General features: G+C 34.4%; 5 protein-coding genes across 8 annotated transcripts; 4 read left to right on the top strand and 1 right to left on the bottom strand.

Moving 5' to 3' along the window:
* LOC109708451 (agmatine coumaroyltransferase-2-like) lies at positions 14,435-18,334 on the top strand. 2 transcript variants are annotated; one of them, XR_002215735.1, is made up of 2 exons: positions 14,435-16,121; positions 18,114-18,334. XR_002215735.1 is itself a non-coding variant. In XM_020230202.1 (2 exons), the coding sequence occupies exon 1, from the start codon at positions 14,683-14,685 to the stop codon at positions 16,003-16,005; it is 1,323 nt and encodes a 440-aa protein (XP_020085791.1). In that variant the 5' UTR covers positions 14,444-14,682; the 3' UTR covers positions 16,006-16,035; positions 18,114-18,334. The 2 variants fall into 2 exon arrangements, 1 of the variants encoding a protein (XP_020085791.1); XM_020230202.1 differs by having other exon boundaries at positions 14,444-16,035.
* Positions 28,624-35,171, bottom strand: LOC109709589 (glycine-rich RNA-binding protein RZ1C). 3 transcript variants are annotated; one of them, XM_020231886.1, is made up of 3 exons: positions 35,049-35,171; positions 34,802-34,928; positions 28,624-30,701 (listed from the first exon to the last, which is right to left on the bottom strand). In XM_020231886.1, exons 2-3 carry the CDS (start codon positions 34,910-34,912, stop codon positions 29,787-29,789), a joined length of 1,026 nt encoding a protein of 341 aa, XP_020087475.1. In that variant the 5' UTR covers positions 34,913-34,928; positions 35,049-35,171; the 3' UTR covers positions 28,624-29,786. The 3 variants fall into 3 exon arrangements, with proteins under 3 accessions (XP_020087475.1, XP_020087474.1, XP_020087476.1); XM_020231885.1 differs by having other exon boundaries at positions 34,802-34,935; positions 35,049-35,167; XM_020231887.1 differs by lacking the exons at positions 34,802-34,928; positions 35,049-35,171 and adding an exon at positions 31,796-34,012.
* Positions 36,636-38,659, top strand: LOC109708770 (the record flags this gene model as incomplete). Its single annotated transcript, XM_020230592.1, is given in 7 exon segments — positions 36,636-36,891; positions 37,084-37,206; positions 37,296-37,424; positions 37,713-37,895; positions 37,994-38,110; positions 38,244-38,367; positions 38,535-38,659. Coding segments are annotated over 7 exon segments (1,057 nt in total), but the record flags the coding sequence as incomplete, so codon positions are not given.
* On the top strand, positions 45,929-49,017 carry LOC109709723 (verprolin; the record flags this gene model as incomplete). Its single annotated transcript, XM_020232054.1, is given in 4 exon segments — positions 45,929-46,424; positions 46,519-46,629; positions 47,386-47,454; positions 48,770-49,017. Coding segments are annotated over 4 exon segments (660 nt in total). The 3' UTR covers positions 48,821-49,017.
* LOC109709361 (purple acid phosphatase 2-like) lies at positions 57,453-62,887 on the top strand (the record flags this gene model as incomplete). The annotated part of the gene is given in 8 exon segments (XM_020231572.1): positions 57,453-57,756; positions 58,886-59,086; positions 59,200-59,311; positions 59,665-59,891; positions 61,097-61,235; positions 61,881-62,101; positions 62,246-62,367; positions 62,453-62,887. Coding segments are annotated over 8 exon segments (1,519 nt in total), but the record flags the coding sequence as incomplete, so codon positions are not given.

The raw sequence follows: 63,187 nt of genomic DNA, 5'->3' as shown, positions 1-63,187 counted from the left end.
TATATATATATATATATATATATATATATATATATATATATATATATATATATATATATATGTATGGGGAATAGACCACTCCTAGTTATCACCTTTGTATATATATATATAAAGACCACTCCTAGTTAACACCTTTGTATATATATATTTATATATATATGTATGGGGAATAGACCACTCCTAGTTATCACCTTTGTATATATATATATAAAGACCACTCCTAGTTAACACCTTTGTATATATATATTTATATATATATGTATGGGGAATAGACCACTCCTAGTTATCACCTTTGTATATATATATATAAAGACCACTCCTAGTTAACACCTTTGTATATATATATTTATATATATATGTATGGGGAATAGACCACTCCTAGTTATCACCTTTGTATATATATATATAAAGACCACTCCTAGTTAACACCTTTGTATATATATATTTATATATATATATATGGGGAATAGACCACTCCTAGTTATCACCTTTGTTGAGGTTTCAATTGTACATGGATTTTTTGTTGGTTGGGACAAAGTCAACATTAGGTTTGAAGCATACTCCATTAATTGCCCATAGAATTAAATGAGCTCTTCCACTGCTTTGCTTGGACCCTACCAACCATGCATGGTCATATCTTCTAAATTAGGGTTGCAGCAACAAAATTAAGGCTCATGAGTAAAATATGCATGTTAATAATATAGTGACAGTTTTTCACTAGTTATGGCATATACCACCCTTGCAAAGTGACATTTCACCTAAATTGATCCACACACACAGTTGTAATTCCAAAAATATAATTTTATAGTTTCAAAAAGAAAACCAGCTAATTATTGCTATTCTCTATATAAGGGTCTCTTTGATATTAAGGAACATTTAAAGCTATTAGATAAAACAGAGTTAGATGAAAACATACAGAAATATATATATNATGTTAGATCCAAATCTCCAAAGTCTACAGTTTTTTTAGATCTGCTAATAGCCCTTATTCAATTTACAAATGCATAAACAGTGAAGTAACATAAACGCTTTTACTAATTTGCAACTAAAGTGTTAGATCTACTCAAATTTTTACATAGTTTACATACACACACACACATACAGACACACACACACACACACACACATAAATATATATACACAACAATAAAAACAACAGCAATAGTACGACCATAGGTAATATTAATAAAACATAGACACACACACACACACATATATATATATATATATATATATATATATATGTTGAAGATAAATAAATCTCATAAGTGGGCGTAAAACGGCGGAAAACATAGTTCAAATAAGAAAAGAAATAATTCAAATTGAGATGAAGAAGAAATTAAATTATAGGAAGTTGAGGTAGGTTCGCAGGTCTAGGATTTTGCGTGTGAAAAGCTTTATAGGAAGTAGTATCATCTTACCTAACATAACAAACGCTTAATAATTAGTTTAGAAATGCTTCCTTTCAAGCAGTTGTTGTTGTTGTTGTCGACCTCGTCGCTGCTGCTGTTGTTTTAGTAGTAGTAGTTTATCTATTGTTTTCGAGAAATAAACTTAATTAGCTTGAATATAAAGCTACTGAGTTTCAAACTTAGAAGTTCAGATGCCAATTCCATCAAGTGTTTTGCCACTGGTACGTGCCGGAGACGATCGGTCTTTCAAGCAGTTGTGTTGATGCCTCGAATATTTCACCAAATTCGAAACAGATGCTGAGTTTACGTACAATTCATCTCATCTCTTGTTTGGTTGTTCGGATAAATTATTCTATGATAACTTATTTTTTACGGAGCCTTTTTTCTTCATGTGTGTGATTAATTACAATTGAGAAGAGCGCGTTTTAGTCCCTCGAAGGATGCTGACATTTAATCTTGAGTTGTTAGGATAACGGATTCCGCCTAAAAGATGACATTTTTTCTCATTTCGTGGAAATAATTAGAAGGCTGATTTAGCATATGCTAGCTGTTTTAGACATCTATGATCATGCTTCTCATCTACTAAACCCTAACTTGGGATACCATTTGCAAAAGCACTTGCTTTTATGCTTTAGATAGTTCAAAATATTCAAAAGTGTTTTAAATAATTAATCAGCTTCTATCGTATAATATTATTTTATAGAATTGAAGGAGAGAAGGTTAGAAGCGTTCTCCAATTTCTTGAGCATTCTAAGACTTAGTTTGGTATTAAGGTCTATGTAACGCTATTAGATAGAATGAAGTTGAGAAAAAGTATATACGGATATGCTTCTGCGTTCTCCGATAGAACCGCAGAAAATATACCGTAACCGAATATGCGGAACGCAATATTACATACGAAAACAAATAGGGTATTTTTTCATCATCATTTTTTACCGCACGTAATGCAATCTCTCCGCAATCCCAAACGAAACCTAAGTATACAAGCAGTTTCTCAGTACCAAACTAGGGTTACTAATTACCACGCACTTCTCAAGCAAATAAAGACTATATGTCAAATAATTAAGTTAATGTTCATGCATCCAACATGCCTTTATGGTTTTATTCCCCCCCTCCCCAACTCTCTCTCTCTCTCTCTCTCTATATATTTATATATAAAACTCAGATTGTACAGTGGCTATAGCTATAGAATTGCAAAAATTTTCTCAAGCGCGTGCAATCAAATTAAGCACCAAGTTTGAACGTCTCATTATTATTCAATACTTATCCATCAATATATATATATATATAAAAAAAGATTATGAAGATTGAAAATGCCTTTGACTAGATTAACTAAGACTTAGACAAATCTAAATAAAAAGACATATATCTTTAGTTTCTTTTGGTTTGGACTACTATCCCTCTATTCATAAATGCATTTTATAGTATTTGGTATCAGAAAGCTGGAGAATATATTTAATTAATGTAAGCAAAGGTCAACATTTAACAGTTAAATATAGCTTTTTAAATAAGCTTACTTAATAGCATGCTGAAGAAGAGGATGCCTGATATATAAAACTATTTTAACTATAAAAATGATTTCAGTGGTTAATTTAATTGGGAGCTTTAATTGAGACCGCTTCTATGGACTTAACATGCTTGCACACACTTTTTCCTGATCACTGTCGCCGTTCGTTGAAACCATGTTTGCTACTAATTAAGAGATATATATATATGCTAAGGGATCTTATTACTAATGATTTTTAATTATTGTTTTTTTTTTTTTTGATAAATTGTCAACTTGTATATAAACACATGGGGCTTAAATTGACAACTTATTTTGTAGGTGCTTTTTTGCAAATAGGCCCCTGACAAATTTTATTGCAAAAATAGCCCCGTCCAAAAATATTTTGCAAAATGGCCCTACCCCTGCCACGCCAGCGCCACGTCAGCGCCACGCGGGCAGGGCGGGCCCAGATGTTTAAGTTGAACACGGTGAACCATTCACCGTGTTCAATACAAGATTTTTGGTATGGACACGGTGAATGTTCACCGTGTCCAATACAATACCCCACAATGGCTAAGTTGGAGGTATTTGTATTGAGACACGGTGAACCATTCACCGTTCCATTATTTGTATTGGAACGGCGAATGATTCCACCGTGTCCAATACAAATAGCGTATTTTTGTATTGGACACGGTGAATGATTCACCGTGTTCAACTTAACCATCTGGCCCAGTCCCGCCCGCGTGGCGCTGACGTGGCGCTTGCGTGGCGGAGCCAGGGCTATTTTTACAAATAAATTTTTGACAGGACCAAATTTAAAATTTTTTTTTGTAAGGGAACTATTTGCAAAAAAAGCCCTATTTTGTACGTAGCACATGCGTCACCGACCGATCTTCATATTTTCAATGATGGTATCAATCAATCTACAGCAAAAAGTTCGCATCTTGTGGCGAAAATTTTTCCCCGCGAAAAGATAAAGCAGGACCGAGTACTAAAGGGTGATATGAATAGTCGGACAGAGTCGGGTGATATGAAAAGTCGGACAGAGTCAAGTCGATTGGATTGAAAGAAGTGATGGCATGTGATGTAATTAAGTTGCCCTTGTGACCCACAAAATTAACCACCACAATTTTCAATTAAATTCTCCATTTTGGATGTAAAATCTCGACTTGTGAAAATATTTTCGATTTTGCCGCGGTATTTATCCTTCAGAAATAAATAAACTCAGCTAAGAATGCGAAGCAACTATAGGTTTAATTCGAACAAAGGGCTTTAGAAATGAACTCAGCTAAGAATGCGAAGCAACTAGGTTTAATTCGAACTAAGGGCGTCGATTACCAACCGTTGAGCCCTTAGCCAACTGCGCTAGTCACGGTCCGTTACTTCGACATTGTTTTCGATGTCAAATTCATTCGTTTTGGCCTCTGAATTAGCACTTTAATTTGTTTGTTTTTCTTGCTATAGTTGCATGTTAATTTGTTCTCTTTCAATTCTCATCCTTAATTAGCTTCTCCTTACTTAATTATCTTGTGCACGTACGTAGCTTTAAAGCTATTTGAGTGATTCCACCTTTCACTAAACTATATACCCAACTAATTAATTAAGCAGTATACTACAATTTATTGCACTCTTTATGATTGTGCAAAAGATGCCTCCAATCTATACTATGACCAAACGTGTAACCATGTTAAACATGACAAAAGAAGTCACCCAATAACAAACACTACCAAAAAATAATAATAATAATAATTATTATTTAAGAATGAAATCTTTTTTAATATTTAACGAAACTTAAAAGCGTTCCAATATAGTTTAGCGACATATTTGAAAGTGTCAGTTAAAGTATCAAGAAATGAAGAGTCGCCATGTGTATACCGATGACAGAATATATTCTAACGCTTTAAAGCGTCAAATTTTTTCAGAAATTTTTAAATTTCTGATGCTTTAAAACATCCAAAAATTAAAAATAAAGATAAAATTTATCATTTAATAAATTAGTTTGATATATTAGAGAATTTATATGACGATACTTTTTGAGCCACTTACGGACGATCCCTCTCAAACCGTTGTCTAAAAAGCATCTTTATATTGAGATTTTTTGATAGTGAAAAAAGGGTCACGGGCACACATTTTAGTTTCCTTTTTATGCAAATCCAGTAAGGATGAGTTTAAAATAATTTTTCGTACATTAATTTTCTCTTAACCAATGACCAGATTAACCCTTGAAATTAAAATCCTTCTCCTTGAATATTTTTTGGGCAAAAAATGTTCCCTGGGAAATTGTTGAATATTCACTGATTAATTTCCTTCACCAAATATATATCACCTAATCCCCAAAAGTGAAATTAAACATTTGCTTTACATCTTTAGATAAATTAAGCTTTTCTCGTTTCACATTAACCATAAAAAAACCAATTAAGCCATTAATTTCTATACAACAACAATCATAAGAGCTTCATCTCAAAAAAAACAGGAAAAAAAGGAAAAAAAAGGGAAAAAAAAAAGAAAAATAATCATATTAGAGAACTTGATTGCACTTATTAAGAAACAATATTAGAGCACATATATATGTTGCGTGACAACCAGTTCTAATTGCCTCTTGGTCAATGAATCCAGTACCCCAATTTATTATTATTATTTTAAGAGATCGTTTATATATTTATAATAGGATAAATTGAAAACAACTCCTTAAACTTTAATGTTGCTGCACCTTTTTTCTTTTTTGGTTAAACTCCAAAAATTTTAGGTAAAGCTTATTAATCACACTATTCAAATCATTGCCGACATTTTTCATCCAAAGGATGGACACATTTTTCAACTGTTATTATACACTAGCAACTAACCCGTGCAATGCACGGATTTTAATTTTATCTTTTAATTACATCTTTTATATAATATATAATATTAATTTTTACATATTAAGTTTTTTTAATATCTTTTTATGACAACTTTTATATAATATATATTAATTTTTTACATATTAAGCTTTTATTAGAAATATTATTGAATCAAATTAAAATAATACTATCATGATATACTAATAGAATGTAAGTAAATAATTTAAAATAAAAAGATTTTAAAATGAAGAAGTAAAAAGGTTCAAATCCATTAGAAATTTAACATAATTATTATTTATATATTTGAATACTATATTGAAATGATGAAGAAATTAATCTTATTCAAATTCTTAATTTTTATATATTAAGTTTTTCTAATATCTTTTTATGACAATTTTATATAAATATATTAATTTTTACATATTAAGCTTTTATTATTAGAAAAATATTGAATCAAATTAAAATAATACTATCATGATATACTAATAGATGTAAGTAAATAATTTAAAATAAAAAGATTTTAAAATGAAGAAGTAAAAAGGTTCAAATCCATTAGAAATTTAACATAATTATTATTTATATATAATTAATCTTATTTCAATTCTTTATGACTAATTTTGTAAACTTATTTTTGAAGAATTTTAAGTGACTAAATTTGGAAAGTAATTTTTAGAACTTGTGAAGCATGATTCATATTATGATTCCTTTAAACTAAAAAGTTCTTGTTATTGTGAATAATTAGTTATGTATGTTTATCAATTATTTTCAACAATCAATCAAAATTTAAATATAAATATCAAACATACCTCCCAAAAGTATTATTGAGTGTTTCTTGATATGGGCCAAATATTTATACGCTCTGAAAATTTCAATACTATGACGAAGTCCAAATTAGTGTTATGTATCCTGAAAAAAGAGAAGATAATATATACATTACAACCGGCTAAATCATTACACGTAATTATTTTTAAATTTTGAAATAAACTTGCCTTTTGTAGAAAGATGATGCATAGAGGTAAGAAAAAGTTTGCCTCCATCTATCATACATATGGATGATAACATTAATAAAATAATGGCATTCACTTGTATACATATATATGGATGATAAAATTTGTAACGTTTTAAATATTAATTGTGAAAGATGAATATGCCTACATCAAAGAAAAAAGGGAAAAAAAATAACTGTTGTGTGGTTAAGAAAAAAAAAAAACTGTTGTGTGTTAGGGAGAAAATAACTGTTGTTTGGTTAAGAAAAAAAATAACTGTTGTGCAGTTTACAAAAAAAAAATAACTGTCGTATGGTTAAGGAAAAAAATAACTGCTGTGAGCATATTTTTGGTACGTGTAGTTATGCTCTTTATAATTATTATATGATAATGATAATATAATAAAAATATATATAATGAATAATATATATATATATATATATATATATATATATATATATATAATAATATATATATATATTATATAATATATTTATATATATATATATTTTATATAATATATATATATAAGTCATAATGATTATACTATATATATATATATATATATATATATATTTATATATATATATATATATTATATATAATATAAAGTAGTATATAAGATTAGCTAGAAACTCTCGGTAGTAAACTAAACCGTTTTACTATCGAGTTGTTTTCGATGATAGAGCTTCCAAATTGACGATCGGTTCCGTTGAACATGATCTATACCACTTGAAGTATTTAGAAATCAAATTTCAAATCTTTTCGACATCATTTGCCTAATGATCAAAGGGTTTCAAAATTTGTAATTTTAATGGTGGATAAGAGACGTTTTCTTGTTTAACGGTGTAAAGATATCCAAATCAATTGAATTTTTGTTAGAAAATTCTTTAAACTATTAAAAACAAGATCTATACTCTTGATCTTGATTACAAAACTGCTATCGTCATTTTTTAAAGAATATTCATTTTCAGCCATTTATTTTTCTGTTCACTAGATGGAAAAAAAATAATACCGAAAGTGCGTGAAATTTGATTTCTAGATAGTTTAAATGGTTTAGATCATATTTAACGAAGCCGATCGTCAATTTGGAAGCTCTATTATCGAAAACAACTCGATAGTAAAACGGCTAGTTTACTACCGAGAGTATTCTAGCTCAACTCTCTCTCTCTCTCTCTCTCTCTCTCTCTCTATATATATATATATATATATATATATAATATTTGTGAATTAAAAAATATATTATGATAAATTTAAAAAATATATATTATGATAAGTGCGCCACGTGGCACATTAGAACTTTTCCTGTAAGTGCGCCACGTGGCATGGTTCAATTGGAACCATGCTTCCAAAATTAGATATATATATATATATGATATATAATTAATATAACGTGTCAACCAATATATAATAACACCAAGGAGACAGTTAATTTTATATATCCTGGAGAAATTAATTAAATTGGTATCTGTATTATATTGTATCCAAGAAAATAATATTAACTGTCTCCTTGGTGTTATTATATATTGGTTGACACGTTATATTAGCTATAGATGATTAATAAAATTTAACTCTCCTTTGCATATACACAAATATAATCCTACATCACTACATGCATGCATGTACGTACGAATATATATATATATATATATATATATATCTATAACTCTATATGAATCCCCAATAAAACTGATGACATGGCAAGCCCTCATTTTTTTTAAATTTTTTATATTTTTTTGCTCTCTTTGAACCAACTTCTCCTCTTCCTTCAACCGTTTCTCTTTTTCATATGACATTTTATCTTTTGCTCTCTTTGAATCGACCTCTCCTCTATGAATCCCCAATAAAACTGATGACATGGCAAGCCCTCCTTTTTTTTTTTTAATTTTTTATATTTTTTTGCTCTCTTTGAACCAACTTCTCCTCTTCCTTCAACAGTTTCTCTTTTTCATATGACATTTTATCTTTTGCTCTCTTTGAATCGACCTCTCCTCTTTCTTCAACCGTTTTTCTATTTTATATAACATTTTATCTTTCCAATGTGACCGTTTCTATTTCCCATATGTAAGTTATCTTCTCCATGCGACCGTTTCTCTTTTCAATATGACAATTTATTTTTCCGGCCATGCAGCCGTTTCTCTTCGCCATAATTTCATATGATATTTTATCTTTCCAATGTGACCGTTTCTCTTTTCCATATGAAAGTTATCTTTTCCATGCGACCGTTTCTCTTTTCCATATGAAAGTTATCTTTTCCATGCGACCGTTTCTTTTTTTCATATGACAATTTATTTTTCCGGCATGCAACCATTTCTCTTCACCATAAGTTGTGGTTTCTTCTCCTGCTTCTTCATTGCCATTTTCTTTACCATCTTGCCTTTTTTAATACAGATTAATCAATTCTCTACTTTTATTTATCTATAGAATTCTTCAGCATGTTTAATAATATAATCTGTACATTCTTTCATGTTGGATTTGCACAATTGTATTGATTTTTATTTTTTATTTTTTCAGTACCATCCTGATATCGATAAACAGCCTGGAGTTACTAAGAAAGTTCAAGATGATAAGCGCGCAGGTATATATATATATTATTTAGATGTTTTATGATATGAAATTTTTTATTAAAATAATTATTTCGTTTTTTGATTTTTTTTTGTTTTTTAGTTTTTCGAACTGTCTTAATGCCTCCTTTTACATGAAAAATTTTTACTTCTTTGGAGAACAAGATTTAATAGTCAATTTGAAGACCATTAAATCATCTCAATACAAGTTGTTGTTCCATTTGAATATGATTTTCTTTTTCTCTAAAATTATTTATCAATTATTGTTTTGCAAGTTTTGAATTAGATTCCGATAATATTCAGTATCGAAGAAAGATCATTTTCAATTAGTTGTTTCACTTTGAGAATGAAAAATAATTCTTTTATTACTATTCTTATTACATCATCCTTATTATTAATTATTATTAAAATTAAAATTATATATATATATATCTATATCTAATTGTTTTTGTGATAAGTTTTATTTTTCTTTTTTTTATTGATGGATACTTTTTATTTTTTATTGGTAGCTTTTATAGTTTCCGTCCGCTGCGAAGCGCGGGTCTCTTCACTAGTATATAGAGAGAGAGAGAGAGAGAGAGAGAAGGTCTTGTGTGCTATTAGGAGCACAGAGGTTTCCGTGCTCCTAAGCCGTTTTCAATCATGGAGCTTCCGAATTGACGATCGGCTCCGTTAGACTTGATCTAGCGTATTTGAAGTATCTAGAAAATAAATTTTGTGATTTTTCGATATCATTTACTTAGCGATCGATCGAAAGGGTTCAAAATCAACGGCTGAAAATAAAAATCTCAAAAAAAGTGGTGATATAGCACTAAAATTTTCGATCAGAGATATTGATCTTGTTGTAAATAGTATAAAAAATTTTCTATCAAAATTTTATCAGATTTGAATACTTCTACACCGTTAAACTTGCAAATGGTATACATCAACCATTAAAAATTGTTGATTTTGAACCCTTTTGATCACTAGGTAAATGATATCGAAAAATCGAAAATTTATTTTCTAGATATTTCAAATATGCTAGATTAAGTCTAACGGAGCTGATCTTTGATTCGAAAACTCCATCATCAAAAACGGCTTAGGAGCACGGAGGCCTCCGTGCTCCTAATAGCACACAAGACCTATTATATATATATATATATAGAGTTGAGCTAGAATACTATCGATAGCAAACGAGCTTCGTTGCCACCCATTTGTTTTCGATGATGGAGCTTCCAAATCGACGATCGGCACCGTTGAACATGATCTACACCACTTGAAGTGTTTAGAAATCAAATTACATATATTTCCGATATTGTTCTCTTATCCATCGAGTGGACACAAAAATGAACAGCTGAAAATGAATATTTTTTAAAAAATGATGATAGGAGTCTTATAATCAAGATCAAGAGTATAGATCTTGTTTTAAATAGTTTAAAAAATTTTCTAACAAAAATTCAATTGATTTGGATATCTTTACGCCGTTAAACGAGAAAACGGCTCATATCAACCATTAAAATTACAAAATTTGAAACCCTTTGATCATTAGGCAAGTGATGTCGAAAAGATTTGAAATTTGATTTCTAAACACTTCAAGTGGTATAGATCATGTTCAACGGTCCCGATCGTCGATTTGGAGGCTCCATCATCGAAAACAAATGGGTGGCAACGGAGCCCGTTTGCTATCGATAGTATTCTAGCTCAACTCCATATTAAGATATCCAAATCAATTGAATTTTTGTTAGAAAATTCTTTAAACTGTTTAAAACAAGATCTTTACTCTTGATCTTGATTACAAGACTCCTATCATCAGTTTTTAAAGAATATTCATTTTTAGCCATTCATTTTTCTGTCCACTCAATGGATAAGAGAACAATATCGAAAATGTATGAAATTTGATTTCTAAACACTTTAAGTGGTGTAGATCATGTACAACGATGCCGATCGTCGATTTGGAGACTCCATCATTGAAAACAAATGGATGACAACAGAACCTATTTGCTATCGATAATATTTTAGCTCAACTCTCTCTCTCTCTCTATATATATATATACACTACAACAAAAACGGTCTATAACGATACTTTTAAATGTAGGTACATGTCAAAAAAGTGCTGCTAGCTAAAATTACCGACACTTTTAAAAAGTGTTGCTATATGTGGGGTCGCTAGGTATATAGTGACAGTTAAAGAGTGTCGCTATAACATAAAAGAGTGCTGCTAATTTACCAACACTTATTTAAACATTTAGCAACCGCCGAAACTCTATCTCGTTGGCTGCGGTGGCGGAGGAGGACGACAGTAAAGGCTCTTCGTGTAGAATTTCAGTGGATTGAGTGAAGAGAGAAGAAAAGATGGTAATTGATTTTTCTTTTTTTTTTCCTTTCTGTTTATAATCGGGCCAAATGGACTGAGTGTGGTGGGTTGAGTAGAGTAATCTTTTATTTTTGGTTGGATTGGGCTTTATGTTTTGGCATTAGTAGATATGTTTTTAAGTTTTAGCATAAATGGGACACTTACTCAAAAGTATCCTAAACATGTGTCCCTATAACCTAATTCTATTGTAGTGATATATATATTATTACTATTATTATATTATAGAATATAATTAATTATATATATATATATATATATATATATATATATATATATACACACACACGCACGTGTAAATATATAGATCATTAATGACGTAAACATTGCATTTGATCCCAACTAAACAAAACAAACTTGAAAGGAGACCCCATTTATTAATAATTTATTATTTTTGGACATTATTCTACTATTAAATTCCCATCGAACACACATAATTTATTACTTAGGGGTGGATGCATGGTGCCCCACGTACTTTACATTCATAGAATTATGTTACTATACTATCAATAGTACTAAGCTCTTGATACTATTCAGTTTTTCACCGTTGGATGAAAAAATGTGCGGTTAGGATGATAGTGGTCATTTAGGGTTGAGTGAGTGGTTGGTTTAATAGTATAATCTAACGGGTGGAAATAATCAGAGGGTAGATCTAATGATAGAAAACTCAATAGTACAAAGGGCTTGATACTATCAATATTATAGTAGCCGGACTCTCTCTCTCTCTCTCTCTCTCTATATATATATATATATATATATGGCTACGTTTGGTTTTGATATAAATAAGAACTACTTATTTTAGAAACAAATATAAGTTCAAGGTGTAAGTAGAAACTAGAGTAAGTTTTTATTTGGATAAAAATTAGGTTGTTTCTAGAAATAAGATAAATAATATTTAGATGGTTAGATTAGAATAGCCCGAATAAAAGTAATTATAATTTTAAATTAATAATATTTTATCTAATTAATTAATAGCAAAATATTAATTAAAAATAATTTAATAAAAAAATTTATTAGCTATGAATATAGTGTATAATAATAACTAATATATTAATTAATTATATTAATTACTTATAAAATATAACTTAATATTCTAATTAAGTAGTAAATTATTTAATTAGTTAGATGATTTGATAAGAAATTAATTTATTTAGTTGAGCTATATAGATATTAATTATTAGATAAACACATTAAATAATTAATTCTTGATAAGCTAATTAACCATAAATAATAAATTAATTAATTATTTAACTATTTAAGCAATAGATAATGACTTAAATAAATTAATTAGATTAATTAATAAGTTAGTATAATAATTAAAATAAATTTAAACTTTAACTAAGCTTATTTCCATTTAGAAACAAGCTTGTTCTGAATGAGGGTAGAATAGCTATTCCACTCTTATTTTTCTTTATTCCTAATCACGAAGAACTATAAATTTTCAGCTATGAAAATAACATTTGGGTACAAGGAGGGGGGTAAGAGTTTATTTTCCTCTTTATACCTGAACCAAGCACCATCATAGGGTTTATGGTTTATAAAACAAACGAAAATATATATATATATATATAGAGAGAGAGAGAGAGAGAGAGAGAGGTTGCTTTATATCTGTAAGGGTTAATTTCATACAGGTCCAAAGTTGAACTTTTATATATTGTCTGTAAAAATTTTAATGTTTTCAAATATATTGCTACCGGTAGAATTCATTAAAAAACTTTGATTAATTATAGGTTAAATGCTTAACTCTGATTAGTTTATGAGATAACTTGATATTTTTGTTCCTCTTATATCATACTGCTGTGATTTTTAAGAAATATTTGTGATGGCAAAAATGACATTTTACTTAAATATAAACAGTTATATAACAGTAACAAATTAGAGAGATATATTTGAAAATATTAAAATTTTTATAAAAATAATATATAAAAATTAAATTTTATAGAAATATATTTATAATGGGTTTTTTTTTTGCAAATGGCTTCCTGAAAAAATTTTATTTTAAAAATAGCCATGTCAAAATTTAATTTGCAAAAATGGCCCTAACTCTGCCACGCAGGCGCCACGTCAGTGCCACGCGGGCAGGGTTAGGACCAGTGTGTTAAGTTGAACACGGTGAACCATTCACCGTATTAAAACACGGTAAATGATTCACCGTGTTTCATATTTATATATTCATTTTCTTCTATTTTAGGGACGTCAACGGGTCAGGTTTGGATCGGGTTTTCAAAAACTCGAATCCGAATTCGAAAATCAAATTAAAATCCGAATCCGAATCCGAACCCGAATCCGGCGGGTTTTAAAAATCCATACCCATATAACTTTAATATATAGATATGGGTACGAATTTTTAAAACCTGCGGGGCTCGGATTCGTGTTCGGACTTTAATTTGATTTTCGGATTCGTTTTCGGATTTTTAAAATCCCGATCCAAATCCGACCCGTTGACATCCCTAAAAGAAAAGAAAAGAAATATAAATATGAAATACGGTGAATCATTCACCGTGTTTGAACACGGTGAATGGTTTACCATATTTAACTTTACACACTCGCTCCACCCCTACCCGGGTGGCGCTGATGTGGCGCTTTCGTGGCAGGATCAGGACCATTTTTACAAATTTAATTTTGACAAGACTATTTTTAAAATAAAAATTTGACAGGAGGCTAAATTAAAAAAAAAACCCATTTATAATTCATTATATTTTTAGGGACCGTATGTATTTAATCCTATTTGCAAAGGCCAGATGTAACCCACCTGTGTTACAAACCTACCTGCATAGAATAGTCAATTCTCTCTACACACACTCTCCCTCTCTCTCTCTCTATATTATAAGAGAAATGCTAAGTGTCTCTCTCTCTCTCTCTAGCACTGCACTTACTCTCTCTCTCTCTAGCATTGCACTTATTATAAGTACTCCTACAATGTTCTCTCATACGAAACATATTGGCCAATAAGTGACCACAAACCTATAACCTCTCTCTCTCTCTCTCTCTCTCTCTCTCTCTCTCTCTCTCTCTCTCTCAGATATTATAGAAACAGTTCCAAAACCATGAAGGTTAAAGTAGAGAGCTCAAAGATCCTCAAGCCTCTCTGCGAAGGATATTACCCTTCCACCGATCATGCCTACATCCCCCTAAGCGTCTTCGACACCGTCACCTTCGACACGCACGTCGCCGTTCTCTACGCCTTCCGCCCACCGAGCCCTTCGAACTCTGCGATACAGTCGGGCCTCGCCAGAGCGCTCGCCGTCTACCGAGAGTGGGCCGGTCGGCTCGGAGCCGACGAGGACGGCAACCCCGTAATCCTCCTCAACGACGAGGGCGTGAGGTTGGTCGAGGCTTCTGTAGATTTGCCGCTGTGTCGTGCCGTGCCGTTCAAGCCGTCGGCCGCGCTACTGAGCCTGCACCCCGGCGTGGACGGCGTGGCCGAGCTGGTGCAGGTCCAGCTGACGCGGTTCGCCTGCGGGTCGCTCGTAGTTGGGTTCACCGCGCACCACCACGTCGCCGACGGCCACGCCACCAGCAACTTCCTCGTCGCCTGGGGCCTGGCGTCGCGCGGCCTGGCGATCCCCCCGCGGTCCCCTCTGCGCGACCGGGCGACACTCTTCGCCCCCCGCGATCCCCCGAGGGTCGAATTCGAGCACCGCGGCGTAGAATTCACCACCCGAAAGCAACTCGCCGTCCTGAAGGACGAGAATCCGTCCGACGGAAACCCGCCTGACATCGCCGTCCACAAGGCGCACTTCACCCGCGAGTTCCTGACCAGCCTCAAGGCGAAGGCGTCCCTCGGGGCCCACCGGCAATTCACCACCTTCGAGTGTCTGGTGGCGCACCTCTGGCGGGCCGTGACGAAGGCCCGCACTCTTCCCAACCACCAAATAACTTTCTTACGAATATCAGTGAATGGCCGCATGCGAATCAAACCGCGGGTGCCGAAGGAGTTCTTCGGCAATTGCGTCCTCTGGGCATTCCCCCGCGCTGCTGCGGGGGAGCTAGTGAGCCGGCCGCTGCGGCACGCGGCCGGGCTCATCCACGAGGCGGTCGCGGGGGTCGACGACGCGTACTTCAGGTCGTTCGTCGACTTCGCATCGTCGGGGGGGGCGAAAGCGGAGGGGCTGGTGCCGACGGCCGAAGCAGCGAAGGTGGTGATGTGTCCGAACCTGGAGCTGGACAGCTGGCTAGGGTTTCCGTTCTACGACCTGGATTTTGGAGGGGGGAGCCCCTTCTATTTCATGCCCACGTACTCTCCCATGGAGGGGACCCTTTTCCTGTTGCCCTCGTTCATGGGGGATGGGAGTGTGGAGGCCTACGTCTCGCTCTTCGACCACAGCATGGCCTCGTTCAAGAGGATATGCCACTCCCTCGACTACTAAACTCGGCGACGATTAGTATAAGGAGCCACAGTAAGTGCCGAGTTTACCAAAACCCACGCTGTGGTTAAAATTATTCATGCATGCATGCATGCGGAGGCTCATTTTTTTTATCGTGAGTAAGTAAAACAAAGTCGAGTCAAAACATATATATATAGTATATATATAATATTATATATATATATATATAATATATATATAATTATATATAGTTGAGTTTAAATATCGATAGCAAATGGGTTCCGTTGTCACCCATTTATTTTCGATGATAGAGCCTCCAAATCGATGATCGGTACAGTTGAATATGATCTATACCACTTGAAGTGTTTACAAATCAAATTTCAAATCTTTTCGACATCATTTGTCTAATGATCAAATGTTTCAAAATTTGTAATTTTAATGGTCAATATGAGGCGTTTTCTCGTTTAACAGCGTAAAGATATTCAAACCAATTGAATTTTTGTTAGAAAATTCTTTAAACTATTTAAAACAAGATCTATACTCTTGATCTTGATTACAAAACTCCTATGATCATTTTTTAAAGAATATTTATTTTAGCCGTTCATTTTTTTGTCCACTCGATGGATAAGAGAACAATATTGAAAATGTATAAAATTTGATTTCTAAACACTTTAAGGGGTATAGATCACGTTCAACGGTGCCGATCGTCGATTTGGAGGCCCCATCATCGAAAACAAAGGGATGGCAACGGAGCCCGTTTGCTATCGATGGTATTCTAGCTCAACTCTCTCTCTCTCTCTCTCTCTCTCTCTCTCTCTATATATATATATATATATATATATATATATATATATCCATTTTATTCTGGGACTATTAAAAATAGGAATAATTGCCTATATACCTCTCAAAATTTTAAAATATTTTATTTCTACTTTTTTTTTCTTTCTAATATACCCCTTACATGTTCCTCTATTATTCTAAAATACCCCTATAGTTACCACCCATTAAGTTAACTTAGGTTAAACGTAAGTTAAATATTTACTAAAGTTAAAAAAAATCAAAATGTCTCTTTTGCAAATAACTTAAGAGCAAATAAGAAATATTTTTTTTTGAGAAAAAGGTAGCACGCTACCTGCTTTATTCATTAGAGATCGAGATGAACTAGGCTATAGGGGTAAGGCAGCCTCAACCTCGAGAGCGAGCGAGAGGGAGAGGTCAAAAAAAAGAAAAAAAATAAAAAAAAAGAGCTAGTTACGATGTGGATCTACTTTACTAGCAGAAGATATTCCAAATCCTTCAACAACAGTTAGAGTTTTTGAACTACTTGCACTGGGTCCGGTAGGATTTTTTTAAAGATTGAATCATTTTTGACCTTCCAAATGACCCACCAACAGCCTACTAAATCTGTTAAGCTGCTTCTTGTGGTGGGTATTCTTTTCTGCTCAACCACCTATCCCAGATGGAAAACACGTCATCGTCCAAATCCCGAGCTTGAACGTCCTCCACACCCATCACTAGAACAAACTTGGTGAATACGTACTTTGTGAATAAGTAATCCACAGTTTCCTCCTCCACCCCGCATAACACACATGAGAGTTTAGCAAATAAGAAATATTGGTGATTGTATAAGGGTATATTTAAAATGACCAAAAGTCAAAATACTTTTTGTACCGCTAACTTAAGGACAAATAAAAAATGTCGGTGATAATAGATGAGTATATTTGAAAGGACAAAATAATAATTTCATACAGATAACAATTATTGCTAATAGTTTATTAACGGAATTTAACTTTAGGGATATATTTGAAATAGTTAGAATGTGAAAAGAGTATTTTTAATATTAGCCTTCTAAGCGGGGTAAATTAGAAAGTCGAAATTTTTCAGGAATATATAAGCAATAGGCTTTTAAAAATATATGGTAATTTAATACGTGAAACGGAGAATCACATGTGAAAATAAATATAATATTCTTTTACATATTTAATTTCTCTATAAAGTATAAACAGTGTATTTACCTATTATATTTTTTCATGCATGTAACATATTCTTTCTGCAATTTAAAGCGTAGGATAATTAATTAATATTTGTGTTAATTAGTATCTATCTAATCGATTACCTTTTTTTTTTTTTTTTTTTTCTCTGCTATGCAGGTTGTGTATATATGCACCAGTTGGACCAGCTACATATATAGGTATTAAATATATAATATTTTATGGCTAATAATTTAATAATTTTCCTACCATATAACGAATCTGTTCCTTGTGGAATTTAATTATGTAAAAGTTAATGTATAAACTTAGCTGAAACTATTTTGATTTTACTGCTTAATTTTTTAAATTATGTTAATTTGAACCAATTAATTGTTCTTCTACTTTAGAATTTGCGTGTAGCGTTGATTTTAACGGTCTTGATCAGAGTATCGCATATAATTCACCTGACTATAGAATGGTATGCCCAAATTTTGTAATAATATAATGTTGACAAAATGGCCCAAATCAAAATCAAAAGTATTAAAAGATTAGTTTGCAAAATCAAAATTTTAAATCTTGGGTTGAATTTATAGTTAGGTTGCACATATTTTTACCATATGAAGGAGAAATTATTTGCTTAAACACGATGCGCCATGTCCTGAGTTACAACTTCTTTATTATTGATGTAAATAAATAAAATTCTAGTCGTACAATTTGATAATTCATTTGGTGGTTCTGATGCACGCAATGATATGCACTTATACTTTATATGCGAGGACGTAAATAGCTAGACCATGCATGCACGTACGTACTTATGAAGCCTAATTTGGATTATCAGAAAAAAGAGAAACAAAAGAAACCAATTAGTAATTACTAATCTAGTACATTATCATGTTTTTTTAAATTTTGTTCTTTATCCTTCTTTTTCTCTACTTGAATAATTTAAAACAGTTTGGAACTGCACTTAAAATAAGAATAATAAATTGTTGAAAGGCCCACGAATTAAATCACATTAATTTGGTATATGTCCACATCAGTTAATAGTCGCAATCATTGTTTCATTAGTTAAATTAAGATTTGGACTTGTAATCAACTTCTTAGATTAACAACTTTGAACAAACCTACTAAAATACAAACTAGCAAATTAAAAAACAGCAACTTGTTTCTTCTAACCTCCGCTAACAAATGTTCTCGTGTGTGTAAATTCAGGTTAATTATTACATGTGTGTAAGTTCAAAAAATATATTTCTTTCGAATCTGAATTAATTTCATGTGCACTCCTTAAAAACTTGATTTTCTTAGTCATTACACACCCTTTTTACTTACAAAAATGCTTCTAATCTGAAACCATTTTAAGAAATAATTAAGCACTGTTGTCATGAATTGATGGGGAGATCTATAATCTGAATATCTATTATTAAAGGGCAATTAATTTAATCTCCTCGTATTTCAATTCTACCACTTGTTTTGTTACACAATATGTATATATATTTTTTTACTCTACTTACAAATTGTATAATTGAATTGGAATATAGATGAAGTACCCAAAAATTCGTGGCATATAGATGCACACATGATCTGGATGTAAATGATAAATTTTACTCTCAGATAAAGCAGATAACGTGCTATCCTTTTCTCTCTAAAAAGAAAAGAACTCTTAGATAAGGACCAAAATATGAAGTATTGTCGAAGTTTAAGATTTCAAATATAGAATTTCAAAGTTTCAGGATCAAAATGAAATTAGCTTGAGTAATATAACGACGCACACACAAACAGAAACGAAAATGATGAATACAAAGTAGATAAACTACAAATAGAAAATAAAATGAACATACAGATGTACGTGAAAAATTTGTTGAAGAAAAAAAAACTACGGACGAGGAAGAAGAAAACTTCACTATGAAAAAGGGAATACAATATTGTGGAGATTACAGTACACTTCTTCGTGCTTAGGGCAATATATGAAAAATAAAAGTTTAAACTAATCAAGAGACATATGCATGCAAAAGGATAAAACTTTGAAAGGAGGAGAGGACACACACCATATATGGTTGGTGACACATCCAAAGCACACTCATGCAAGGAATTAGAAGTATCAACTCATCTTCTATTTTATGTCAAAATCAAAAAGAAAAAAATATATGCGCACTTATATTAATCCTACGGTATTAATTAATATGCAATGTGACATTTGATGCTTTACCATCCAAGTCTCGTGATCGATTTGCAACAACTTCGTTCACAATTAATTAATTAGTTGGCTACTAGTAGAATGAAAATGACTTTGCAAAGAAACTTATTAAAGCTCACCAAATATATGAAAATGACTTTGCAAAGAAACTAATTAAAGTTCACCAAATATAAATAAATAAAGGGCTTTTTTTGCAAATAGCCCATTTACAAAAATTTTTTTTAAATTTGGTCCTGTCAAAAATTTATTTGCAAAAATGGCCCTAGTCCCGCCACGCAAGCGCCACGTCAGCGCCACGGGGGCGGGACTGGGCCAGATGGTTAAGTTGAACACGGTGAATCATTCACCGTGTTCAATACAAAGTTTTTGTATTGTTCACGGTGAATGATTCACCGTGTCCAATACAAAATAGCTATTTGTATTGAACACGGTGAACCATTCACCATGTCCAATACAAAAATCTTGTATTGAACACGGTGAATGGTTCACCGTGTTCAACTTAAACATCTGGGCCCGCCCTGCCCGCGTGGCGCTGACGTGGCGCTGGCGTGGCAGGGGCAGGGCCATTTTTGCAAATAATTTTTGGACGGGGCTATTTTTGCAAATAAAATTTGTCAGAGGGCTATTTGCAAAAAAAACCCATAAATAAATATATAAATAAATATAGTTCAAAATATTATTCGGTCAGATTTCATTTTTCTTTTTAATTTTAGAAAATTCCGAGATGCGCATATTTGAGGCTTAAAATTAACTTGGGGAGACAAATTTGTTGATCAAATAAAAAGGATTTTATCGCCATTCTTTTTCATTGTATATATGCTTTTAGAGTAATTAGTTGTTCTATATGTATGGTACCAAAATAGGAGGTCCCGTGTCTGGATCACACAGCGAACTAGTCTCATAGCTTCATCTAATTTGTCCATTCAGTTCAAGTCCACGACTAATGCGACCGAGAGTGTAGATATTAGAATATTAAACAACATTTACAAGTGTGAATAGAAAAATAGTAAAACTCGCATTTAGTTCAAATCTACCTATTGAGCTAGCTTGTTCGAGGAAAAGTGCATGCACGCACGCTGTTTTTCTATCAACTTAAGCTTTTCAGAGATTCAAATTAAATGAGCGTTATTAGGTTAAAGCCCAGATATTTGTAAACCCAAAAGGTAACAAATTTGTTGAATTTCATTCAATTCAAATGTTTTAGTCTGTCGCTAATTAAATTGCTCGCCATTAACGCACTGATTACTAAAGCCTAAGTATTCAACTTTCTCTTCAAATATTAAATTATACTACAAAACATGATTAGGTAAGACCAAAATATACACAGCACGAAACAAATTAACTAATTAAGAGTAAATACCAAAAAAAAAAGACAAGATAATAAAGGAAAAAAAAAATCACATCCTCACTAACCGCCAATATATAAAAGATGAAAGGTCGTCGGTCTCCTATGGTGGATTTGACTCCAACTTATAACTAATCATTTGAATTCAAATTTAATTATAAAAGATGAAAGATCATCTCCTATATTTAAGGAGGATCTGAATCCAACTTAACTAATCATTTGAATTTTTTATACAATATATATAGTGCCTGTTTGTGTAAATATTCAAAAAATAGAGATTAGTTACAAAATAATTTAAAAAATATCAATGAGTCGAGGCACGGATATCTCGCTCTCTTTAAGGAGATTCAAGCCCTCTGCGGTTGGCAAAGCCTTTGAACCGATGCAGTAGAACATTGACTTGTCCCCTCCAGGATACAACGACTCGACCCTCGTCGTGTGGCTTCACCAACTCTGCACAAGTAGATAAACCCAAAGCTCCATCAAAAGAAACACCTTTCTTTAACCTTCTCTCTCTCAAGTAGAATAGAAATAGCTTTGTTGTCTTTATTTTTTGTTGTGTTAAAGTGAAAAGAGAAACCTCTTTATATAGGTTTCAAAAGTATAGGTTACGAAAGTATTAAATAGCTAAGAGGTTTCACAATTTGGTGTGAGTATGCATAGGTTTCACGATAAGTGCGAGATGTAACTTGCACCTCATTACGAATGTGAGGTTATCACAATTCGCCTTGAATGCAAGTTAAGTGAATGCATCAATCTTCATGCAAGGGTTATAAAACTTAAAATTCACATTTAATAATAAAATGTAACAACAGTGCCTAGCTCTAATTAAGATGAACAAATTAAGGTATGATATACTTGCATGATATACCAAAGATTAAAATAAGAAAACACATGGTAATTAAATCAAACGTTGAATATTCATGTACACACATATGGAATTGAGATATTTTTTATACCTTTGAACTCAACTACTAGTTGAAATGTTAAACGGGCGGTATAGTTGTTGACCTGATCATTTGTTCAAATTATATATAAGAATGACACCGACTCGATCGAGCTCCTCAATATTTATTTTTTAATTTTTTTTTCCCTGTAATTGCCACTATTATTTCTAATAAGATTGCTTACTATTGTTAAAGATAATGGATAAAAATAAGCTTATTCTACATGTATTGAGAAACATAATCTCAACTCTTATCTTCTTATCTGTACCAACTAAACCCAGTTTTAAATGCAGCAAACATGTTCAGCATTCATGTTTATATGTAATGTAATGTAACATAAAGAATTATGAATGAAATAACAGATAGAGATGAGATTTATCTCTAATAATCTTTGTTTACATATATATAGTGTCAGAGCATGCAGGACGATTGTTTCGTATTATCTAATATTCTTTTTGTTACGTACATGACAAGTTTCAGGGTTGATAGTTCGTACCAAAAGCGATCTAGATATATCTCCTTTCTCTATCAATCATAAAAAATGTGAATAATATGTGTGGTAAATATAGTCAAATGTTGTATACATATATATATATATATATATATATACAACTTGTGATCACCAAACCTACAAGACCAGCTTGTACGTGGCAAGCTAGAGCCCCACAGATGATCTTTCATGTCGACCTAAGTTCAGTTCAATATTGGCCATATTAACTTGGAAAAATTCCACACGTAAGTAATTATAACAAACCACCTTTGACTCTTAATTATTATATATATGTAGCGTTAATTTTTAATGGTCACTGTACGTTAGCCATGTCATCCACTGTGTCCTGATCAGCTTCGACTTCTTGTTCCCTAGCTATCATTATGTTTTGACATCTTAAACATCATTTCAATGTTTTTCTTTTTGTTTTCCTAAATTCTTGGTAGTAATATATATATATATACACACACATATACTTAATTGTAAAAAAATATGAGCTTAACTATTATCAGATATATACCCTTTTGATCATTTATATTTCTTGGATCGTACTATTCCATCAACCACTTAACTGAGGTGAGTTAATGTCATCCTAGCCTCACAATCTCTTAATCTAAGGGTTAAAAACCAATCAGCATTAATAACTTGGTGCTATTAAAAACATTTCAACCTAGTTTTATATATATATATATATAGAGAGAGAGAGAGTTTACATATTATACTATATATTGATAGTATATGAATAGTATTTAGTATCAGCTTTTTCACTACTAAATTATTACTATTCCACCAACCACCACTAGGCCCTAGCCATTAATGATCAAAAAGTTGATAGTAAACACTGATCTCCATACTATCAGTAGAATTCTAGTTAAAATATATATTTGTCTATATTGTCAGATCGTTGGCGCTAACCATTAATCCCAAAAGCTCGAACTGTTAGAAATACACAACCAATTCACTTAAAGCGTGCAGATACAGCGCTCACGGGTCTCGACTGTGACTCGGTCCAACCAGCCTCACGTCACTTCGAACATGACTCGGCCCAATCTAGCCTCATGCTATTTCGAACATGACTCAGTCCACATGGCCTCCCGTCACATAGCAGAATGCTGGCCCATTTAAGCCAACATATATATATATCACTGCAAACTAGTGAAATTACTGATTTATTCTTTAGAAGTTTTAATTATCAAATACAATATTCTTCTACTATTCAAAATTGACACTTTTATATCTTTCAGTCTGTCAATTGGTTCAAGTTTACATTTTTTTGCTTTGCATGTGAAAATAACTAGCTAGTCGTTCTATCCTTGAACCGATCGCAAGTAGCAAAAGATTTGATAGTTAAAATCTAAGGTTTCAAAATCGAAGTATAGTTGCTTCACATTTTCAGTTAATTAAGCTTATTTCTTAAAAATAATAATAGTAATAAACGAAGTGCGAAGCATATACTATTCTTTCAAAAAAAACCATTTATTTTATCTTTCTAGTGTATTTAATTGTAACTGTCATACTGTTCATATGAACAGCAAATTCAAAATTCTTAAAATCTAAAAAAGAATAAAATAAAATTCAAGAGGTAACGTGAAACAATTAATATTCCTAATAATTAATTAACGTTAAACTAATAGCTATCAACTCTTACAATATTTTGAAACTTAATAATTAGTTTAATTGGAGGGCATATACACTAGAATTGACACTTTATATGTAGCGGCAAATCCGTAATTTTAATTTTTTTCAGGGATATAAATGCATTTGCCCTATATATATAAAAAAAAATTTGTACAATTAATACAGCTTGAAGTGTAATTAAGTCAATAAAGAGACTTGACTTGGTCTTTTGTATTGGATTTTGAAGCATATTCCCTCCACCGCGTCCCAACATATATACACTGTGCATGGCTTTATATATTATTAAACTTTTAGTAAAATATTTTATATACTCCTACGTTTTTTTTATTTCAAATACACTCCTCGTATATTTCTCTGTTATTCAAAAATAACTCTGCTATTAGTACCCGTTAAGTCATTTCGGGTTAAGTCCGAATTTCTATATATTTGAATTAAAAAAAAGTCAAAATAAAGGACAAAGAAGAAAAGTTAATTAGTGACGGTAGAAAGATATATTTAAAAGAGCAAAATAGTAATTTTTCAGAGATAGCTGTTATTTCTAATCGTTCATTAATAAAATTTAACCGTAAAAATATATTTGAAAGAACTCAAAACATTAAAACTTAATTTTTATATATATATATTAACTTTCTAAGGATAGTAAATAATAAAGTTTGAAGTTTGTCAAAAGTATGTAAGCAATTGCCTCTTATTAATATCGTGGATTGTTCAAACTTGCTCTCTATCTCATATGTAACTTATAACTTCCTATATATCTTAATTTAATCACACACAATTATACATAATTATAATTAGAGGAGTGGCTTAATTGCTTGTTCAAACTCAATTAATTAATTAATGGTTCAAATAATTGAGCCGGTAAAGTTTCAATAGTTTAATATGATATCAGAGCATAAGCACTGAGTTCGATCGAGCGAGCCCACATATAAAGAAGAGTATTGAATATAAATATTAAAAATATTATTTTCTGATGACGAGCTTATGTTTCTAGAGAATAACGACTCTTTCGCATAATTCAACGACATCAATTCGAAGAAGGAAAAAAGTGTTTGCTATGTTGTTTTATGCAATAAAAGTAACGCACTAATTAATGGTTCAAATTCAAATAGCTGAGCCTGTAAAGTTTAAATAATTTAACATAGTTTCAGATTATGAACACTAAATTCGGATAAGCCCACACATAAAGAAGAGTGTTGAATATAAATATTAAAAATATCGTTTTCTAATGACGAGGTTATGATTCTGGAGAATAACGACGCTTTCATAAAATTCAACGACATCAATTTGAAAAAGAAAAAAAAGAGTATATGCTATTTCATTTTATGCCATAAAAAAATAATGCACTAATGATGATAGAGATTCATGTGGAGTTGTGGACATAGCAATTAAGCGTGGATAGAGATAAAGCCACCTAACTCATGGAAATATCTACGATTTTCACAAGGTTCCTAGAAGTTTCGGGGGACTATTATTTAAGATAAAGTTTGGAATTTTGTGACAAATTATTCAAGGTTCCGAGAGTTGTTAGAGAGAATTTTAGTTCCAAATTGTAATGGTTAAATTACAAAAGAGCCCCTGTAAATATCATTTTTTTCACCTTTTCTTTCTGACTTTTAGAAATCTATATTTTGTCCTTTTAAAATTTCAGAAATATTTTCAGAATGGTACGGCGTTAATGGGGAGGGTAACATGACCAAATTATCCTTACTTCTTCTATAAGAAAAAAATTAATTTTTAATATATTTTATCATTTTGAAAGATACTTTCGGTATAAATTATACGAAATGTACGAAATAGTGATGGAATCATGACGGAGGAGGGCTAAATACAATAAGTTGAAATGTTGAGGGGATAAAATATAGTAGAGATAAAAATACAGGGTTTTGAAAGTTAGAAAGAAAAAGTGAAAAAATGAATATTTATAAAGGATTTTTCTGTAATTTAGCCTAACAGTATTACAGTTGAACACATCTTTTCTACTACATTAAAGGAGGGTTTGTGGGAACCAAAGGGTGACACGTGTTCCCCCAAACCCTTCTTTACTCTCTCTCTCTCTATATATTTATATATAATATAATATAAAATTTTAAATTTTGATATCAAAATTTAAAATTTTGATACTTTCAAATTTTAAAGTTTTAAATTTCAAATTTTATATTTTATATTTTAAATTCTAAATTTCAATTTAGCTTATAATATTTATTTCCAAATTTAAAACTTCAAAATTTAAAATTTTAAATCTCTAAACTCTATGAAATTAATTAATTAATTTCATTAGTAAATAATTATATATATTATATTTAATTAATTTTATTAATAATACGCATAATAAATCGCGTAATAAAATCTAAACTGATAGATGCAATTTAAATCATGTAAAATATCGCTGTATAAAAAATGCAGAATTTAAATTTCAGGAGTAAAATTTTAGAAATATAATGTATATATGTGTGTATATATAATTAATTTTATTAAACAATTTCTTCTACAATTTTATTTTTCTTCTATTTATTGATTTTTTAAAAATTATTTTGATAGATTTATCTCAAATCCTTTTCATATAAATCTTTATAAAATAAATTGTAGTATAAATTTGTTCTGCGCATATGCCAATTAATGAATTTTATTTAAATAGGTTTAACTATTAAATTATTTTTATATAATTTTTATTTAATTAATAATTAGACTTATAAAACTATATAAAAATATTAAAAAATAAAATTTATTATAGAAATATTTTTATATCCGCAGCATCACGCGGGTATTTCCCTGGTATATTAAAGTATGAAATCCCATTTGTCTGATTTTAGAAGTACAGTGAGCTTTTGTGTTATTAAGTTGTTTTTCGATAATAAAACTTTTGAATTGATGATCAGCTCTATTAGATTTGATTTAAAGTATTGAAAGCACGTAAGAAATAAATTTTGTGATTTTTTTGTATTATTTACCTAATAACCAAATTGACTCAAAATCAACGTAGAAAAATAAAAATCTTTCCAAAAGTGATGATATGTTATTAAAATTTTAAATCAAAGACAGTAATCTTGTTTTTGATAGAATAGAAAAACTTTCACACTGTTACATTTGCAAAGGGCTCACCTCAACTATTAAATTATTGATTTTGAGCCCTTTGATCACTAGGTAGGTAAATGATTCAAAAAAACCGTAAAATTTAATTTCTTGGATAGTTCAAATATTCTAGAGTAAATTTAAAGAAGTTGATTATTGATTTGCTAGGCTCATCATCAAAAATAATTTGATTGCACGAAAGTCTTTGTACTTCTAAAAATACTGTGGCGTAACTAGCTCTGGCTCTCTGTCTTTGTATTTAACAGAAAACATATATATATATAAGTTTGTGTGATTTTACAAATACGGTGGCCTTCATACTATCAAGTCATTTTCGATGCCACCGCTTCCGAATCGATGATAGGTTTTCTGTTAAATATGATCTAGAATATTTAAAATAACTAAAAAATAAGCTTCGCAATTTTTAGATATTATTTTACCTAATGATTGGAGGGCACAAAGTCAACAATTTAATAGTCGAGATGAGCCATTTGCAAATTTAATGGTGTAGAAATATTCTAATCTCGTGTGAAAATTTTGATAGAAATTTTTTTATACTATATAAAACAAGATCAATACCTTTCATTTAAACTTTGTGTCATATCATTATTTTTTTGTGAAATTTTTATTTTTAGCCGTCAGATTTAAAACCTTTTGACCACTAGAGAACTAATATAAAAAAATTATAAAATCTATTTTCAAGATACTTATTTTAGATCAAGTTTAATAAAATTGATCGTTGATTTGAATATTTCAGTATTGAAAATGACTTGATAGCATAAAAACCACCGTATGCTTAAAAACACAGGAGGAATAGTGCAAGGTTTGTGTGATTTGCCCAAGAAGCTTTATACTTTTATATTGCTGAAGTGTAGCTCCCCACTTCACTGAAATCAGATGACAAATCATATACCATACATAGATTTTCATCAAAACATTTGCTGATAATTCTTGTCATGAATACGAGTGCTGATGATTCTGCATGCAGTAAGGTTCTCAACATCAATCAATTTTGGAAAATAGAAGAAAAAATAAATATATGAACCCAAACAACTCATTATTATAGATTACATTTAGCAATCAAGTAAGAAATTGCGCGACATTAACACTGAGCAGGCGCGGGAGTAATGTTAGCGGAGAGAAAAGATTCATTCTGGCGAGCTGCAGGTGCGCATCGGAGCGACGACGAGCAGCAGGAAAGTGTAGTAAAACAAAAATTTTCAAATCAAATACCATCGAACTACAACCAAATTCAATGTTAATCCCATCTCAGACCACCGGCTACCGAACAGACCCACACAATGTTATCAAAAACCCACCTCCAGTACTACTGTCTCTCTTTATACTGGAAGGATGGAGCAAGTGACAACCAAATTTCAGATTCGCAAAGCTGCAGAAACTCTCAGTTATAGAAAAGATGCCATTTAACAAAAATAAGGGCATGCATCATCTGCGGCGCAAAGTGGTAGTGATTACATCTTAGCAGTATCAAGCATTCAAACCTTCATGGACCAAAATCAACCAGTCCTCGACAACTACACACACACAAAAGTTAGCTATTTTTCATCTTCTCATCTCATTGTATTATATCCATCCATCCATCCCAAATGCTTGGTATCATATGCAATCCTACTTACACCGCGTGTAACACAAACGATCTTATCACCACATAAAACCGATCGTGACAGACACTCGGGTCGCCACAAAGGTCAAGCACCTTAAATAAAGCAGCTTTCTCATCTTACCGGTTGCTAATAGAACTCTGACCAATATCACTGTAAAAATCTTACTCCAAGTAGAGCTGCTCATCAACTCACCCGAATAAGAAATTCAGCTCACGACTATAACCCAAATTTGTCAAACCCAGAGCATCAATATGAAAGTTTAAGCTGTACTAAGATGACACCAAAGTAAATAACTAGAAGATCGGCCGCCAAGATAGACAGTCAGTTGGGTAACAGGCGCTGCAGATTAAAAACTGCTGATTCACAATTAGATAATAATAAAACAGCTGAGTGCAGCAACTAGCACGAAGAAGCAAACTTACTGAGCCATCTCAGTCCGCTACTGATTTAAATAGTCAATACACCCTGAACTAACAGAAACAGCTAAATAACCATACCACAAGCCCAAAGGAAACAGCAATTCCTCAGTGTACTACAGATAACACAAATCAGTAGCGATCATCGTAAGCTGAAGGGCGTCCTCCCCTGCTGGGACGGTCATAGGGCCCAGGCCTATCCCTATAACCACCTCCTTCATAGCGTGCCGGCCCTCCTCCTCCTCCTCCATACCTATCACTGCTGCCACCTGCCCGTGGCCCCTCCCTTTCATACCCGCCGGCCCCTCGTGGTCCCTCCCTTTCATAGCCACCGGTGCCTCGCGGCACATCCCTATCATAGCCACCACCGCCTCGTGGTATCTCTCTTTCATAGCTTCTTTCTTTGCCATAGCCATTCTGAGGGTAACGGTCCAGTGCCCCGTACCTGTCAGCAAAACGATCCCCGCTAGGCAGGTACCGATCACTGGCATATCGGTCGCGCACTCCAGCACCAGCAGCGTACCTACTGTCCCTGCTGTCGACACGGTCTCGGTCCCCATATCGGCCCCCATCATACCGATCGTCATCAATATAACGGTCACTATAGCGATACGTTCCTCCAAAACGGTCCCCACGCCCGCCGCCACTACCACCACCACTACCGCCACCACCAAACCTAGAGCGGGAAGACAACCGACCACCGCCACCGCCACCGCCACCGCCTCCAGCAGAGGGACACTCACGGGCCCAGTGGCCAGGGCGGCCACACTTAAAGCAATCGTTACCCCCTGGGGCAGGCCCATCACCTCTACCACGATAACCTCCTCCCCTGCTGCCAGATGAGTAGCCTCCACCACCACCACCACCACCATAACCATAGCCAGTGTCATCAGAACTCAACTTGGGCTGCGCCTTGTTTACCGAAATGGTACGACCATCCAATTCTTGATTATGCATGTCAGTGATCGCATCCTCCACTGCTCGTGCTTCTGCAAAAGTCACAAATCCAAAACCACGAGGGCGAAGTGTGTCCCTATCCAGCATCACCTATACAGTTCAAAGATGTTAAGAATGGATTAGAGATAAAAGTAGTTAACATCATGCATAGTAGTTGATGGCCGTTGGATACACCAATCCACAAGATTTTATATAATCATGTTAACTGGCAATTCACAAACACGAACATCACCACACAGGACGTTCCTCCTCTTACTAATTTAAAGTGCAATGGAGATTGCTACTGTATAGTTCCCTATTAACCTGATTCCTGATTTACATACAGCAAAAAAGGAAATAGAAAACCCGAAGCACCCGCCCCCTGCCTCCCCAACGAAAAAAAAAAGGGTTTGGAGCTTCAGAACAAACATAACAGTCATACAAAAGGGCAAACTAAAACAAGCAAACTAAAAGGATGCTCAGATATAACAATGCAAAGTAGACTAAACACAATATCAAGCATGCAAGGACAAGAAATGCTAATTTAAATGTACACTAACAAACAACAGACCAACTAAGCCAACCTGGACCAAGACATGCTAAATCTTAAGGAACAAAACAATTTAGAGACTAGTATTGCAGGTGCAGACAGTTTAACAATCACCTCATATTGATTATGGGCAATAATGTGCATCAAGTTTATGTCATTTTGTATCTGCAAATTGAATAATATAAAAGAAGAGCGATACAACAAGAGTACCAATAATGTGAATCAATGCTTCCTCGGCGAAGTATGAGAGAGAAGGAGAATTTCTTTTCAAAAAAAAAAAGACAGATCACAAGCAATGCTTATGTTACCAACAGAGCCAGTTGACATTTCTAAAACATGAATATGTATTTCTAAAACATGAATATGTATGGAAAAGTAGAGCTAGAATAATAGACAGTAATAATCCAAAATCTTCTTCATAATATAACTTAATTGTAGTAGCCACTTTATTGCATTCTTCTTAACTAAGAATATGCTAAATTGAGGTTAGAACAGCATGAAGCCCCTCTTGACTAATTACATGAAATATTTAGTGCATCTACACACATAATCACTTAGTTTGCGGGTAAAATTCGTTTAGGAAGTGAAAAAATGTATGCAACTCGATATAACCATCAATAATCTCACTGTACAGATAAATGGGGAGTTCATTTACCTGACAATAAACAAATGCAGGAAATAACTTCAGGTGTGACAATGAAAACAAGGAAGGTGAGTCATTTCTCAGTTCTGTTATGTCAGTTAAGTGGATTTAATCTCTGAAAGAAGACACCCACTGCTCTAACTGAAGCAGCCCATTTTTGCACATTTTCATGCTCGCAACAGAATCTTTCACATATGCTCATTTTCCAAAAGAAAAATGACATTACTGATACCTGATCAGATAATTCACAGAAATTGCGGGCCCAATTGATTTATAATAGTATGCGCCAATCAATTGAATTGCTAACCTCTTATCCATCAAATCTAGTTAACAATCCAACATCATCAAAAATCAAAGAAATCTTTTAGAAGATTACCAAGGATAAACTGCCGCAGTTACGAACAATGATTACATTTTGCTAGGTTCACAGAAAGTTTCTGCCGTCCAGAAATAAACAGCTTCTGAAGATCAATTCAACCTCTAACAAGAGAACAAACCCAGATTTACCTCCTCTTTAGCAATTTTTTCATTAAATGAATGCGCAAGGATAATTACACTGGTGAAGTGAGCCTCAAAGCAGCTATATGGAATACTCTCAACATGCGGCTTACTCAAGAAGTTTTCGGTTTGACTATCAGGATTCAGAAGGACCAACTGCATCTTGGCAGCTAAAAACCACTTACACAATCTGCTCTAAAAATAATTCTAATGGCATCTGTCATCAATCATAAAAGCAACAACTAGCAACAGTGGACAGCCTGAGATGGCAAAGTTTGTGATTTCTGAGAAAAACATAGCCACCAAATAAATAGGATGTCAAAGTCACCCAGCGATCATCATATCCTTGAAATGTCGAAAAGGAGAAAAGAAATTTCAAAATCTAGAGAAAATTGGAAAAATAAAACATCAATAATGGCCGATGGGGATAAAATAGATGACAATATCAACAGGATAACAATTGAAAATTCCAAGAGTGAAAGTGAGTTGGTCAGGTTATAATTTTGGTTTTCAGCATAACTGAACTACTGATTTAGCAACTTATCTGCCAACAATCTCCATAATTATTCATCCTAGTTTGATAACATCCTCTCAACTTTCTAAGCAACAAGTAAGCAGCTTGATCACAAAGGTAGTCAGCAGAATGAAAACCGAAACCACAAGACAATCACGACTAAAAAGTCTAGCCCATAATAATTCAAAGAACAATACTCCAATAACATACTAAGCACAGTTACTAACAGTTTGCCACTACCAACGGACAGAAGAAAATTGCCAAGTGTCCAAACTTCTGACGATCTTCAAGCAGGGATCCCCATATATGTAGTATTTCGGAAATTAGAAGACATAGATATCATAATACTACTAAGCAGACCTTGTAAAACTGGATTGTCCTCAAAGAATGTTCTACAAACTAGTGCCAATCCTAGTAAGAAACTGACGATATATCAAATGCGCATAAATGTTTGTATTGCACTGTTCCCCTTCGTTTCCACTTTGACCAGTTAATCATACCATATGACAACAAAAGAAATTACAACCAACGCCCTCAACATTCCAACAGTTTTAAGGCATTGTAAACTCTCGTACTAAGTTCAGTTGGTAACAACAAGTAATTATATAACCTTCTTCCAGCTAGGCAACCCTTTCTCCCTGGAGCACAGAGCAAAAAAAGAGAATTGAGGATTGGTGCCAACTATTCACAGAAAAAGAAAGTTCTCACAAAGCCGTGATCAACATTTGAAAAGATCTGTCATTTTAGTTTTTCATACTTTCCCTGGTTCTAATGCTGCCACAGGCTGTACGCAATCAATCAGATCGTACATATATCCGTTCAATGCCAGCATAGGTCATCAAAAGGTTCTCAAACAACTCACCTAAGCACGAAAGCCAAGATCTTTCAAAAGATGATTCCTATTTTTTTTTTAAAAGAAATGACAACGGCACTCACTATGATAATCTGCTGAAACGTGCAGCAAAAGAGCAAACCTCTTTTGATTCCTACAGAGTATAAGGGAAAACTAATTATCTGAATCTTAGGCTGACCAGAGATCGCAAGTTTCAAGAAACAACTTCCCACAGCCAAGGAACAAACTTGTCACCTTCCAGCTGAAGAAATCATGATATGGCCATATCATAGTTAGGTAAGGGAGCAACTGACTCTAATAACCACAGGTAAACCTCTTTCAACATTCTAAACAGAACAAATCTCTTATTCAGGATGTCCACTTCAAAAACCTCACAACTATCTGTCTTTAAAAGCACTGCAGTTGAGGCTGCCATCTTGCAATTTGATCTCAAAATATCCAGCCATGAACTCCTGGATGTGTGTTACACAATACCAGAGTAACAAAGGGGGCACATAGAAGGAAAGTCAATAATTTGGCACAGAATTATAAAGACTAAAATCATGTAAACAATATATACAGATACTTTCTGTAAGAAAAAGAAATCAGCAAGGCAAATCCTTTCCGTTGACTAATAATTTGAAACCAGATTGACTAATCAGCAAGGTTGATTGCATATTGAGCTACCCCTGGATACAACTCCCATGGAGTTCCAGCTAGAAATTTCATATGCTCTTGGTTAAATTCATTTTCTCCAGTAATAGAAGATAATCTATGGATCCTAATGCAAAAGTTAAAATTTTGTTACAGCCCAAAATATGAGAAGATCATTTAGTGTCATTCTTTTAATTCGAACCCACAAAAATAAATCTTACTTGAATTTGGATATGGACTAAAAGATCATATTGTATTTGCATTTAGAACTGATTTTGGCATAATTGACTCAGCTTGATCCAAACCGATCAATTCCTTCTCCTGTCCCCCTCTCCTATCTTTTCAAATTTACTTTTTTTATCTCATAACAGATCATTTCATGTCAACAAAAAACCCATTCACAAACAATCCCCCTCCTTTACAATATTAAATTCCTTTAAACAACAAATTCATCAACAAAAACCAAATTAGAACAAATTTACCATCAAAGAAGAGAGTTTCCACGCTACGTAATCGATACCTGAGCTTCAATAACCTTTCCGAAGCGGCGAAACACCTGTTCCAGCTTATCATCCGTGGTTTCCCACGACAACCCACCTACAAAGATCCGGTGCTCGTCCTTAACCGACATGATGCGTTCCTTCCACCTGTTACCTACAAACAAGGCGACCACAAAAGCGAATCGAAGAAGGGGTAATCAGAGGAATCGATCAACGAAACCCTAAATTATCCGCTGATCCCTAACCGAGAAGAGGAGGAAACCCTACCCGCGACGTAGAGGAAGCGGCAGTTGAAACCCTAGTTTTTGGACCTTCTACGAGGCGATGGAATCTTATGAGGAGGCGGTACAAATATCTTGCGGACTTTGGACGGTGATCGTTGCTTGGAGAATGAACGGACGGTTGGAATCTGGTCTTCGCTTGCCACGCACTGTGGCCAGTTTTTCTTTTTTTTTTGTATAAATATTAATTTTGTACTCTATTGTCCTTTTTGGGAAAAAAAAATTGTGATATATGTCGATACGACCCCTATCCGAATCCTATCCGTACCTAAAGTTCTAAACTGGATCCGATAAAAAATAATAGTATATGGGTAATAAAATTGTACATTAAAATTTCGGATATGGATTCGAGTATTTTATATTCAAACTTGATTAGAGCCTGACCCGAATTCAACTTTTAAATAGGTAGGGTCTAGAATAGTTTTCAAATTTGGATTCAGATCCGGACTTGATGAAATATCTGATAATAAATAAAAAAGATTTGAACTTTTGAAATTAAGTGATCAAATTTTAATAGGACTTATAGACGAGGAGTTTCTAAATATTTTCATTCTAGTGAAATACTAAAACTCTAACCGCTCTTTTACTCTTTTTTTTCTAATTTTTTACTCTTTACTTTTTTGGTTTCATTTCCGCCTAAGAGTTTTTTATAAAACAATATTTCCATCGTCGTCATCATCAGCAATATTAATTCTCTACAGGCATGACAGGAGTGAGTTTTTTCCAAATCCTTTCTCTAATCATAGACGACAACCTAGTTTTTTAAAATATATATTATATTTAGTAAATTTTCTAATTCCTCTGTTTTTTTTGAATGTTAATATATAAATATTAGTAATTATTACAACTTATATTCTCTTTATTTATAATATGGTATCATAATTTTCTTTTTTTTGTGTTTATATATGAAATTGTTTTGAATTTTAGACTTTTAATCGGTCTATATAATGGTCGAAACAAGTTCTTGCCAGACATTTTAATAAAGTATATATATAAATATAAATATATATATATAGAGAGAGAGAGAGAGTGTGTGTCCGGCTATGATGTTTGTAAAAGCACAAATCATTTTAGTGCTTGTAAATTTTTTACCGTTAAATCTACTTCTTTAATCATTTCTACTCATATAGATTATACTTTCAACCAACCACCCACTCAACCCTAAGGTTTCCACATCATCCTAACCGCACCTCGCTTAATTCAATGGCTAAAAATCTACAAGCATCAATAACTTGATACTTTTAAAAGCTTAGGAGCTCAATATATATATATATAATTGAGCTAGAATACTTTTACAAGTATCACCCCCATGGTACTATTAGATTTTTAACCATTGGATCTATTTTTTGATTACTAATAGCCCTTGGATCAAACACTATTCCACCTACCACCATCATCCCAACCTCACATTTCTCCATCCAATGGCTAAAAACTCAAAAGCACCACCCCCATGATGCTTTTGAGAGTATTCTAGCTCAACTATATATATATACTAGTTATAGTGCACGTGCAATGCACGTAACATTTAATTAAATTAAATTTATATTTATATTTTAAATTTAAATANAAGAAGGTTAGGATCGTCCATATTGGCGATGCCCGCACCGATCTCGGCCATTAAGGCGAAGCCCGAAATCGGTAAAGAACGGTCGAGATCTTCTTCGAAATTTAGAAAGGATGCGGCACGTCAAAAAATAGAGAGTCCGCCAAAGGCTCCCAAAGAGTGTCTTAAAAATCGCACGCCGGGAAGGGGCAAACGATTTCGAAGCCCGTACAATCTCCGACCTCGCTGGGGAGCAAAGAATAAAACCGACGAGACAATCGCCGACGTATGTGACGCTCTTATTATTTTACATTCTCAACATACGATAGACTAGTGTAATGATGCTCAATAATAATGTAACGATAATAGACTTCGATTAATAAATTATCGGTTTAGTTGTGTATTTGTGTAAATTTATTAGTAATAGTGCTTCCTATAACTGTGTAGTGTATTATATAATCGCTTATTTTGTATGCAGCCGAGCCGGAGCGGCCACCCACCGGCGCCTCGGCCACTCAATATATGCGAAGAAAATGTCGAAGAATATGCCCATCCAAAAGCTGATCTTTTTGCTGGAGACTCCTTTATGATAAGCGAAGAAGTAAGTAATAGTGTAAAAGGTAATTAAATAGTGTAATTTCTAAAGAATTAGTGTAATTGACGCCAATTTTATAATTTTTTTCAATTTAGCTGCATAACATCGTCATCGAAATATGTGAAGACGTGGCCCCGTTATCTTCAATACCAGAGGTGTCGGCGGCGGGGGCACCGGTGGCGGCGACAGCGACCGAGCCGGCGGAGGAATATGTGGAGGCGCCTGCAATGGATGAGGAAAAGGATGAAGCGACGGCGGCGGAGGAGAAGGAGGAGGCGACGGCGGCGGAGGAGAAGGAGGAGGCGACGGCGGCGGAGGAGAAGGAGGAGGCGACGGCGGCAGAGGAGAAGGAAGAAGCGACGGCAGTGGTGGAGAAGGAAGAGGAGACGGCGGCGGAGGAGAAGGACGCGGCGACGGCGGCGGACGAGAAGGAGGAGGCGACGGCGGCGGAGGAGAAGGAGGAGGCCACGGCGGCGGAGGAGAAGGAGGAGGCGACTGCGGCTGCGGAGAAGGAGGAGGCGACGGCGCCGGCCGTAAAGGAGGAGGCGAAGGCGGCGGAGGAGAAGGAGGAGGCGAAGGCGGCGGATGAGGCAGCGAAGGAGGCAGCCGCGAAGGTACAGGTGGTGGCGGCGGCACCGACTTCGGCAGCTGCGGCGGAGGCGGTGGACAGTAAAACGACTCGCGTAACTAAACGTGTAAGTTGATATTACATCGATACTTTTGGAATAGTGCAATATATTGCTATTCGTGTAATATAACCCTCTTGTTGCACTACTTTATATTCTTTGTACAGGACATTGAAAAAAAGGAGAAGTCTCGCCCGAAAAGACGCTTGGTGCGTCTGTCGACGGCGACAAAAGAGTCTACACAAACTTCGAAGTCTTTCATGCAAAAACACAGCATTACAGAGGTGTGTGAATATTTCAACGATGCATTTCATTAATGCGATACAGCTTATAATAGTGTAAGCCCTTCCTGCAATGGTGTAAGAATTTTCTGCAATGGTGTAATTACGATCTCATTCTTTCATTGTTTGGTAACAGCACCCAATAATCGTCGACATCCCCCACTCCTCGGATGATACATCAAGATTAAAAAAGGGAAAAACACTAAAATTGAAGGTCACAAAATCCTCACCGCCCCTGGAATTAAAGTACTACGGCAAGGGTGAGTTACCGAAGGAGGATCAGGAGCGAATAGAAAAATTCCTGACAAGCACCACCCCCTCCGCATTAGTACTGGCTTCGAAAGATATTGACATCGGGAGGAAGGACTTGGTTGACCTAACAACTCACATGGCCTTCGTCAGCTCCGATGTTATTAACGCCTACCAGAATTTACTCAAGGAGGCGGAAGGGGACAAGTGCATATACACCACGTCATTCCTTTATCAGACCCTAGGGACTGCAATGAGCCCCGAGATGTTTTTGGTCGACATCACCGAGGAGAGGATCAATGAGGCGAAATACTGGTTCATCCCGCTCTTCGACTTCGAACATTGGCATTTGCTGGCTGTTGATCTCCAAGGCGGGAAGTACCTCCACTTATCATCCATTAAAAACCCTAAATACAACGCGGGGTTTGAAAAAGCAGTAAGTGTTACCTAATGCATAGAAATTGTACCAGCATTACCCCATTATATTTTTAATTAGTGCAATGTTTCCTTATGCAGTGTAAATTCATAGGAAATTATTTACAAGAACATTTTTCTGATTTGTTTGGGCGCCGCGGTACCCGTCCCGTCGACTGGGAGATGATCAATCTGGAAGATATCCTTATGCAAGATCAGTCAAATGACTGCGCAATCTTCCTGTTAGCATACGAGGAATACTTGCAGAAGGGGAGGAATTTGGACTTCTGCCAGAAGGATATGACGAGGAGACGCGGCGAGATAGCAGCAGAATTCTTGCGTCTTTTTGACACGTAATAATTCGACGCTGGTTCGAGTTACAGTTCTTTCATATGTACTATCATTTTTTTCACAGTATGACGAATTGGTGTACATATTGTAATTCTCATTACCTTTGTTATAAATATATGGGTAGGAATTTACTTGTAATGTTTGTCGTTACACTATTTACTAGAATGTTGAACTATTATCAGTCCATGCTTCAAGGTGTTTGCACTGGTGCGAACTAGTGTTGCACGCTTAGAATAGCAGTTACATGGTATCACCTGGCATTTCTTTTCTCGTTGCACTATTATATCAGACTTGTTTGGTTTCACATATTTCGGAAAAGTAATAGCCGAACAGCAAACATTGGGGCTGGCGAATACTAAACAAAATGCAAAAAAAGTGCAATACTAACGAGATATTATAGTAACATTCGTCATAACGGTGCAACGATAGGCTGTAATAATAGTGCAACGCCAGGGAACAAAATGGAAAAAAACTTTAATAATCGCAAGATATTACAGTAACATTCGGCAATAATAGGCTGTAATAATAGTGCAACGTCAGGGAACAAAATACAAAAAAAAGTGCAATACTGGCGATATATTAGAGTAACATTCGCCATAACAGTGCAACGCCTTTACGCGCATTGAAACTGAAAAAGCCATATTTAAACAACTCGCTTTTACTTTTCCCGAGGCAGCTTCGATATAACCGCCGGTGTCTCCTATCCTCACAGAATAGACGCTATGACGTAGACGTTACGCTACGTACTTTTAGAATCATTAAATGCTCGCTGCGGTCGGAGCGCATATCCACGCTATTCGCCAGAACGTGTGTTTGCTGTTCCATAAACCCATTGCACTATTAGTATGACATAGTTGCACATTTATGAACTTAGTTGTACTATTTTACCGGACGTTGCACTATTACATGACTTGCGCGGCACTTTCTTTTCCTGCTTTCTGATATCATTGAACTATTATGTCGACCACATTGCACCATTGCAATCATCGTTGTGGTCTTTCACCCTACATTGCACTAATAATTGCCGTGCGCGTCGCACCCTTAATCCCCTCGCATTTGAATGCTAGTGGAAGGCACGATGAGTGACGTGTAAGGTATATTCGGTTAAGTGAGGAAGAGATGCACTCGCGGGTTTGTCAGCCCACGATTCGTTTTTTTAAATATCGGTTCTTCAGATGCATCTCCCTTTACGGAAACACAACCTTTGGTGAAGGAGGTGAACCGACAACGGCGTTCCCTGCAAGAGGAAACGCAGCGCCGAAGTACGAGATGGAGCCTCCTCCTACACTGCCGCGGCTCTTCCTTCTGCCGGGAACGCCGTTCCTCGCCTTCGCATCCTTGACCAATAGTTACTAGGCTACAGTTCATCCATAACGTTAAGGCAACGACGGTAGATGGCTGAAGCAGAGTTCGCGGAGTAGGCGGCTCGCTGCGAAGGGAGTCGAAGCAGAGTTCGTGGAGTAGGCGGCTCGCTCCGAAGGGTACCATCCAGCAATGAGGCGTTAAGATTGATTCGTGCTATCTGGAATGCGTTATTTGCCACGAGCCCATTGGCCCTTCTCTCATACAGGTTCTTAAATTCTTACAGATCTTTATTGTTATTGATGGATTCTTATGTTATGCTGATTGAACTGTTTGTTTCATGGTAGAGCGGAGCTCCAAAGGGCTTGAGGCAAATAAAGCACTCCAGATAGTGCAAATCAATCTTAAGGCCTCGTTGCTGGATCTACACTTCCGAACGACCCTCCTCCTACTCGCAGTTTCCTTCGGCAGTCTCCTCCTCGCAGTCTCCTCCTCGCAGTCTTCTCCTCGCAGTCTTCTACTTGCAATCTCCTCCTCGCAGTCTTCTGCGGAAGTCTCCCCTGGCCTATACATGTTATCTTAGGCTATGTGCGCGTGGAATTGCAGACAAGTTTCGATGATTAGATATTTCTGTAACATAATTTTTATTATGTTCAATTTGTTATTGTTGAAGTAATAGAATTTTTCATTGTAGGCAAATTCTTTTTGTATTGTGTAAACTTGTATAAAATCGTGTACTCGGATTTAAAGAAGAAAATATAATTCTTGTTCACAAATTAATATACTGTTTAGGAATTTGTTGCACTATTTACCAGTTACAATATTTTTTCATAAAATGTTGCACTGTTTACATCATAAAATAATATAAATTTCGACCTTTTTGCACTATTTTGTTCATGTTAACGCCAAATCTTTGAAAATTTCGTACTAGGTATCATCTGTTACACGCTTTAGCAGAGATTCTTAAACTCTTTTCATCTGTGTTACAATACTTAAAACCTTCTTTAAATTAAATTTTCATTTCACCGACCTGGCGTTGCACTATTATTATACCTTGTATCAACCTCTCCAACGAACCCTTATAAGCTTAGTACGAGTCTTTTCAAAATATTGCACTGGTTTACTACCTTATTGCACTTTCGTTGCACTCGTTTTTAAATCGATTGCACTATTATTTATACCTTATTGCACTCTTACAAGCATCTTTGCACTCTTTTAAAAATATTGTTCTATTATTCACTCTGTCTTGCACTATTATTGGCGTTCATCTGTGAACCTATTCATGCGTTATAAGAACGCTGATCTTTCGTAAGAACAGTTTGCACAATCGTTTAGCCGCTATGTCGCGCCTCTCGAAAAGCGTCCTGCGCCGGCGACCTTCCAGCCCCGCCGCCGAGCTTCTTGGCCTGCCGACTCTTATGTCGCACATCGCCGACCTTCGAACCCCGCAGCCACCGCACTGGTGCGACCTAGCGATGCACTGCTATAATGGCAGTTGCACCATTTTTTCGGGCGTTTCACTTTGCGTTGCACTATTATCCCTGCTCGGGCCGTGCATATTTTCTCATTTATCGTGAGTTATTGTATTAAAGAATTAAAGCCAAACAGGAAACAGCGGGGTCGGCGAATAGCGGGGGTGGATGTGGTCCGGGTTCCGAGAAATGACTGAGATTGAACGGGTCATTTAATGCGCGCCAGACCGTACGGCAGGGTAGTATACGTATGTCAAGAAATACGCGGGAGGCTATTTTATAGGAGGGGCATTTTGGTCAGGCGGCGGAAAAAGCGGACCGAATCTGCAAAAAGGAAAAAGGTGGCCCGGTTTTGCAAAACCCCAAAATAAGTGGATTTTTTATGCAAATTGGCCTTTATTTTACTAACTTTATAAAAGAAATCAAGATCTCAAGATCACAGTAAAGAGTATAAATTTATTTTAAACAAATAAAGTTTGAAGTAAAAATTTTTTTGTAAAAATTCAAAAAGTACCCGCGCAATAAATTGACCCTTTATGCTCTTTATTCAGGACAAAAATTTGCTGGGCAGCGTGCCCAAACGCGTGTGTCGCCCTCTCTTTCTCTCTTTCTTAAAAAAGGGCCCCAACTTTTTTTTTTTTTTTTTCAATGGTTGCGATGGGCGCCGCGACACATGCGGCACCTATCCGGCACCGTGCCCAAACTAATTAGTTTGGGCACGCTACCCAGCAAATTTTTGTCCCTTTTTTCAAGCCATATCATCTCACCATTAATTGGAGAAATAACTAACCAACATAAGACCAAAATATTCTTTCGGCTTTTATAATCACTAGTGAAAGAAGCCGCGCTTTGCAGCGGATAAAAACCATAACAGTAATTAATAATGAAAAAAATTTAAATATTCTCTTATATATTTCACTTGCTACATTCACCAAAGGTCTCTCACTGTTGGCGGAGGATATAGACCCGACGATGCCTTCTCCGGTGATTGTGATAGTGACGACGACGATGATCCCTCCGACCACGGCAGAAGAAGAAAGTGGGCGCTCATTCGTGAGAGAGAAAGAGGGAGGGAGGGAAAGAGGCGATGGTGTGTAGCAAAAGATGAGAGATAGATAATTGATGAATAGAATGAAAATAAAGAATTAAAAGTCCGATGGAGGAAAGAAAAAATGTGATAATGAATAATTGGAGAAGAGAGATTAGGATGGTAATGGAACCATTTAAATATAGTAAATGAAAGTTTGGTAGCGGAACCGTCTGCATTAATTAAAAATATAGTGGAGGAAGAGAAATGATCATAATGAATAATTGTAGATAGAAACGATATAATTGTAAATGGTAGTAGAACCATTAAATACACTAATTAAAGGTTTGATTAGTGGAACCGTTAAAATATATATTAAAAATTTGGTGAAGAGAAGAAGAAGAGTTACATGCTAGTGAGAGTGAAGTAGAATTTGCCACGTGGCAACGAACATTGGGAATTCATATAGGTTATAGATAATATTTATTCCCACAATTTTGATGATAGAATATCCCCCACATAAATATATGGATTGTACATTATTTACTAATACCAAATTTTTTTTTTTTTTCTAGGAACTAGATGTATAAAAAATATTTTTTAAAAAAAATTTATTTTTCAAAATATTTTCCAAGATGCCAGACACCTCTTACACTCTGTTTGGAATGGGTACAAGATGGGGGATAAGGGGGTTATCCCCCCTCTTGTACCCAAACACAATTTGGGGGCCCCCACCCTCTTGTACCAGGTTGGGATGGAACAAGTGTTTGAGAGAGAGAGAGAGAGAGAGAGAGAGAGAGATTTTTAATTTTAATTTTAATTTCTAATTTTAAAATTTAAAATTTAAAATTTTTAATTTAAAATTATTAGTTTAAAATATTAAATTCAATTATAAAGGAAAAATTATTATTTTCTATTTATAACTACCAACTATTTCACCTTATACTCACATTTTTCATCCAAACATAATTTTTCTAGTTCCAACTTTACTCATATTTTCATCCAAATAAAAAAATACTCTTGTTCCTACGAAAATTCATACTTGTACCTATCCCCGATATAACTAGTTCTTACTTATACTCTAACCAAACGAAGCCGAACTCTATGGATATCTACAATCTGAGACGAACATTTTAACCTGAACTTCTCCAAAATTGGACTTTCTATTGTGAAACAGCAATACCTTGAAATTGACACTTCATGTGTAGTTTCGAAAACTGCAGCTGAAAATTGAAAATTTTCGAGAGCTTTTGCGCAACCTTTGTCATGATATGATGGGATTGCTTGTGAAGCACTGTGAGAGGGGACACATTTAAGGGCTATCTTATAATTTTAGTGCGACCCAAATCCCTAGATTGATCGGATTAACCCTAGCCATCATTTTTACCACAAACGAGATTTTCTATCTCCCTTATATATACAATCTCTCTCTTTCTCCCTCTTTCCGTTTCTTTTTGGTCGATCACCACACAGCAATGAGATTTTGTTGCTGGACAACTTCTCCGGTGACCTTCCCGCATCTTCGGTGACTTGTTAAACCACAAATGAAGCGTCCTTTTGCTACTCTCTTTTCAATGCGGTCAAAATTGAGGAAATAGGGTTGATTTTCTTCAACTTGTCGAATCTCAAGTTCTGGCTGGTTGAGAAAGCGTTCATGCTGTCTCGTAGTGTCCCACAAGTATCTATTGTGGCATCAATAGGTACTTACGCTGCCCGAAAGGCCAAAATAGGCCAATTTCGGGGACTATTTTGGGTGTGTCGCTGATTGCGNTACCCTTTGATCATTTCCACCCGTTAGATTATACGATTAAACCAATCGCCCTCTCAACCCTAGGGGACCACTATCAATTTAACCGGGGACCACTATCATCCTAACCGCACATCCTTTCATCCAACGGCCGAAAACTTAATAGTACCAAGGGCTTGGTACTATTGATAGTATAGTAGCATAATTATATATATATATATATATATATATATATACATAACCCTATTTTGAATGGGTAGTATACGGGTAATCTCTATTCAAACCCGCTCAAATAGATCCGATGGGTATATTAGTAATTTAAGTACCCAGACTTGGATCCAACGCGAAGTTAAATAGGTAGGGTTTGTTTTTTTTTTTTCTCTAACAATTTTTTTTAAGGATACAGGTACAGTATATCAACTATTCAGACCTGATCCGGTCCTCGCCTCCACGGACACCTTTAGAGATGTCAATGAGTACGAATACCCAAAATTTTATTCGAATCCGATCTGAGCGAATTTATTTGATACTAAATAGATATAGTTTTCGATATGGATGTTAAAAATAAAAACCTGACGAATATGATTTCAGATATGGATTTTGATTGTACTCGACCTAAACCCAAACCCGAATTTATTTTACATTATATATAATATGTATATACAAATTTAATGTTATATTTGAATTTATATTTTAAAAATTATATTTAATATAATATATTTTGAAATTAAGAGAAACAATTGTTTCGGGTTCGGATTTTCGGGTTCGGATTTTTGATCGAATTAGGGTTTGGATATGGATTTTTAAAATCTGTCGGGTTCTGATTTAGGTTTGGGTTCGGGTTTCAAGTTTGGAGTCTGGTTCGGGTTAGGATTTTTGAAAATTCGCCCCCGTTGACATCCCTAAAAGTGGTTCACTTTCTTGGTTTTGTTTTTCAGGTTAGAATCAAAATTTTGAAAAATAGACCAAAGGATCTATATACCTTAAAAATCTTATCTCTCCTCGACTCCACCCCTGATCGTGTGATATGTCTCCACCACCGAAGGTAGCCTCGAGCGCTACTCCCACCTGCACCGACAACAGTCTCGACGCTCCTTCCGCCTCCGTCGCCTTCATACCATAAGTCACATTTTTTGCCATGTCTCTACCACCGGTGGCGGTCTCGAGCGTTCCTTCCACCTTTCGTCGATGGCAGTCTAAAGTGCTCCTCCCGTCACTAAAAATATAAAATAGTTAGATATTGAACTTGAAACTTCATATAATAACTATTAAATTTTTAGCCAACGATATTTGTTAGTGTTACTAAATTTAATTGACCGTTAAAACATGATAGATATTTCTGTAATATCTTATCCAAGAAAAAGCAAAAAAAAAAATCATCATCCACAAAATCACAACACATCAATCCATGTAGATGCAAGAGAAAGTAAAACCCAAGCCCTAAAAACAAAACCCAACCCAGCCCCACCCAAACCAAGCCTTATAGCGAAGTCGAACGTACGTACAAGAACACAAACACAACCTCCGCCACCTACACTTTATCCAGAGATTCCGACGCCGACGCCGACGACGACGATGTCGACCGCCACCGCCGCCTCCGCCGCCGCGTCGTCGAAGAGGGCGCTCCTCGCCGACGACGTGCCGTGGCGGGTCGCCCCCGGCGGGGGGAAGAAGCCGGTGCCGAGGATCCACCACGGCCCCCTCCTCCGCGTCCCCCAGAACCCTAGCACCAGCCACGCCCTCGCCGTGATGAGGGTACGAACCCGATCTCTTTTGGTTGCGGTTCTTCTACTAGGGTTTCCGAGGCTCTGATTTGTTGTTTTGTCTCGTTCCGTTTCGTCGTCTCTAGCATCCGAATCCGGTGGGTGAGGGTTTCGCCATGGAGGCGAAGCTTGAGGCGGCGGGGCCGGATTGCGTTGTGCCGGGGCAGATTACGCCGGTTAAGCTGCTGGGATTGAAGGTTCGACTATAAATTTCCGAAATTTAGCTTCTTTTTTTTTTTTTTTTTCTCACTTGTGCATATCAAATGATGATAAATAATTTACTGTTGTACAAATTAAACCCTTTATTGCAACATTCCTTCTTTCTTCTCTCTAAGGTGNCTCCTCTCTCTCTCCTCCGCTCTCTGTTCATCTCTTTCCTAGCAAACCAAACATGTATTCTTCAAAACCTATCATCATAGACATAAATATTTTTCTCACTTGTGCATATCAAATGATGATAAATAATTTACTGTTGTACAAATTAAACCCTTTATTGCAACATTCCTTCTTTCTTCTCTCTAAGGTGGTGTTTGATTTCTCACGAAAAAAGTGTTTTTTGTTCGAAAAATATTTATGTCTATGATGATAGGTTTTGAAGAATACATGTTTGGTTTGCTAGGAAAGAGATGAACAGAGAGCGGAGGAGAGAGAGAGGAGTTTTTAGTTCTCAGATGGAGAAGTGTTTTAACTGTTAAATTTATCAAGATGACCATTAGGTTTAACCAAATCTGTAATTTATTTGGAGAAAAAGTTAGAAAGAACATTACTGGGTCCTATTTTCCGTCTAGCGCCTAGGATTTACACGCGTATGCGGCTAATATTTTCTGAAATTTGAGCTTTAATGTGCGGTATTGCCACTAGCGCTTTTTATTATTTCGTGCTTAGCAAGATCTGCATTCTGAGTTTCCATAAGTTTTTGAGTAGCGCCACCATTTTTTTCAAATTGTATGCAGGTCTGGCCTATTGATGTCAACTTTAACTTTCTGGAACCTGTTGGACGGGAGCTACGGTCCATTGGAAAGGTAACTTTGTAACTCGACTATTCGATCTTCGGAAGCAAATCAGAGAATAGTATTGTCTTTTCGCTAAAGTAATAGTAAACTACAGGACATCCATAACCTAATGTCGTAAACATATGGCAGATTTATTTTTGAGTTAGATTGGTTGGAGGTAGGATTGAAAGTAAGTTAACAGCAGGTAGCCGGGGAACTGACCAGTCGAATGACTGATGTGGACATATTTCTCATTTCTTCTTGAGAAAGAGTTGGCGTGTTTCTTTTAATACCATGCAAAATTTCTAGAACTTATGCAAGATTGTATGAGGGATACAGTGGGGGGAGATTGGAGGCTCTGAGAATGCCTAAGCCCAGAAGGAGAGAGAGATTGGAGTGTGGACCCTGAGACTGCTAAATTAGAGACCCTGAGTATGCACAGAGAGAGAGAGAGAGAGAGAGAGAGAGAGAGAGAGAGAGAGAGAGAGTTGTAGTTTATGGAAGCTCATTGTAGTTTATGTTTCGTAAACATGTTGTGTCAAAACTTGAGAGAGGGAGAGAGAGAGGCTTGGTGCAGAGATAATAGGGAAAGCCCAGTTTTGTAGTTTTTGTTTCATAAACATGATGTGTCAAAAATTTCGGGCTAGAATGTGCTTCTTATATAAAAATGTGTGAGGGGTTGGATGCTCTTCATCAAAATTTTCCTTTCAATCCAAGCAATCAAATTAGTCTGTCCTTTTCGCTATTCAAAAAATATTCTTAAAAAGTTGGCTTAATTGCTTGGACTGAGAGGACAAGTTGGATGAGGGGAATCCAGTCCCTAATACAATCTTCAATAAGGAGCACCTTATGTAATCTTCCCCCAATAATGCCCACAATCTTTAAGTCGCAACATTTAAAATTTCCGGTGTAAAAGTAAGTTATTCCTTTCTTAGGCACAATTTGAGTGAATAAAAACTACCGACTTGCTCTCTCTAATAAGATTAGCATTTATATTTACAAAAAATTCTCGTGATTATACTCCAATTTTTTTTCGCATTGTTTTAGTCCTGCATTACTGCCTTCTTGGCTCAGGTGCTCTCTCTCTCTCTCTCTCTCTCTCTCTCTCTCTCTCTTTTCTTCAAGACTTTGCAGCATCTTAGCCTTTTTGCATCCTTTATGATAATTAATTTTATGTTAGCTACTACTAATGACTCCCATACTGTAAATAGTTGGTCTCTACTACAATGACTCATGTAGCGCCTAACAGCTACAGTAATATGACAACTTCTTTCGGCGTTTTGCATACTTGCAGCACTTCACAATTTCTTACCACTAGAGTAACTTACACTTGTGCCTTTTGCAGTTCATGGATTCGGCGATCAACCTCATGAACGCATCTTTCCAAGATCGGTAGTTACATGCGGCAGTACTGTACTATAGTCTATCTGCAAGCTGTCCTTCTTGCAAATGTCCGCAATCTACAAGAGTGTATACGGAGACTCGAGCGAAATACACAAGAGCTTGTTTTTGTCATGTCTTTGTTAGATGTATTATGGAGCAGCAGAACAAAGATACTTTATTCTATTTTGCGTGCAGAACTTTGTGTTGTTAGAGTGGCTTACTCATTTCAGCTTCTTCTAGAACTGGGATTAAATTGCACTGCTCGCGCCAAACTTCTAGCGGAGCTTCACTTTTGTCCTGAAACTTCAAAGCGGACGACCGAACCCTCGAACTTGGACTTGTTTCAAATTGCATCCTTTCCGTCAGTTCTTGGCAAATTCGCTAACAGTGACGGCGACATGGCCGAAAGACGGAGTTTGCGCGCTTCTGAGAAAACTCTTTGTAAGCTGGTTTACATTTTCGGGGCAGCCATGTCGCCGTCGCTGTTGGTGAACTTCAATGTGGATTGACAGAAAGTGCTATTTGGAAACATTTATCAAAGTTTTGCGACTGAAGTGAAACTGCTGCTAGAAGTTTGTGCGCCGACAGTGCAATTTACTCTTGGAAGTGGGTGAAGATGGTTATCTTAAGGGATGCGATTGCAGAAAGTCGAGATCAGCGATATGATTGCAGAAATATGCAGAAGTTGAAGAACCAAGTTCAGGTGATAATTTCAGGGGAAATCAGGACCTAAATTATTCAAGTGAAAAGTTTCTGTAACTTGGCTTCTTATCGAACAAATAGCAAGAAAAAATAATTTTCGCATAAATTTAAGTTCAACTGAAAGTTATTTTCAATCCGAAAATCGATTACGGATAAACAAACGGGCTCATCATATAGTAGTAACAGTTTACTACCTCAAATTCTAATGGAAAGTCAACCCCTAAAATTTTAGATGCAGAATCGTATCACATCTTTTTTTTTCCTTTTTTTAGGCCAAAGCTAGCATCATGCTGTTCCCCGCTTCTACCTGCGCTAGGGACGGTCAATGCGTAGAGCCCAATTTTTTCATGTATTTTACTATTTAATTTTTCTCACTTACAGTTTTTTTAGTGCAGGCGATAAAGGGCTCGATGGATGATACCCGAGATCCCAAGTTCATAGCATAATCGTTTTATACTTCCAGCTAAGTTCATTTCTAAAAAAATAATTAGGCACACACTCTCTTTCTTCAATTGATTTTAAATGATCAATATCTTAAAATCAAAATACCATCCAAAAAACCTTCGTTTGACTCAATCAGTGAACCGGCCGATTTGGCGGTCGATTCAAAATAGTTCATAATTTAAGCAAGTTTGAAACGTTTTTACCTATTTTTTATCTGTTTATATGGTAAAAACATATAGAACTTATTTGAACTACAGACGATTTTAATTTGGCTCTAATCTTTCAAAATTTAGATTTTACTGCCCAAGCTGTCAATTTGTTTGATCCGAGTAAGTTAACGACACTTTTAATTCAAAATTTGCAACTCACAGTAGATTTTCTTATCATTGTCTGTGGTCCCTTTCAGACAACGGCAAGAAAGCTTATGAAATTAATACTGTAAGGCTTAGTTTGATATTGAGGCCTATTTAACGCTATAAGATAAAATGGAGTTGAGGAAAAAATATATAGGGATATCTTTCTGCGTTCTCCAGTGGGACCGTAGAAAAGCGGACGCAATATTACGTACGGAGCCAAACAGGATATTTTTTCAACATTCTTTCAACATTCTTTCTCATCGCACGTAACGCAATTTCCCTGCAATCCTGAACGAAGCCTAAGTTGCAAATTTTGAAGTCGATGTGTCGTTGACCGACTAAAATCAAACAAATTGAAAATTAGATAGTAAAATTTAAAATTTAAAAAATTATATGGCTAATTTAAAATGATTTATAGTTTAGATAAGTTATGTCTGACCATATAAATATATGTAAAGAATAAATAAAAGATAGGATGGACATAAGTCATAACTGAAATAAAGATGTAAATCCGAGACCACCACCACCACCACACATAATATCCTTTTCAGGCCCCTCCAGCGCAGTTTTCAAATTTGAAAAAGTGGGCATGTGTGAATCTTTCAGTTGGCATCTCGGCGCCGAATTCAAACGCTGGCCACGCAAATCGTCGCCGACTTTAACCAAAAAAGAGTAGTGGTGGGCAACTGGGTGTATAGTCCCACACTACAAAGATTCTTCAAATCTTTAGCTTATTAGGCATGTCCAATTGGTCCTCCTATTTTAAGAAATAATATTTAAATAATATTATACTTTTTCAAAATTTTAAAAATATGTAATATATTTCTGATTGACCAAAATATCCGTATTAATTTTCAAAAAAACTTTCAAATATCTTGTCGTTTGGTTCAGGTATAAATAAGAACTAATTATTCCAGGGATAGATATAAGATGAGGTATAAGGTGGGTATAGAGTAATTTTGTGTTTGGTTGAGTATTGAGTTTAGTCTAGATGTAAGCAAAATAGTGTTTGGTTGAAGTAAGTGGAATAAGAAGGATAGTAATGATACTGTCATCTTTATTATATTTGAATTAAAATTTTTAAATTTTATATTTAAAATTTTAAATTTGAATATATAACACTTAAATTTCAAAAATACAAAATTAACATTTAAATTTTTAAAAAATCTCAAATTCGAAAATTCAAAGTTCTAAATTTTCAATTTCAAATTTTAAATTTAAGATCAAGGCTAAATTTAGAAATATAAGATTTTAAAATTTAAATTTAAAAATTTAAATATATATCAATTTAAAATTTAAAATTTAAAATTTAGAATTTAAAAATATAAATTTTAATTTTAAGATTACAAATTATTAAATTTTAAAAATTTATAATTTAAATTTTAAATTTTAAATTTAAAAATTAAATAGGGGTGGGAATAGCTATTCTATTCCTACCCCTATACCTGAGAGAGGGGAGGGATTGCTATCCCACCCCTTAACAGGTTATCCCGGGTGGGATTGCTATTCCACCCCTTAACGGGTTATCCCACTCCTCTTTTTTTTTTTGTTTGGGTATAAGGGATGGGATAAGGGGAACCAAACGGGTAACGGGTTATCCCTTTACTAATGAGATTTGGAGTTTAGAAAAAAACTAGATTTTCACCCGTGCGATGCACGGCTAATATAATAATATAGAATAATAAAAATTATTATGTGATGATAACAAAAAGATTTTCTAATTAATTTTATATTTTTTAACAAATAAAAAAATATATTATCAACCTTAATTATAGTACATATTAAAGTACACAAGCTAGAGAAAAAAAAATTTGGACCAAAATAAATATTCAACTAAAATGCAAAATTCAATCCTGCTCTATTATCTATGAATTGGTATGCAAAATAATTTACATTACATATTGATGTGCGAAATAAAATGATAACTAAAATTGATATGAAAAATTACAAATGATATTAATATTTAAGCATATAATGAAATCAACTAAACTTTCATATTTGATACAAATTAGAATAAGCATGCATATATTATGTTCCTACTATCACTTTTAAGATTCAAAAATGTATAGATGTTGGTTTCCAGAAAATATAAAGAAAAAAAACTTTGTTGCATAAAGATGAAAAGTTACATGAGTGACAGAAGGAAAAAAAATTACGAAATGAAAATTACAGAAGTGACAGTAGGGAAATAATATGTTCTATTTTAAAGCATCAATATTTAAGAGCGAAGAAAATTACAGGAGTGATGTGAGTTTTAAATTTTTTCCTCTTACCAAAAATGCCTCTATCATTTTTTACTAATATTTTTATGTCTAGAAATTTTCAACCAATCATTTTAAATAATTAACTAAGTAATAATTTATTCCAAAATAAAGATAAATATTTTCCTTCTCACGCGTAATATCCGCACCGCCAATTCTTTCGCAACATAATATCCATAAATTTCTCAAATATCTCAACATAATTATAATTATAGGTGACTTTGAAATAAAATCACCTTCATTCATTATAGGTGATTTTTAATAATATTGTAAAAGATACTATTTCCTTAAAAAATTTAATTTTATTTTTCCTAAAGTAGTCATATTCCCTAAAGTAGTAATATCCGCACAACATAATTATAGGTGACTTTGAAATATTCTCTAAAATAGAAAATCTATATTTGAGCTTNTTAACACGTAGATTTTCTATACAGTAAAAGATATTATTTTCTTAAAAAATCTAATTTTTTTTTCTAAAATAAAAAATCTATATTTAAGCTTGACACGTGGCAAACATATAAAGTGCCATGTGGCAAACATATTTGAAATATTCTCTAAAATAGAAAATCTATATTTGAGCTTAACACGTAGATTTTCTATATAATAAAAGATATTATTTTCTTAAAAAATCTAAATTTTTTTCTAAAATAAAAAATCTATATTTGAGCTTGACACGTGGCAAACATATAAAACGCCACGTGTCAGCTTTTTACATAGAGTTCATTAAGGGTTCTACTTTAGTATATAGTAATAGATAGATTTCGTAATTTTAGAATATCCTTGAAAATTATGAATAGTACTTATTAGGGCTAACTATAATATTTTAAAGAATTTTAAAGGTTAATATGTATAGATATTATCTGAACTGTAACTCATTTTGAAATTGACCCTGAAATCAATTTTATTTGATTTACGACCCCTCAATTTATAAATCATTTGATTTAGGTTCTCCTTACATTAGGAATTTTGGAGATTTGTTAGTATTAAACGCCTACGATGGATCACAGGTGATCAAAAATTGCTTTAGTGAAAATCAAAAAAAAAAAAAATGCAAAATTGCTCTACCTTAAGAAAAAGTAAATTTTAATCGCACGCATCTCTTATGAGTATTCGATTCTAACAAATTCTCCAAAATTACTAATGGGGGGTGTAAATCAAATAAGAAAAAGTTTTTAAGGGTCAATTTCAAAAAATGTTAAAAGTTCAAGGGGTGTCTATGCATTTTAACCTAACAGAAATTGGATTTGAATGCTCAAAGGTAAAAATCTCCAATTTAAAACTTTTGACACTACAGTAAACAAAGGTTGTTGAGAAAAGTTTAAGGTTAAAACGTATAAAACTTTAGGGAAAACTTCAAAAACCCCCTCTGTGGTTTCATACTTTTTCATTTTAGTACCCTGTGATTTAAAGTGTATCAAGTTAGTACCCTGTGGTTTCTCACTTTATCACTTTAGTACCCTGTGGTTTAAAGTGTATCAAATTAGTACCCTGTGGTTTTATACTTTATCACTTTAGTACCCTGTGGTTTCACACTTTATCACTTTAGTACCCTATAGTTTAAAAAACCACAGGGTACTAATTTGATACAAAATCAAAACCACAGAGTACTAAAGTGATAAAATGCAAAACCACAGGGTACTAACTTGATACACTTTAAACCACAGGGTACTAAAGTGATAAAGTGAGAAACCACAAGGTACTAACTTGATACATTTTAAACCACAGGGTACTAAAGTGAAAAAAATTAAAACCACAAGGGGGTTTTTTGAAGTTTTCCCAAAACTTTATATGAATTAGAAACTTTTTTGATTTTGTTACAGACCGTTCAAAATATTGATTTTAACACCCAACCTTTTCAATTTGTTTGATTAAAATAATTCGATGACTCTTTGAATATAAAATTTAAGCTAATTATTTATTTTAATAAATTTATAGTTACAAAAATTATATAAAATATATTAATTAAACCTGTTAAGATAAACGATGCGTTGAAATTTTGAACTTAAAAGATCACTGATTGACTCAGATAAAATAAATTAAAAGGTTCGATAGTAAAATTAAAATTTTTAAATATCAGATAGTTAGACCAAAATTGGTGATAGTTGAGATAAGTTTTAAACGTTTTTACCAAAGTTTAATACAATATTTTTAATAAGATAAATTATATGTTTGGTCTTCAAATTACGCCGCAGGTGACACTTTAGTTTTTAAATTTTAATTTCTAGCTCAAATTTTCAAAATTATTATAATTAAGTCCCCTAATTCAATTTAATTTACTAAATTTTAATATATCGTTCATGTAAAAGAAATGTAACATCTTAATTATTGACGCATCATTAATCATAACACTGTTATGTCCCTTGTATGTTAGTGATATAATAATATGCATCCAATTAAATTGGATTATAAGCCTTTATTATAATATTATAATATTTCTAAAAATACAAATAAAAAATTATAATAAATTAAAAATTGAGAATTAAAGTGCCACCCATTGTATAGTTTCTGCAATTTACCCATAATTAAATAACATAAATAGTTCAATAATAAATAGGATTAATTTCATACAGATCTTTGTAAATATATCGAATAGCAAATATATCCCTACAAACTTTAACTTTTCATGTTTATCTCTGCAAAAGTCCTGTGATATTCATATTTGACTCTTTCGTTTGTTATCGTTAGAGAATTGCTTACTTTTTAATAGAAAATAAGTAAAATGAAATTTTTGCCATTGCAAATATATTCCTCCAAAAGCACCAACTGTTCGAATTATGCAGAAATATCCTTCTAAAAATCTCCAACAATCATTTTCTTTTTTTCTACCATCACAAGTAATATAAAAGGGCTAAAAATGTCAATTTATCATATTCACTAATCAGGGTTAAGTATTTTATGTATGATTAACTAAAATTGAGCTCATATACTTTTAAAAGTACCAAGTCATTGGTGCTTGTAAGTTTTTAGCCCTTGGATTAAGGAATGTGCGGTTAAGATGATGTGGGCCCCCTAGGGTTAACTGGGTGGTTGGTTGAATGGTATAATCTAACAGGTGAAAATGATTAAAGGCGTAGATCTAACAGCAAAAAATTTACAAGCACCAAATACTTTGTACTTTTACAAGCATCATAGCCGGACTCTGATTAACTATATTTTTTTCTAACGGATCTGGACTTTTGTAGGAACAAGTATAAAAAGTTGAACATTATAGGGATGTATTTATTATTCCATATATTTACAAGTAGCTATATGTAATTAATCCAAATAAATAAATGGTCAACTTGTGGCTCCCACGTGCGTGTGAAAGTAGTGAAGCTTCTCTGCTTCTTATTAATTAATTAATCAAATATTAATAATGAATAATTAATACGTGTCAAGTTTAAACACGTCTTATTAACGTGGATTGTATCAAAACACGTGAGCGTATTAACAAATAAGCACTCTTATGATTAAGCCCCCTTTTTTTTTAAAAAAAACATTATTATTATTATTAGACCAATAATAAAAGTGGGCCCCACTTATTTAATAATGAGTTGACCGTTATACAGTGAAGGAGTTCAAAATTTTTAAAATATTTAATTTATTTCTCATTGATCAAAATATAACTAAAATTTTAAAAATATATTTTAAAAAATAAAAAATAAATTTACAAATTTTGAATAGCAGTAAGGGATATATAAGTGAAAGTTATTTAAAAAAAAAAGCCGATTTTATATGTGTAGATGAATGATAGTAAGGAGTTGGTGATGAAATTTGTGGCTTTTTGCTTTTTTTAGATAATTTTATTTGGATTTTGAAATTACTAATTTATTTCTATATAATTTAATTATCAAATATATTTCTATTAGAACTAAAAAATATGCCTATTTATTCATATAGATGGACTATTGTTAGTTGTTCATTAAATTTTTACTGTTTGGACTATTTTTTAAATATTTTGCTTAGAATTTATAATTTTACGATTCACGTAGAATAATATAAAAGTTAAAATAAAAATATTAAAAATAATAAATAATCTTTTATTATAGTTAAAAAGATATTTAATTTGTAAACAAAGAGAGAGGAATATATGTAATAACTAAAATTGTGAGTGTAAATATATAATTTAATATTTTATAGTGATATATATATATATGGCTAATGCTACTATCTTATTAATATGATATGAGCATTTGTTCTATCAAGTTGTTCTTGATGATCAAGATTCCGAATCGATGATCGGAGCCGTTGAAGTTGATCTACACCGTATCTAAACACGGTAAATGTGTTCAAATACGATGAATGCTTCATCGTGTCTAGAAAAAATATATATATTACAAAAAATTATAAATATTGAAGAGAAAAAAAAGAAGAATATAAATATGGAACACGCAAAACACGGTCAATAATCCACTGTGTTTAATTTTGCGCTGATGTGGCGGCTATGTGGGAGGATATGATCAAATTTATAATTATAAATTTAATAGAACTATTTATAATTTTTTTTTTTTTTGACAGGGTCAAATATAAAAAAAAATCCCAAAAATGGCCTCCCAACCTCAATCCGAATGCATGTGAATTTCAATGATTTAATTTTTTTTTATTTTCTTTTATAATTTGTGTGAATTCCAAAGTCAGCTAATGCATCCAACCCAGAAAAATCCCATTCAAATCCTTCCAAAAAAAAAAAAGAGAGGAGAAAATTCCATTCAAATCCTTATCTCTCTCTCTCTCTCTCTCTCTCTCTCTCTTATCTTTCTTCTTTCTCACTCTACCCTGTTTCTTTTTTTTTTTTCCTTCTCCCATTTCCCCTTCTCTCTCTCTCTCTCTCTCTCTCTCTCCATCTCGCTTGCGTATTTAATGCGATATCTCCGCACCTTCTTGGGATATTCCCCTCGCTCTTCACGTTCCATATACTGATATACGCGATAGGGAGAAGCCCCGAACCCCTCGCTCCATCATTTGGGATTCTCTCCACAGCAGAAGCCGCAGAACAGAGGAAACAGAGGATGGGCCGAAGCAGGGCGCCTAAGCTCCCCTGTTTGCGATTGGGTCTCTTCTTCTTCTTCTTCTTCGTTGTTTTCGCGTTGAGGTGCGATGGAGGAGGAGTCACGAGCAGGTACGTGAGGAAGCTCGCGGCCACCGTTGATATGCCCCTGGACAGCGATGTGTTCCGTGTACCCCCCGGTTACAATGCTCCGCAGCAGGTATAAGAGAGAGATAGAGAGAGAGAGAGGGAAAGGTGGCTCCTTTTTGAGTTCAAAATCTCTTCTTTTGATCTTATTCTCTATTTTTGGGTTTGTGGAGTTAGAGAGAGAGAGAGAGAGAGAGAGAGAGAGAAGGAAAGGTGGCTCCTTTTTGAGTTTAAAACCTCTTCTTTTGGGCTTTTGGGGTTAGACCGTTAGAGGGAGAGGGGGAGAGAGAGAGAGAGAGATGGCTCCCTTTTGGGGGTTCAAAAGATCCTCTTTGATCTTATTCCCCATTTGAATTTTTAAGGTTTGTGATACGCTTGTGTCAAATCCTTCAATTGTGTTTGGGATCAAAATCTCTTCTTTTGATCTCAATATCTATTTGGGTTTCTTGGGATTAGAAATAGAGAGATAAAGTTATTTGCTCCTTTTTGGGGTTCTAAATTTTTTGGCTCCAAAACTCTTCTTTTGATCTTTACATCTATTTGGGTTTTCGGTTTTGTGATCATTTAGGAGTTCTTTTTTTTTTTTTTTTTTTTTTTTGTGTGCGCGCCAAGTTCTAGTTCAATCCAAGTGGGTTTATTGTTGCTGTTGATGAGAATGATAGTGTTTTTCTGATTTTATGTTGGTTCATGTAGTTATAGATTATGAAACATGAATGAATGCATGATCCATATCTGTTCACTGTAATCTCAATTAATTGTTTCTTAATGCTATGCTAAATACATTTTCATTTATCTGTTCATACCTGATTCTTGTTTTTTTTTTTTTCTTTTCCAATCTTTTATATTTTTGAGTGCCTAAATATGCTTTAATTATATTAAAATGCAATATATATATATATATATATTGTTTAAACCACTTATGCTCTAGTACTTGTATCTTTGGGTGTTTCAATTTATTCTCTATCCTAGCTTTTTAAATTTATGATTTTGTAGATTCTTCTCCCAAGTTGAGCATTAATTTGTTTTTGTTATTTTGTTTGTGATTCTTCAGAGTTCTTATTAATCTCTTCACATTGCCTTTTTCCTATATAAAACTTGATGTTGGTTTGTTCTTTCTCCTCATCTTAATAGGATTTTGTTAATCGAAATTACATTAAAAGAACAAAAAAAACTATCCTTTTTTTCGGTTTTTTCTTGCGAAGGTTCATATAACTCAAGGGGACCATGATGGCTCTGCTGTGATTGTATCATGGGTCACTACAAGCGAGCGCGGCTCTAGCATTGTTCTTTTCGGGACTTCGAAGGACAAGCTCGAGTACTCGGCTAAGGGATCTTATACTCGGTACAAGTTCTACAACTACACCTCGGGATTTATCCATCACTGCACTCTCGAAGATTTGAAGGTGCGCATCGATCTCCCCTACACGCATTCGTTTTCGACATAACCAACGAATTTCCTCTTCAGTACACGATCGACGGATGATCACACTTCTTTTCATTTTATTTTGCGCTGCAGTTCGACACGAAGTACTATTACGCAGTAGGGATTGGTTATACAGTGAGGCAATTCTGGTTCAAAACTCCTCCTCAACCCGGTCCGGATGTTCCGTATACTTTTGGCCTTATCGGTAATTCCACCATCTCCTTTGATCGACTAAAATCGTTAAATAGCTTGTAGTTTTTCTGAAATTCATTTAAAACTTTTAGGGTCTTCGACTAGAAGTCGAGTGCGTAAGCTCTAGATTATGTTCATTTGTTTTGCTGGAAAGTTGAAACCTGATAACACCTCTCACTACTTTGTCTTCGACAGCATCACAATATCTGCGAAACTATGTATGGATGAATATGTTTTGCTTCGTAAAATTGCATAATTGAGATTGAACACATGCAATGATCTGAGAATGGATTTAGTAGTCGTTTCCAAGTCCAATGAGTGTTTGTTTATGCACCACCATTTGATGTTTTTGTGATATATGTGCAGGTGATCTTGGTCAGAGTTATGACTCGAACTCTACGCTTTCTCATTACCAGTCGAACCCAAATGCGGAGGCGGTGCTCTTCGTAGGCGACCTCTCTTATGCAGATAACTATCCAAATCACGACAACGTGAGGTGGGATACGTGGGGGCGGTTCGTTGAGAGGAGCGTCGCCTATCAACCTTGGATTTGGACTGCGGGCAATCACGAGATCGATTTCGCTCCCGAAATTGTGAGTGTGGAAAGTTTATTGCTCACACACACACACATACACACATATATATATATGGGAAAACTTCAGAAACCCCCCCTGTGGTTTCGTAGTTTCTCACTTTGCCCCCCTGTAGTTTAAAATGTATCAAATTGCCCTCCTGTGGTTTCGTTTTTATCTTTTCGGTAGCTTTTTCGTTAATATTTCATTAAATTATATACAAAAAACTTCAGATACCCATCTAGATTTATCAAATATTCACTTTAGTACCCTTTAATTTTAACTTTATAACTGATTTAAGAAAAAAAAATAATGAAATTGATAAGAAAAAAAGAAAAAAGAAACCACAGGGGGGCAAATTGATACATTTTAAACCACAGGGGGGCAAAGTGAGAAACTACGAAACCACAGGGGGGTTTTTTGAAGTTTTCCCTATATATATATATAGACTTAGCAGAGTAGTATGACTCATGAGTTGCGCTTTACTTCCTATGTATAAGACTAGGTTGGTGTTGCGGCGAAAGTAAATTTAAGGTAAAAATGTACATAACTTACCTGAACTATGGACAATTTTGAATCAACTATCCGGCCTTTCAAAATTTTGGTTTACTACCTAACCTTTCAATTTGTTTCACTTGAGTTGATTGAGTTAGTCAACGGTTTCTTGACTTCAAAATTTGAATATGTTGTTCATCTTGACAGGTTTATTAAACATACTTTATGCAATTCTCGCAACTATGAATTCATTAAAGTAAGATATTTTGCTTAAATTTTGAAGTCAAATTGTTGATGACCGACTCGAATCAAACAAATTGAAAGGTTGAGTAGCGAAATCAAAATTTTGAAAGGTCAGATAGTCAAAGAAGGAGCGCAATAATTTGATTATTTTTATACCTATATTGAAAATCAGAGATAATCCTTAGACATGCAAACTTAATTTCATTTGACAATCTCAGAATGATCTCTAAATTTGAATTTTTTCTTAAAAAATTGAAAAATCGAATAATTTGGTAGTTTTTATGATTTAGTTATTCTTGTTATGCAAGTTTACACTTTTATCTTATATATACCAGTTTTTTTTTCTATGTTATGTGCTACGTAATTTGCAGAGAATGCGAAAAAGTCCGTTCTTGAATACCACGAAATGTTATTCTCATTCGAAAATTTTCAATTTTTTGGAAAAGTTGGGTTTTTATTTTTTAAAAAAATTCTTGGTATCTTTGCAGGGTGAAACTAAGCCATTCAAACCGTACCGACACCGATATCATGTTCCGTATAAGGCTTCCGGTAGCACATCTCCATTTTGGTATTCCATTAAAAGAGCTTCGGCATACATCATTGTTTTGGCTTCATATTCGGCGTACGGTACGACTAACCGAATCATGTCTTATACGACTTTCACGGTTGTTAAATACGAGTTGACGCAAACACTGCTTGAGTTGCTTCGATGTTCTTATTTGGCTCTAAACTGAAAAATCATACTGAACAACCCCGAATAAGATAATATGATTTGGTTTCTTGGGTTTTTTTTAGGGTTTAGGGTTTATGGCGGTTTTTAGGATTTTTAGGTTGAGGAATATTTTATTAACCACGGCAATAGCACTAGTCGACGTTCGCGTGGGGATATTTTGACCGTCCGATACTAAGCGAGAATTTCATCCTTTTTAGGTGTGTTTTGTGGAATTGCGGGGATGTCGACCGCTTTCCCCACTCTATGTTCCATCCAAACATTAAGAACGTATTTGTTTCCGTGGAAAAAAGAAAAAGCTAGAAAATGACTTTCTGGCTGGATAAATACTTTTTGTCTATTTGGTTCGCACAAAAAGTAGTTTTTTTTTTTTTTTCAGATTTCACGGAAAAATCTCCTTTTTGTTTTTTCGTTTTTATCAGGAAAACAAAAACTATGGAAATGGCGTTTTCCGTCGAAAACCTTTTTCTCGGATTTTAACAACACACCAACTTATTGAGCTCTCTCTTCTACCTCTACTATTTGTCCATTTTGATTTTTAGGAAAGTACACACCTCAATACAAGTGGCTCGAAGCCGAGCTACCGAAAGTGAACCGAAGCGAGACACCGTGGTTGATCGTCCTCATGCATGCGCCGTGGTACAACAGCTACAACTACCATTACATGGAAGGCGAAACCATGAGAGTGATGTACGAGCCGTGGTTCGTGCAATACAAAGTCGACGTAGTGTTCGCAGGCCACGTCCACGCCTACGAACGCAGCGTGAGCCCCTAAACCCTCTCCTTATTCTCTAATTCTCTCATATTTAGTTAATCAAATGAACCGCGAAGTTTGTTTTTCGCATTCGACAATGTCTGAGTTAAACTTCGTAGCTGAGATTTGCTTTTGTTGCTCTCGCATTCGCAGCATAGAATTTCGAACATTGCATATAACATTGTGAACGGAAAGTGTACGCCGGTTCCTGATTTATCGGCTCCGGTTTACGTTACCATCGGCGACGGAGGGAACCTCGAAGGCCTCGCTACCAAGTAAGTAAGATGATTTTTTCCGAATGATTCATATATCGACGATAGGATACTAATCCGCAACTTATTTTTCGCGTAAAATTCGCAGCATGACCGAGCCGCAGCCGAGCTACTCGGCTTTTAGAGAGGCGAGCTTCGGCCACGCCATCTTCGAGATCAAGAACAAGACACATGCTTACTATACCTGGCATCGGAATCACGACGGGAACGCGGTGGCCGCTGATTCGATGTGGTTCACTAATAGATACTGGCACACTACAGATGATACTTACGTCGCGTAATCGTCATTTCTTCGATGTAGATCTTCGCAAAATAAAAATAAGCCTTTGAGTTTATGAATCATTGCATTTATTTAGTCGATTCGTACTTTGTCGATAACTCGAGTTTTTTTTTTTTTTTTTTTCTTTTCTTTTCCCTGATTTGAATTCAATAAAAAGTTTCTTCCTAGATTCTCAGTTGTAACATTATATCATGGACTTGGAACTCATTTGATTTATTTTAATTTTATTTTCTATTTTTTGTGTGTGTGGTGTGGAAGGAATAAGGAATATGAATAGATGTTGTAATTTAATTCTTGTTCTTGAAACCTTTTTTATTATTAGGCTAATAATGTCGAAAAGATCTGAAATTTAGTTTCTAAATAATTTAAGTGGTATAGATCATTCTCAACTGTGCCAATCATCAAAAATAAATAAATGGTAACGAAGTCCGTTTACTACTAATAATATTTTCAGTTTTACTCTATATATCTTAGGCTTATATATGTAGAGAGAGAGAGTCCGGCTATACTTTTATGAGTACGATTGTCTTCGTACTTATAAGT

Source organism: Ananas comosus, linkage group 4 (genome assembly GCF_001540865.1).
Source record: "Ananas comosus cultivar F153 linkage group 4, ASM154086v1, whole genome shotgun sequence".
NCBI lineage: Eukaryota > Viridiplantae > Streptophyta > Magnoliopsida > Poales > Bromeliaceae > Ananas > Ananas comosus.
This window is presented reverse-complemented; position numbering and strand designations above follow the sequence as displayed.

Coding starts and splice junctions, on each gene's coding strand:
- LOC109708451 (XM_020230202.1), top strand. CDS start 14,683: ATGAAGGTTAAAGTAGAGAGCTCAAAGATCCTCAAGCCTCTCTGCGAA.
- LOC109709589 (XM_020231886.1), bottom strand. CDS start 34,912: ATGTCGGTTAAGGACGAGCACCGGATCTTTGTAGGTGGGTTGTCGTGG. Junction 30,702..34,801: donor GAAAGGTTATTGAAGCTCAG/GTATCGATTACG, acceptor TGAACTGTATAG/GTGATGCTGGATAGGGACAC.